The sequence below is a fragment of the Phyllostomus discolor genome, chromosome 2, assembly GCF_004126475.2.
Source record: "Phyllostomus discolor isolate MPI-MPIP mPhyDis1 chromosome 2, mPhyDis1.pri.v3, whole genome shotgun sequence".
NCBI classification, from domain to species: Eukaryota; Metazoa; Chordata; class Mammalia; order Chiroptera; family Phyllostomidae; genus Phyllostomus; species Phyllostomus discolor.
In genome coordinates this window covers 193185093-193238293 of record NC_040904.2, presented here as the reverse complement: position 1 = coordinate 193238293, position 53201 = coordinate 193185093, and the positions used below count along the sequence as shown (strand labels likewise).

At 35.7% G+C, this 53201-nt stretch overlaps 1 protein-coding gene, 1 long non-coding RNA gene and 1 pseudogene across 3 annotated transcripts; all 3 read left to right on the top strand.

Moving 5' to 3' along the window:
- Positions 1–617, top strand: part of LOC118498568 — a 4185-nt pseudogene extending 3568 nt beyond the window's left edge.
- Positions 618–8389: 7772 nt separating this feature from the next.
- On the top strand, positions 8390–9647 carry LOC118499150. The gene is made up of 2 exons (XR_004901667.1): positions 8390–9011; positions 9216–9647. It is a non-coding gene; the product is annotated as an uncharacterized LOC118499150 (long non-coding RNA).
- Positions 9648–14115: 4468 nt separating this feature from the next.
- Positions 14116–47332, top strand: LOC118499149 (killer cell lectin-like receptor subfamily F member 2). 2 transcript variants are annotated; one of them, XM_036019364.1, is made up of 7 exons: positions 14116–14309; positions 29228–29319; positions 30214–30312; positions 39139–39270; positions 43268–43422; positions 44084–44196; positions 46583–47332. In XM_036019364.1, the coding sequence occupies exons 1-7, from the start codon at positions 14305–14307 to the stop codon at positions 46713–46715; spliced, it is 729 nt and encodes a 242-aa protein (XP_035875257.1). In that variant the 5' UTR covers positions 14116–14304; the 3' UTR covers positions 46716–47332. The 2 variants fall into 2 exon arrangements, with proteins under 2 accessions (XP_035875257.1, XP_035875256.1); XM_036019363.1 differs by lacking the exon at positions 14116–14309 and having other exon boundaries at positions 29146–29319.
- The last annotated feature ends 5869 nt before the right edge of the window (positions 47333–53201 follow it).

The window sequence follows — 53201 nt, the reverse complement described above, 5'->3', positions numbered from 1 at the left end:
AAATACACGTATATGTTGGAGGTCAGCAAGCTGCATCCGAGGCTGGATGCGCCACCCTGGGGCCAAGACACTTGTGTGCCTGTGCAGAGCTGGGAAACATCTGTTCCCTTCTGCAAAATGGTGGCTGGAACAGCGACAAAGACAGTTATGACAAACATGACCGACATTGGCTCACATTGGTTGAAAAGCTGGACACTCCCACAGCAGTGGGATTCTGGAAGGCGGCTTTAAAACGGAACACGCATAGAAGCCTCTCTGTCTTGCTTGCCATGTACACCCGGTTAGGGTGTGCTTGCGGAGTGCCCACCGGGCTGGCAGATGCTGGGCCCACTTGGAGCTTAGGCCTCGCACAGTGGGAAGCCTACTCACAGAGGTGGAATCCCGTGCTGGGAGGTGTGCCTCGCTGGGCACCAGCTGTTGGGATACTACAACACTGTGCAACACACTGCGGGGGTCATGAACTGCTTCCACTCCCTTGGCCTGAGAGCAGCACGTGGAGGCTGGGAGCAACAGAGGAAAGCATGAGCTGGGAATGTTCCTCCGCCCCAGGGGTGCAGGCAGCCTCCTGCGCCAGCGTCCCACGGATGGAGCTTCTCCTGCGTGACTGTCTGGAGTGATCTGGCAGCACACCCTAGGCCCAGGGGAGCGCGAGAGAGAACTGTGTGAGGCCATGGCAACGCTAAAACCCACAAGTGTGCACCAGAGAGAAAGAAAGCCTGAGGATGGAGACCCGTTTGTGTAGCCGTCTTGAGCTTCAAAAGGACAGATAAGCAATAATGGGAAACTTTGGGGCAAGGATTTAGAGTTCAGTCTCTCTGGGAACATGGGAATTTCTGTGCTTTGCAGAAGAGGTTGGCTAGGAGCAGGAGCGCTCTCAGGTCCCCCCCGTTGGGTACCCTGTTAATAAAAACCTCTTTTGTTCCCCCCAAATCTTTGTGTTATGCTTGTACATGGCGGTAAGCGGCTGGACCCCAAGCTGCCTGGTTCCAGTTCCATGGGTTTTTAGCACAAGTGACACGATTTTGAGCCTGTGGCTTCCTTTTAACAGCTCTTGCATTTACAGACTGATTGATATCGGATATGTTGAAACCTCCTGGAAACTACTTTCTCATTTTCAAAATGAAAAACAAAAAAAAACACCCAGTACCAAACTACAGTGTTTTTATGAGGGTGAAATGTGTTTTACAAGGATTAAAAATGTTTAAAACAATCATTGTCACTTAGTAAAAAAATAAATGTTGAGAAACATAAGGTGAACTAGACACGGAGTAAGCGGAGTAAAATTCTGTGATCTAGGCTCACATTTGCTTTTGTAGAATATGGCCATCATAAAGTACATAATCTCCGTGACTCTCCCCATGTTTATACAGATCATTTCTTTGGTTAGATTATATTCCAAGGCACAGAGAGGTTCCAAACCAGTGATTTGCATTGTTCCAGGAAGGAGGATTAGTTGTTTGCTATGTGTTGGACTCTGCCCAATTGGCCTGGAATTGTGCAAAATTGGTACAACAATATTTGATTAATATAGTCCAACACAAACATGGGGAAATGTCTTCCCAATCAACTCCATCCATCCGGACTAAAAAGAAAATCCAAATATAACTGAACTCTTACAAAACCAGGCATTTTCATTTATAAACTTAAGATTATATAAATAAGAAAGCACTTGTTTGGGATTAGAAAACATTCTAAAGTCAAGAAATCACTAAGGTCTTTGTTGAAAGCCTTTAAAGATCTGAGTGGTGTATGTTTCCTTTTGTTCATTGACCTGTGGTATTTTCAAGGTATTATACAAAAGTAAAGAGAGGAACTACTAACTAATTATTTCACATCAAACAGTGAGAAATAAATGCAATATTTTTATTGTAATTTTTTTAAATTCTAGAAAGCCCTGAACAAAAATGATATACTTTAAAAAAAGCATGGCTTACTTTTGAAGAAATAGCACAACTATACAAATTAATCCCTTTTAGAGCCAAACTTTTGGTGGCCCAGCTAAGCAAGTCACTCTGCATTATGGGTGAATTCATTTACTTTTTCAAAGTTTTAAATTATTATATCAATAACATTGAGAACATCACATGTGATTTCACTCCACATCTGTCACACAGTTTCAAATATATTTCAATCCATTTTCCTCGCTTCTTTCTTTTTATGTAAGATGATTGTGTTCTTTCTGCATTTAAGGACAATTCTTTCATGACTTGTATTTTAGATCCCATTCTGTCCATGTCTTTGACCTTTATTTTAAACAATTGGTCCATATCTGAAACAAGTTAACATTTTGAATTACCTAGTTTTTGTCTCATCATATGTGTAGGAATACCTAATTTTGATAATGCCTTTGCAATATGCAATTGAACAAAAAAAGTCAGTTAAACTTGGTGAAAGCATTTCCTTTTCTAATATTTAAGTCAAATCACATTTACTGTCTCCTATATTGCAATATCCAAGGCTGTTGATTTTAGCCTACTTAATGAATAGTATCAAGATTAAACCTAAGGCTGGTGGGGCTGAGCATTAAGACATGACCTTGTATGGAGTCAGTGTAACTGATGAAGGTCAAGATTATAAATAAGTAAAGGGTGTCTTTTTGAAGTTGTGGAGAACTAGCACTCTTTGCTTTTACACTTACATAGCTTTAGAATAACACAAATTTTGTAGTTAGAACTTGCTTTCGTTTTTCAAGCCCCACTTTATATAACAAAGTCTAAACTCAACAAAATTCTATAACAAAAGCAAATGAGTTATAAACAAGTTTGCCCTACTTCAGAGCTAGTGGGACTTCTTTCAGTTTCTCAAGTAGAAAGGCCTTTCTCACGAGGCTTTTACCCATGAGTTTTAAAGTGTTTTCATAATGTATCTGTATTTAAAATATAAACATATTATTGTAGGCCAATATTATCTCTTATTGGTAAAAAAGTTCTTTTGGCAAGCCTGTTAGCACTTAAGAACACTAATATTTATAAATCTCAGAGGGCTAGGTACTTTATTATGCTTTGGCCACAAGCATTGCCTTTCCTATTCTTTTCAGATTACATTAAATTAAAAAAATATTGGAGAGAGTCAGATGTGTTCCAAGGACCCACCAAAATGCTTGAAGTACAAAGATGAATACAAAATGATTCTAGCTTCAGACTAGCTTGAAAATATGTGCCATTGTGCTCCTTGTAACTGCAGTTATATAATTTTCTTGTGTTATTCTTGCAATTCCCATTATATAGAATGGGGCAAAAGTAGGTTTATGATTGTGAGTGTGCAAAAACACAGAGTATTATTGTATAAAACCCTTGTATTATTATGTATTAATTATTGTATTATTTTCCATACAAACAACTGTAAACCTACTTTTACCCCACCCTGTATAATTGAAGTTCAGATCTCTAAGCATAGTGCTGGCTTAATAGATATTATTTTAATCAAAATGAATTATATATTAAATGAAGTTCTTGGAACTTTTTCTTGTACGTATGTTCCTCAGCCCAAGTCAACAAATTATAACCCCCCCGAATGAACTACGTGTAGAAGTGATCAGTCTGCTGCATTGTGGCACAAGAACAGGTTCTGTAAGATCATCTTGGTGTCATTTATCCTACCATCTCCGCGTGTATTAGTAAATCTGTTTTTTCCTGAGAGTTTTTATGTGTTACACCAGAGGCATGGACATGTGAGTCCCCAAATGTCCAGATAACAACTTCCAATTCAGTGGAATTCTTAATCATATTAATGAAAATATATTTCTTTCCTGGGTTCTAAAACCTTTAAATCAGAAAAGTCCATTGTCTGCGAAGGGAAAAATAAATATTTTATAATAGCCATCGCCAAGCCCACACCTTGACTCCCAGAGTCATATGTTTCTATCTCTGCAAGAAGGAAGAATAGGCACTTCAATATAACTCATTCTTAAGCCTGCTTGCAACAATCCCCCATAATGTCTTGTTCCAAATTTATATCATCCTGCAGCAAATTTGTTAAGGCCAATAAAATGGTGTGGTTCTTTGCCTCAGGCCATTTAATGGCCTTTTTTTTAATATGCTGTGGTAATTACCCAAAATATGGCTTTCATCTCCAAAGAAATAAGTGAGAGAACTCCATTTCTGGATTACCTTGACGCCAGGGAACAGATAAGTGATGTAGTGTCAACCAGTTACATGCATTGTTGTGAGACCTGAAGTCAGAAGTGAGTGAAATGAGGAGGCAGTGGGGGAAATTGTGAGCATGTGTAGCAATTTCTAGTTCCTTGAGGATAAGATAAGCAGAACGCTTTTTTACTTCTAGTTCAATGTGTTTATTCCACAACTCTAGGAGTCGAAGGTGGGGATTCTGATCATCGCTAGTTACACCAGTCATAACCACACAATTGGGAGCTGAATAAACAACCAGGAGATGGATCTGGGCTCCCTGAGGTCTACTATGAAGCCAACTGGCATCAAAATTCCAGTTTTTCATCATCATAATCCTTTTCTCTCAGGTATTATTAGCATGATAGTATATAATATTTTGTAAAATATTTTTATACCTTTCTTTCACAGATCTCATGTGCTTTATAAAGTGTTCAGGTTGTATATCTTTGGAAAAGCTTGGAGGAAGATCATAGGTAAGTTTTATCTGCACAACTGAGGTAGAAACCAATGAAAGTTATGTAAATATTTGTGGATAAAAATTCAGCTGTCCATATCACATATTGGTGGAAAAGGTAATTAAATAATCTCCTTTTCACCATTAATGAAGCACCCATTGAGAGCAAGCATTTTTACTGCTTAACATGTAGTACTGGGCTGAATACTTCTAAAAGTTCTAGGAAAATGAAAAAGAAATGACAAGCCCAGAATGCTAACCCTTCTCATCCAGACTTCTGTAACAGAATTGATTCCTAAATTCTTGATGGATGTAATGAATTACCTTCTCTCCTATGCATTCAGAAATGTACTATGTATGCATTATCCTTGAAAATACTGAGAAAACAGTCATGTAAATCATTCTCTGTGGGACTTAATTCTCTCATATTACCCAGGTGAGAAAGGCTGCTCTTCTGTTTTGGCTAAAGATACGCACTGAACACAGATGTCACCAGGATGGCAACATAGGAGGCTCCTAGAATTCCCTCTCCCCATGGATGCATCAAGAATACAGCTACACATGGATCAGTTCACTCTGGGAGAAATCCAGAAACTACTTGAGTAACTCTTGCATATAGAAAATTATCAGCATGTATAAACACAGTGATTAAAATAAACAATTGAACTTTTTGAGTTCAATGCTTATAGAAAAACATGAATTTATATGCATGGTAATTAATATGATTTGTCTGTTCATTAAGGACATTTTCATATTTTATTAAGACAGTAAATTCAGTAAATATAGACACTGTTCTACAACTATACGATTACTGTATTGTAATATAGTTTAGACTTTGTTCCATTTAATAAACTCTGTTTCTGTAATTGCCTCCTTGCTTCTGACTTTGTCCTCCATAATTTTTTGTCGACACAGACACCAAATTGATTCCTAAAACAAAAATAAAGCCACATCATATTCTTACTTTCCTTTTAACCCATAATGACTTCCCATTTCCCAAAGAAGAAAAGCCCAAGTCCTTCCAGTGGCCTGTTACATGATCTCACTTTGTTACCTTGGCTGTCCCTTCGTTTACTCAGCTCCAGGCATTTTTACTTTCTTGCTGTTCCTAGAACATACTGGCCATACTTTTGTTTTTCACAGGCCTTTTCCTTCTCTCTAGGTCTTTCTCTCTTTCACTGTGATAGTCTGTTTTCTAATTTATCTCCGTCATCTATTGGCTATTTCTCTCACCCCTCTGAAGCCATTGCTCATTATGTATGTCTGACTTTGACCATCTTACTTGATAGTCTACACCACTACCATTGCTCACATTTTTCACAGTTTCTTACCTTTTCTCCTTCTTTAATATTTATTACCCTTTACAGAATTTACTTACTTTTATTATCTATTGCTAATCTAACCATTAGAAAATGTAAACAAAATTTACATTATAAATGGAAATATTAGAAAATGTAAACATTGGCAGGCATTGTAGGTCAGTCAGTATTTCTTCAATGAATAATTAACCCTGAACTTTAATGTACCGTAAGTATAGATTAAAAGTTATCTAAAGAAATGTTTTAAAATATATGTAAAACATACAGAAATGAAGCTTTGCCATACAATACTACATTTACTGGGTTCACTTGACTAAAGATTCAGTAGGCTATAACAGGCTATTATATAAATAATAGGGCATATTTGTGAGATACATAAAAAACATCCTTTATTTAAAAAAATTACATGGTTAAATATTTTGTCATTATTTTATAAATTATTAAACACTTTAAACAAAAAACTCAATACCTGGAAGAAAGGAAAGCACTTTTCTAAACAATTCTTGAATTGAAAAGAATTTCCAATAGTAATTAGAGTATTTATAATAAATGATACTAACAGCATAGCATATCTAAATGTAGGAGATATGGCCAAAGTCCTATTCAGTCCTGCATTCAAGTCCTCACCAGTTCGTTCATATCCCGGACCATGACCATTGCCATATGCCTCTCTCCAGTGTTCTGCTCTCCGACCACATCTCAGCTTTCTTAGAAACCATTAGCATGTTTTTTCCGTAAGGCTTCCTCTGTGGTGAGCATAGCTGACCTCTAGAGACCCCTGCTGGCAAAATGAAAAGATAACGAGAAGAGTGTCAGTCAGCATGGTGTGCTTTGAGCTAAATCGTGAAGCGGGACGCTTTTCTGTTGCCCTTCAATGCTGTTTCTTCAGTGTTCTCCTTCCCAGTTTCTAGTGCCCGCTTTGAAACTCTGATGCTCCTGTTCTGCCTCTGTTGTCCTCTACACGGTGCACCCTTTTCAGCAATAGCACGTGTATCAAGATTTTCTCCATCACTGGCCAGTCCACCCAAACTCACTTGTAATTTCATGAACAAAATAAGCAAACAAAATAGAAACAGACTCATAGATATATGGAACAGACTGACAGCTGTCAGTAGGGAGAGGGGTTGTGGGGGGGGCTGGGTGAAATAGGTGAACGGATTAAGCCAAAAAAAATCCCACCACCTTATAAACATGACAACACTATGGTGATTACCAGAGGGAAAGGGGGATGGTGAGGACAGGTAGAAAAGGACAAAGTGGGGATAAACGGTGATGGAAAAAGACTTAAATTTGGGTGAAGAACACACAATACAATATACAGATGATGTAGAACTGCACACTTGAAACTTATATAATTTTATTAACTAAGGTCACAACCAGTAAGCTCAATAAAATTAAAACAAAACAGACTGATTTGTCTTGTACTGTATTCCCTAAGAGCATAGCTCTCTGTCAATCATAAACCAATCAATAGTTTTAAGCTAACTGATCTAACTCCTAAAGTTGACCTAAAGCACAGTCTAGAACAGGAATCCCTTTGGGTTAAAGATAAACAGCTCTCATCAGGATTGCACTGTAGTGACTACCATTATCAGCCATTTTTGTGCTCCTTTTACAGCACATCCCCTTTAAAAGGGATGTCTATAATTCCCCTCTTCACTTTCTTCCTGTTCACTCTTGAACCCATTTGTAAGTCTTTTTTTCCTACCACTTCATCAAAACTGCTCCTGTCAGAGCCTACAATGACCTCCATTTCGCCCAAATCTAGTGCCCGTGTCTCTGCCTCCCTTGTCCAGAGGCAGCCAGGCTGGTCCCCCACTTCTGGGTGGTGGTCTGGAGGTTGTGGGACCAGGCCCTGAGCCCCAGGCTAGAAAATGATTCAGGGAGGGTGGTGGGTAAAGCCTCACAGCTCCCAATGAGCTCCTGGGAAACTCCGCCTCAGCCAGCTCTGCAGGGGAGACGCTGGGTTGCTCATACAGAAACTGTCAGTGCCTTCCCTCTCCAAGTCTCAGTTTGAGACACCGAAAGGGGCCAGTGGGAGTAGAAACCACAGGAGAGCGCGGCCCTGCCCTGTAAGGTGATGGAATATTAATTCCAGCAAGGACAGACTGCCCCCGCCTACCCTTCCACCCCTCCCCACCCCTTCCCACCCTGTGCCCCTGCTCGCCTGCTGCCTGCCGCCTCCGCAGAGAGAATAAAACCTGTACTCTGTGCACCACTTCCTCCCGCTGAGACCAAACACCAGGGTGGACAAAAGGTTTACAGTTGTTTGTTGCCAGCCGTCATTATTCACACTTTCTTGTAGTTTGCTCGCTATCCTCAAGCACACTTTGGCACGGAGTGTAAACTTACTTTTGCTTACCCCTTTTAAGTTGTTTCCTCCCTTGACTGTTCTGTAGAGTCCTCCACTTTCATCATGGAACAGGAGGAAAACATGATGAAGACATTCATCTCTCTACGGGGAGTAATAACAAATCTACTATTCTGCAGGCAGTATACCTATATGGACTTGTTGATATTCCGGTATGTGGGTTATTATTCAATTCTTCAAGCTCCACAGTTGATCTGTAGCTAGTTGTAAAGAATCTCATTATCTCTAAGCCAAATAATCCAGCTGGGACGTTGGAAGGGCAGAAGGTACTTTAAAAGTATATTTTGGATTAACAAGAACCCTACGCCTATAATAGAGAAAACTGAAAGGAGTGATCAGTTTAAGAAAACCCCAAAGCTCTGCATTTGGGTGGGCTGTGGTAGCACTGCCTCAGCCAAGAAGGGGCAGCTTTGTAATTCTTCAACTCGGATGAGATACCTTTATATAAGAGCAATTTGCTCTCCTGCAACCCTCCCCAGGGCTGGTTTTTCTCATATGCACACAGGGTATGACACAGTTAGCAGTGGTCTTGTCTCAGCCTTTCAAAGTTCACAGGGGTGGATGGAATTAAATTCCCTCCAGTCAAATCTGGCAAGACAGCTTCAAACCGCGGGTCCCTCTGGGGCTTACTTGAGGGAAGTGCATCACAAAGTCACACCTCAAAATTCAAGACGGAGAAGGTTGACTGTGCCGCTTCAGCCTCTTAGGGCTGGGAGGAGCCCTCTGACTTTGCTCACCAGGTAAGTCGTTTTGCTAAGAGCACCAGCAGACAGGCCCCCACGCTGAGTGCTTCCACGATGTAAGAACCACGCTGGTTGGTGGAAATCCTTGACTCATTTCCTCTGTGACCCTGGGCAAGCTACTCAGCTTCTTTGTACTTCAATTTTAAAATGGGAGGGGGGATGTATAGTTGTTATCTAAAGGCAGTTTTATTTACTCTGAAGCTTGTCTGAAGCATCGAAGTATCTATAACTAAAGGACAGAGTTTGTGCTTCATTGAAGAGAGACCACTTCAGAACCTTCATAGCAGAAAGCCAGCACCAGGCACCTCAAACTTCTTAGCTCCCAGGAATAGACTCCTGGGGACAGATGTCAATGGCTTTGCATGGACAATGCTCCAGGGTACTGCTCAGGATTTCCAGAACTCTGTTTATTTGAGAAATGGACAATTTCATGAGACCACTAGCCCAAGACCTAGTGGAGTAAGAATTGCTAACATAAATGAAGTAACTGATAAACTGTACTGTGTTTACTGTGGATGTTGTTTTAATGTTTGATTTTTTTGAGATATAAGGAAGCCCTTTTTCCTTTTAAGCTGTCTATAACTGTTAACTAGTACATTCTTTAGTCAATTGAAATGAATCATTTAAAAATGATATCTGACTTTTACTGTCTGCCTTCTCCCCAAATTCAGAGCATATTCTTATTTTTTCATGGTGATCTAGCTATTGCAACTGTTAAAAAAAAGAGAGAGAAAGAAGAGAAAACTTGGAAGACTAATAGTGATAGTTCATGTGGCCCTGTCATATGCAGTGAATGTGAGTTTGGTTAACACACCCTGTAGCTGAGGAATCCATCTCAGGAACCTCTCAATTCAACAAAACCTCTTTACAGTCTGGGACCAAAATAATAGCATGTAATAGACATCAGCATAGAGTCTTGCCAAATATTACAGAACCTAGGTATTATAAAGGATAAGAAAAATAAAGGTGTTTTTGTTTTTTCCAAAAAAGTCAAGACAAAAGTAGGAACAATTTGCAAGTATCCCTTTAATAGTTCTAATAGGTAAGTTTTGTCTGACTTTCATGAGGTTCAAAATAATTTCCAAACTGTGTGTTTCAAAATGCCATCATATCCATCTAAGAAACCTAAGAAGATGTAATTTCCATCACCTCCAATTCTAGAGTCTCAGAGTGCCCACAAGAAATTGGCTACACCCAAAGGAGGCCAGATTTTATTATTAATGGGAGTGACACCGGTTAATAAAATTACCTAGGTTTCATGTGTACAATTGTATGATATGTCATTTGTATATTGCATTGTGTGGTTACCACGCAAAGTCACATCTCCTTCTGGTAATATTATCTTTGTCCCTCTTTAACCTTTACTAACCCTTTACCCCTTTTTCCTTAGGTAACCACCATACTGTTGTCTGGGCCTATGAGTTTTTGTTTGTCTTGTTTTCAGTTTTATATCCCACATCTGAGTGAAATCATATGGCTCTTGACTTTTTCTGTGACTCACTTCACTTAGGGTGACATTCTATGGAGTACGTGTAGTGAGAACAGATTGCAAATTTTTAGAGCTCCTCCATAGCCTTAGAGAATTAATCTTTGAGAAGGCCAGAGCAAAAAGCACCATCTCCACCTTGTAAAAAACTTCCCACATCAAAGCGATGAGAATAGTCACGCAACTGCTCTGCAGTCAGTAGAAGCTGTTGATGCAAACAGCACTCAGAAGCAAACTGCTGAAAAGCTACCCAACCCAGATGCCTCTCTTGACTCTCAGCTCCACAGCCATGCGCAGTGTATTCTGCCCCCACACTGATAGATGCGACTTCTGTCCCTCATGGTCCAGAAATTAGTGATGTGGCCATTGTTGACTTCCCTGCTGATTGTTTTTATTTTCTTGCATCTTCTACATTGGTTACCTTGACAAAAAGATAAATTAGCTTATATTTGTATGGTATATTAACTAGGTGAACATAAATCTGATACTACATTGATACTACTTGGTAATCAGAAATATTTATAAGTTATGTTAAATATTCATGAGTTATGTTATGTTAAAAGCAGAATCTAGAAAACTGGTGATATCAAAATGTGTTTAGTTTAACCCTGACTTTTAATTTTTAGTGTATAAGACAGCTTGTATTTTTTATCTGATTATGAAATTAGTGTCAAGTTAATGGGAAGTTAATATTATTTTAATATTTTGTAAACATGTGGTTTTTATATCTTTAGAACTTAAATTGCACAAGGAGAATTTCACATAAATATTTTATATATACATAAGTTTCCTATGAAAATGTTGCCACACTGTGACAGTTATTTCACAATTGACATGTACAGAGGAGTAAGTGCTAGTGTATGACTATTTGAAAAAAATTGAACACTATTGGGAGCTCCCAATATTCTGGTTTGAATTATAGTAAAATGATAAAATAAAATCATTATATAAATTTACAGCTGAGTTCCAGGAAATGTCACAAATCCAGTCATTATGAAGGATAAAGAGAATAAAGAGTTTTATACAAAATTTATTAGCATCTCAATCTACATAATTTTATTTTACCATTTACTAGAATTAAAGCCACAATTTCTGGAACATATAGATATGTTAATCCAGAACTGTTAAGAGAAACAAAAGCTAATTTGCTAGCTTATAATTTTATTGTCTTTGATTATTACTCTATTAGGTTGAATAACATCTTACATATTGAATTATTATTTATATTTTCTGTTTTACTAATAATTTCCTGATGTTCTTTCCCATAAATCTATTGAGGTATTGATAGTTTTTCCTATTCAATTTGTGACTGTTATTTAGAAATCTTGTTTTGTGATATAGAAGGGAATGCTAATGTGGAGGAGGAACACAGCACTGAGATAAAAGAAGGATCCTTCTGTAACTCAGAAAAACTTCCTTTTCAACCAAGCATAAATCTTTGCAAGGAATATCACGGAGCAGTGATAAACAAAAAGCACAATTGCTCGGGCGTTCAGATTGGCTAAAAGGAGTCTTCGCAAATGATAGGTAGCTGCTGCCACAGCCAGAGTCCCATCATAGCCTGTGTAAGTGCTTATATGATGGTTGTATTAATTATTTACAATAGTCACTGAAAATATTTCTTTTTTAAAATTTTAAAAAAAATTTTATTTTTTAAAAGATTTTATTTATTTATTTTCAGAGACGGAAGGGAGGGAGAAAGAGAGAGAGAGAGAAACATCAATGTGCGGTTGCTGGGGGTCATGTCGTGCAATCCAGGCATGTACCCTGACTGGGAATCGAACCTGCAACATTTTGGTTCGCAGCCCATGCTCAATCCACTGAGCTACACCAGCCAGGGATGAAAATATTTCAATATTTATCATTTTATTTAAAATTTAGTTATTTTTATCTATAGAGTTAAATATATTGAAGTTAAATAAGCCATTTTTGCATTATACAATTTTCAATATTTTTTTTGCTTACAAAGACACAGTATTGATATTCTTAGAAAGTCCCCTTTAGAGTTATGAACACATACATATTTACCTCATTTAGACTTTATTTTGGTGTATAGTATAAAATGCAATTTTTTAAAGAAAATTGTCACCATTTGGCTCAACACATTTATTGAATACTGTGTTTATTCTCTATCAATTTATTATGCCATCTTTGAAACACATATAATACTTTTGCATAAAAACATATTTATAGATTACTTATTTTGTTTCATTTATTTGTCTCTTATGTCACATTCACACTGAAAAGAAATGTTTAAGTTTTGGAACATGTTTAATATGCAAAATAACACTTAATCCACTATGAATTATTATTGAATTTTTTGCTGTTTATTCTTTGTCTTATCTGAACACTTCATGCTTAATATATTTTCAAGTTTAGAGAGTTAACTGAAGTAAACATTTTCTGACTTATATATATATATATTTTTTTTTCCTTTGCATCTCTTCATGGAACATTATTTTTCTTCTACCCAAAGGAGTGTGTTCAAAAAATGCATGTCTTTCTCTTTCTTCATTCTTAAATGAAGGTACATCCTTCTACGAAACAAGATACTATTAAATCTGGAAGGATATCCTTCAGTTTTCTGGACATCTTCATTAAAGAGCCTGCAACTTTTAGAGAACTTATCTCTCGTATAAAGCCGGGGAGCAGTTCAGTCATACAGTGATGTTACAATTTCTGGGACTGGACAGGTGGACGAATGCTGCTCCTCTTCTCCGTGAGTAAGTCTAAGAGGCTTCCCGAGGCCACTAGACGACCGTGAAGTGTGTTTTCTCTCCAGCGAAGGAGACAGGCCCAAACCTGTGTCACCACTGTTGGCAGGACTCTAAGAATGTTGTTTTTTCCCCCCAAACCAATAGTGATGCAAAGGGGCTTTTTGCTGAACTCTGCTTTCTGGCTGTCTAGATGGAGGTATGTGCTATCTTCCACCTTTAGTTGTGAGCATTTGAGGCCAATTTATTCTCCCTATAGAGTTGTGTTGCAGCCAGTGCAAAAGTCCATGGAATCCTCATCTCAAGTAGGGGCTCTTCACTGGCCTCCTGCACTGTTTTTGATATCATTTCCTAAATTAGGGTAACGTTTTTCACCTGTGCAGTTTCACCCTCAGTTCTCTATGTCGATTTTAAGGGCTGTTATAAGAAGTGTACAAAAGCTACATTTTAGTCCCGTCTCAGCTCTCTACTGTCATGGCTCAGCTGGGAAAACTCCTATTGGTTGTTAAGGAATTTGTTTAATTCTGTCCCTTCGGTTGCTATAGTTGTAGCGATTTCTTCCATATTCTGACATATTTATTTTAAAATTTAATTTGTGCTACCATTCTGGTCTTTCCACAGGTCATATATATTGCAGTATATTTTAACAAGAAGCTGGAAAAATTACTTTTCACTGGAATTTTCTGTTATTTTTAGACATATGCTGCTATTTGCTTTAAAGGTATCTATATAATCTCAGCAAAAGACTGAAAAATGAAGATACTTCCACTATTGTTCCTCTATTTTCAGGTTCTCTTTAAACACAGTTATCGTATCCGGTATTGCTTCACCTGGATTATAACCTGTACACTGCTTGCAAACACACGCATCAAAGAGAGCTCTTGTTTGTAACTGCCTAAAAGTGTTTTGAGTTATATATGGTTCATTGTTTGAAAAAAAATAGAATTCCTTCTGTTCAACATCTAGAAGACAACCATTGTTTTATTCTAGGCTAGCACTGTCGAATCAATTTAAGAAATGATGAAATTATTATGTGTCAGCACACCAGAAATTGTAACCATTAGCCATGTGTGGGTATTGAGTGCCTGGAATGTGGTTAGATCTTTTAACTAATTTAATTATAATCGATTAAAATTTAAGTCACATGGGATTGATGGTTAGCATATTGGCTAGCAGCTGTAGGTATGGTTGGGATTTGGGCAATAAAGTATTTAAAGAAGAATTTTTCACCATCAGTTTCTTTGTCAGGAGTAGAGTAACAAAGTCAATAAATATTTCTGAAGAAGCTCTTAGGCTACCCTTTCTGGAAAAGTGGTACATTTAGTGATCCTGTGTATTTGTTGTGCTTACACAAATTAGCACCCGAACAAGAGCTGATGTCCAAGATCTGTGCTTGTCGTCAGTCAGAAGATACTATGTTAGAGAATTAGTAGACAGACAGTGAAAGAATAATGCCTCAACAAAAATTTTAATTAGGAAAAACTATAATAGGAAGTGTAAATGATTACAAGATGGGTTTTGGAGATTAACAGGAAAACGTGGGCCTTGGCTTGGCCATTATTAGCTGTGTAATCTTGGCAAGTGACACAGACTCTCTGAGATTCATTATTTTACTACTGAAGTAGGGATAGTAATAATACTTCCATAACTTTTTAGGATATATGGTAAAATGCCTGGGATAAAATAAACACCTTGTAAGTGTTAACTGTTCATGTAATTAACTCCTTCCTACATGTCCAAAGCATAAAATTATACAAATTTAGAAATATGTGAATATTGTAAAAGAGCACACCTGGTATACAGAGAAAATTACTTTAATGATGGATAAGTAGGTAGCTCTTCATTTCCCAAATAAACAAGAAAGAAAAACAATGCATGTTCATTTCCAGATGCCTGTGAATATAAATTGGTACCACTGGGAGGCAGCATAATACATCAGACAGGACTTTGGTACAGAAACATTGGGGGAAAGTCTTAGCCGTATTATTCAACAATTCTGTGACTTAGAACAAATCCTGGAGTGATTTCAAGTTGAGTATCAAGTGGAAATAATGACATTTGTCTTGCCTATGTAACATTAGAACTCTGAGAGTCACAAGAACTGTGTTAAAGCATCTTTAATATATTATACAGAAGGTCCTCATTCTCCGATCTTTTATTCACAAACCCACTGCAGATATGAGGTTGTATGAGAGAGCAATAAATGTTAAAAGCAAGAAAGTAAAGTTATTCACTGATGAACATACACTTATAAAATTCACTCCCAGGCACCTTCCCCTCCCACCTGCCATTAGCCTGTATCTCTGTCATGGCATCAAGGACACTGTAAACTGCCTTTTACCAGCTGTTAGATGCTAAAACTTGGTAATATAGTGCAAATATAATGTACCGTGCAAATTAGAATTGCTTTCCAAATATTGAGGATTTTATGACAGCCATGAAAGTAATAGAGATTGTTTAAATCACAAGCAAATTGCCTAACAAATGAAAGAGCATCAGAGCTGCACAAGTTAATGCCTTACATGGAGAAGATCCGTAGGACACTAAGGAGATTGACAGCTGAAGCAAAGGAAAGTGAATTAAAGGATGAGGTATTAAGGAATACTCTTGGTAGAACTAAAATCTGTATTCTTTTTTAAATGATGTTAGATGACAATGTTACAAAACTCAACATGAGGTACAATGGTGCTTTTGTGCTATTATAAAATTTTGTTGAAAAATAATGGATCTCCAAAAATCACAATACTTAATTCTTTTCCCAATCCATGAATTACTGCACACACATAATTATCCCTTAAAATTTAATTATATGATATGTTTATTTTTAAAAATATTTTTCATGATAAAGTTTACCTACTTAACTCCCCTCCCCCACTACTTTCTATGAAATGTTGGTTCTTCTTTTAGTTCAGTTTATATAAGTGGCCTTTTTCTGATAACAATTACACTTGTACATTGAGGACCTCCAGTATATATTAAGGTGACTTATTTAAGAAATAAGAAAATTAAATTTGGAAATTGCTAAAATAATTTCACATGATTAGGTACATGCTGTATTTTTTTCACCTTGTGCCTTAGTATCAACTGTGCTTCCTCCCACATTTACCACTATTCTGAATATATAGTTAACAGCAAAAAATATTAATAATAAAGTTAAAAACAAAATTTTAAAAATATGTGTTCCAAATATAAAAATGTTGAATGATAACAAAAGCCAGGAAAATTATAATTAAATTCAGAATATGTGTGTATGTAGTGACTTTCTTCTTTTATACAACATTATGTTTGGGGGATTTAATTTGTTGTCACATGTACTTACGTAGACCTTTAATCTTAATTACAGTGATAACAAATCCATTTTCTATTGGATGAATATTTGATGTATTTCCTGTTGTTTGGGGCTTTACTGAAAATAGCTACAATGAACATTCTTTTCATATACCCTGGTGAATATAATCACAAGTCCTTCATTAGTTTCTATAGAATAAAAACCTAAGAATAGAATTTCTTATTCCTTGGGGATGCTTATCTTCTATTTTATTATGTGATGCTAAACTGTTTCTCAAAATAGTTGTCCCCTTTCACCCATGATGGCTCATTGTTGCTGTTGCTTCACAGTCTTTTTGATATTTGGTGATGTTAGAATGTGCCAAATTTTGCCACTGTAAAGGCTTATATCTCTTGGTGGTTAAAATTCACATTTCTTTTTCTAATTATATATGAGAATGACCACTTTTCCACATATGTACTAGTTATTTGAATATCCTTTTGTTGTGAAAATCTTTTCAAGTTTTTTGCCCATTTTAGCTTGTGGGTGGTCTATGCCCTGTGTTATATTGGTGTTTCTTAAAGAATAATGGAAGGAAGTCCATTATTCTTTGTAAGTGTTGTAAATACTTTTTCTCATCTTGCGCCTATGTTCAGCAGGGATATTGGCCTGTAGTTATCTCTTCTTATAGTGTTCTTATATAGTTTGGATACCAGGGTAATGCCGACCTTATACAACAAGTTTGGGTGTATTCCTCCCTCTTCAATTTTTTGGAATAGTTTGAGAAGAAATGATTCTTCTTTAAATGTTTGGTAGAACACCCCAGGTGCACAGCATCTACTGCATAGCCCTTGGTGAGTGCTGTGGGTATCCACAGAGTCTGCAAGACCTGTTGGGGTTGTCAGGGGCATCTCCAGGTCTCATAGTTAGGAACCAGGGCAAGTAGTAGTTGTGGCTATAGCCAATGCTGTGCATACATTTGGTTTCAGGGAACATCCGCAGGTCCCTGTGCAATGGTAGGAGCCAGCTGCAGACACATGTGGTGGTGGGGGCCAAGGCCATTAGCAAGAGCTGGAGCAAACTGTAGATGCACTGGCAGTTATGGAAGCCCTGGCTGTTGACATGCATTATTGAATTATAACATGGGTGTACAGCAGTGGAGGCCAGGGCTGAAATTCAGGCTGGGGGCATCCAAATACTCAGCTGAAGAAGTTGGGTGCAGTTGAGTCCTGGGGTTCAGGTCAGAGACAGTAGCCAGAGTCATATCCAGGCCCACAAGCAGCTGTGAGGCCTTGGGAGTCAGGGCAGTGGTGTTCAGGCACATAGCTGGAGGAGTTAGCCCCTTGTGTGCATACATTGGTGGGAGGCAGCTGTGAGGATCTAGGCTGGTGCTGGCTGCCTGTTGGTCCTGATCTTTGGCAGGGTCAGAGATGGGTAGAGGGAGGTGGGACGGACTCAGGAGGTGAGAATCTGTGAACATGAACACCTATGGGACAAAAAACAGTGAAATCTGCAGTGGGTCTGTGGAGGCTGAGCTGGCTCTTGTTCTTTTTTTTTTTTTTTTTCCCCAGTGGTGAAAGCCTCTGGGATTCTCTGCAACTGGGAAGCATAGTCACTTCTGCTGTGTGCCCGATACTAGTAGCCCCCGCTTGTCTTCCTTGTTCCTAGTCCTCTCAGTAATTTTCAGCTTAGCTGGTCTCTGTTTAGGGTGAAACCAAAGGAGGTTGCTCACTCCACAATTTGTTTCCCAGAGAGGGGAACTCTTTCTGGCTGGGGAGTCCCCTCTTCATGCTGAGTAATGCTGGCCTGGAGGATGGGATGATGCAACCAAAGGAAGCTGTTCTTCCCTTTTTATGCAGTCACTCTAAATTTTTTTCCCACCGTTTTACTGAAGTTTCTTAGGTGGACTCCAGATCTCCCCCAGCGCTGTTTTTGTTAATAGATAGCTGTCTAATTGCTGATCTGGGTGGATGATCTGAAGTTGGGATCTCTTTTGCTACCATTTTGGTGACCAGGTCTCTAATTTCTTACCACCTATGAGTTTAGAGTCATTTCCAGGTTTTAGAAGCTACTGCATCCCTTGCCTTATGGTTCCCTCCATCTATCTTCAATGCCAGAAAATGTTGGGTTGAGTTCTTTGAATCCTTTTCACATTCCATCTGTTCTGATATCCTCTTTCACTTCCAAGGACTCAAGTGATTAGATTAGGCCCACCCAGATGATTTATGGTAATCTCCATGTCAAGGGCCTTAACTTAATCACATCTGGAAGGTTCTTTTTACAACAGAATAACATATCCACGGGTTCTAGGAATCTAGGAATGATGCTTCTGTCATTTGAGGACCATTGTTTTGACTATTACAACAGGCCTTTTTAATGCCTCTCATTTGACTTTTAGTATTTTCCCTCTTTAATTTTTGCACGTGTTTTTATTTTCATATTTATTCTTATAAACTTTGTATTTTTAATATTACATACATTGAAAATGATTTACCCACATTTAAAAAATTGGCAAATTTTTTAAACCACTTGTTTCTACCACAGTGTTTTCTCTGTAATCCCTCCCTGATTCCCTGCAGCAGGTTTAGGAACACTTCCTCATGTTCCAAACATATTTAATTCCTGCCACCACTACAGTGCTCCCATTTCTGAAGGTGTTTATTTTTAGCCTCTCTGGTTCTATTGCTTGTTGCATAGGGCTTGATTTTTGACAAAATGTAAACCATATTTTGCTCTAGAGTATTAGCTATATTTAATGAGTGGCCTAAATTAGGCTGTGAAAACAAAGTCTCATTTGTAGATAAGTAAGTTATATAGGAAGCTCAATAAACTATAACAGTCTTACTTTGGATATGTGGTCCTGTAGTAGGCAGTTAGATAGGCATGCGCAGAGTAGGAATATAGATCAGGTGCAGAGGGTCACCACTGGGGAGAGCCTTGGGTGCCTGGCAAGGGGCAAGACTACAAACTCTTGCAGGACCACTCCATTAAGTATTAACCCCTGGAGACAACATCTAGTCCTCAGCTGCGTTTCAGCTCCAGGCCGAGAAAAGCAGCAAAACCAGACCAAGGCAGGCCATGGCTGACATTAGGACCAGCTGCATTAACTAATGACCCACTGCCCTAGTGCCAACCAATCAGTAGTGGCTACCACCCTGAGGGGATACACCTGGAAAACTGATGAATATTCTATTGGGATCCTCCCCTGAGACTTCCGATAAAAACCATAAGCTCAGAAGACTTAGTGAGGCTCTCTCTCTGGAGCACGATGGTGCCTTTTTCCATCCCTTTTTTGTGTCAAGGCATGACTCTCTCTGGAACATGCCCATGACTTTCCCCCTTTTCTTTCTCCAGTCTTAGTCCTTAAAGAGAGAAAGTCCTTTTCTTTCTTTACCTGTCTTTGTCCTAAGCTCCAAGGGCCCTTCTCTTTTCTCTGTAACTGATTTCCGGAGCCCACATAGCCTAGCTGGATTAGCTGGATCACCTTTCTTACATCTGTGACTTTCTAAATAAACTTTCTCTCATAATTTGAGTCTTGGCTCTGAATTTTTTCTTAGCCAGAACTTAAGTAGGAAGAAGGTTGCCGAACCAACCATTTTACTCTGCTGGTTAAATTTGGTACCATTTTGCTGCTAACAGTAGCATAATTTTACTGAATAAGAATTGGGAATTTTAGTACATTTAAGATTTGGCAATTCATATCAGTGTATCAAAGCAGTACTGAAATATATTTAAGTGATTTATTTTAGTTGTTCAGTTCTTATGCTATTATTTAAGTTTACTAGAATGTGATGGCATTTATTAGAATAAACAAGTCCTCAGTATAAAATATTTTAAGAGGTTGAGGCAACATATACTTTTTTTAAGAATACAGGAAATAACAGCAACAGAACTTGGTTGAACTTACTCGTACCGACATTTTTCAGTACCAGGTATAATTATAAATGTTCTTACTGAAAGGAAGAACCACTGTAGAAAATATGAAGTTAAGGACAACTCAAAAAATAATTTGCACACTCTAGTCTTGCTGTTTTATAACTTGATTTGGTAACAAGTAGGTTTCTATTAGGTCCCATTCAAATTTTAAAACTTTGTTACCCATGCTGCTTTTCCTTTTCCAAAAACAGGAAAATGAACAACTTAACAGTGAAGACTTGGTAGGGTGTTAGGTAGTTTTACTAGCAGGGGAGTCAACTTGGGGATTTTTTTAATGTTGTGGCTTGGAAATTTGATTTGAAAAAATTTGAAAAATGCTTTAAAAAAAGAGCTAAATTTTTTTATAGCTTCTGTGCCTGAGATAATACCTGACACATAATAGATACTGATTAAATATTGTAAGTATTTTTGGAATGAATGAAAAACTATATTTTCCTATGTGAAAATCTTAAAGTTTTATTATCCCTCTTTAGTTCTTATACATATGTTTATCATACACAATCCTAAAAATATTTTAATTTTGTTAGCTCATGGTTTATTCTCAATTGTGTTAACTTCATCAGCACAAAAAACGAGAAAATTTTTACAGTGCATGGCGAGTTGCAGTGACTGAATCCTGTATGAGCTTATGGCTAACCCCTGAGTTTTTCTGATAATGAAGTTAAAATAAAATTGGGTTACAGGAGATGTTATCTTGCTTTTCATTGAAATAGTACTTGATTTCTGACTAATTTTCTTTTCTATAACATTCTGGAATTTGATTTTTTTATTCAGAACTAGTATTGTTTCAAAATGACCACATAAATATCTTACATAAGATCAATGAAATTGTGCACTAATGACCAAAACACACAACTAGTATTATTTGTACTTTCTCAGAAAAATGTAAATGAATACTTCTATTGTTCATTTCTGACCTGAGACTTACAGACCCATAGTTTGATTTCTTAAAACTATAAGACATTGCTGAAATATGTGTCAAAATATGTCAAGAATATGAATGAGCATTTTCAGTAAAGAAAAAAATGCATGTATTTCTGTCTCATACTATATATTTCCTCACTGTAGATCAATAATTAAAAATACATTATTTTTATCTCTGTGATGTAAATTTTTATTCATCAAAGAAAAATAGGTAGCAGATATTTTTAATAAGCTTGTGAGAGGAAAGGCATCTCATTATTTCAATGGACTTAAAAAGAATTAAAGCAATTTTAATATATAAACAGTTAGTTAACTACAGGAGAATTCCCATAAGACTGTCAGCTGATTTCTCAAAACAAACTTTGCAGGCTAGAAGGGATTGGCAAGAACTATTGAAAGCCATGAAAAGCAGGGACTTACAGCCAAGATTGCTCTACCTAGCAAAGATATTTAGAATTGAAGGGCAAATAGAGAGCTTCTCAGACAAGAAAAAAATAAGGTAGTTTATCATCATCAAATCATTATTATATGAAATGTTAAAGAGGCTTATTTAAGCAAAAGATCAAACTTATGAACAATTAAATGGCAACAAACACATATCTACTAACAATTGAATCTGAAAAACAAACTAAGCAAACAAGAAGAACAAAGAGAGAATCATGGATACTGAGAGCATTTTGAGGGTTGCCAGAAGGGAGGGGTTATGGGGGAATGGGTGAAGTGGTGAGGGCATTTAGAAGTACAAACAGGTAGTTACAAAGTAGCCATGGGGATATAAAATACCGTATAGGAAATGGAGTAGCCAAAGAACCTACACATGACCCATGGACATGAATGATTTTTGGGGATCATCTGAGGGAGTCAGGGATGCTGGGTGGAAGGAGGAAAGGGGTGAAAAATTGGGACAACTGTGATAGCATAATCAATAAAATATAATTAAAAACAGTTATCAAACTTTCCCATCCGATTAAATTTTTTTAAAAAATGAAATGCAGTGAATAAATGAGTGTAACATAATAATCTCAATGTTGAAACAGTAGTATGATGAATTTTTCATGTCTCAAATTACAGACAGACTATCACAGAGAGGTGCCACTGAGCTTTCCCTTTCTGGATATTCTAGTGTCTAATACAAGTTTAGTGAGTCTCTTGATAAATTTACATTGGTTTACCTCATCCTTAATTGATCTGGGTTCCCATTCTATTACTTCTACATAAACAACCGATAACAAATTTTGATTTATTCTTCAGAGCTAAAAAGTTTCTCTAAACATTTGGGTTATATACGCTTACAGTCTATAAGTCACATTTTTTAGTCTCAAGAGCAGCAGATTGATCTCTTTTGTATTTGTTTTCCCCCTTTATGCAGTCAGTTTTCCTCATCACAAATGGAGACATATCCCTCCCACACTGTTATGACCTCAAAAAGCATTTGTTAATAGTTTTTTGGATATTATTTATTTTATAATCTTTTAAATTTTTCAGAGTGATGATACTTTCTGATTTTTAAATGTAAATAAAATTTCACTTTCTTTCAGCTAGGATGGGACAAGAGGAAGTAGATTTTCCCACCTATTAAAATATACATAATTACATTTTTGATAGCAAACACAGTTGACCAAAATTTGTTTTGCATTATTAGCAGTTTTGAAATGTTTTTTGAATGTCACACTTGTTAATGGTAATGTTATGTTGATGAAATTATTCCTTACAATAACTATAAGGTTGGGGGATGATTAAAGTGTTCTTGCTCAGAGATGAATCTTAAACACTCTCGACTTGATGGCTTATTTTCCAGGGTGTCCTAGATGATATGACTTCATTATGGTGAAATAGAATGTTTTATGTTATCTGACAGGAAAGAAATTCTATTTTGTCTAACATGACTGAGACTCAGTCCTCCACTTACAATTTTTATTTGTCAAAATCTTGGAGGAATTTTCCACAGACTAGGTTTTATGGCTCTCTACATTTCAATTTTTTTTCTCTTCCATTTTTCACTTGCTTCTAGTTCTGGATTCTATAGCCTTCAGTCATGTCACTACATAACATCTGGTCTTGTATTTTGTGCCGTAATACAAGGTAAGTCAATACTGTGTAGGTTAAGAGTATTTCTAGAAGTCATACCTTCACCAGGAAGGCTTGCAAGAACTTAAATATATTTAGAAATAACAGCAAATTACATACATTCATGGAAATTAACTAAGTTGAAAATTCATGCCACCTCAACTTCCCCTTCAGAATATCAACAACACCAAAAAAATGATCTCCACTCTTTCAACACTAATGGAAGGAAATGTGAAAAGGAAGTCAGAGCAGAAAGAGAGAGCATTATTAATTCTGTACAGTTATATAATATCTTAGGTTCACAAAATTTGCAAAGACACAACTATGCATACACATTGTGAAGGTTCATCTAGAACCTTACAAGGGAGCCAGGTAAGAGAGGAGTTTGAAGATTCAACTTCGACAGTTTCAAAGTAGATTCACCACTAGACACATTCCCATGTTTTTTTCAGAGAATGAGTGCTGAATGAATGCATGTTTTTTTTTTCTGTAAATGTGGAAGCCCAGGTTGGCAGCTGAGATCACAGAACTCACCAAGCAAGTGAGAGGGACCTGCAGGAGCTCTCTCCTTCATTTGTGTCCTAGGTTATCAGGTCAGTCTTAGGGCCCTGGGCAGAACTGAGTGCAACTTCAAGAGTGATCTGACTCATGCTGGGCAGGCAAAGTAGAAAAGTCACCTTGCTCATTCCAGAACATTTGCCACTATTAATCTAAACTCAAGTGGTTTTGTTGTGTTTGTGTGTTTTTTTTCTTTTCTTCTCAATTACTGTAAATTCTATTGCAATAGGATTGTTATCGTATTTGTTTAGGCCACTATCTTTTTTTCTTCACTGATTTGCTATATTCTGCCCCCTATTTCCTGTGACTCCCCTCCAGTCCCTAGGAGAGTAATCCCTTCAAGTAAATATACTTTTAAAGTTCTTTAATTCCAAACTTTCTCTTTTTCATATCACTTCTTGGGATAATATACCTGGCTCCCAAGCAGTCAGCTGGCTGCTTCATATTTATTCACATTTTGGTCTAAATTATTATTTTTCATGCAGAAATTCAAACAAAGGAGGAAAACACAGGACATATGTGATAAAATTTTAGGTAAACCACAAACTTTAAAATATGCCCAAGAAATGACATAACCACTGCTGAGAGGAAATAAGGTACCAGAAAAGAGAAAGACTGTGGTTGTCCTTTCACAGCTGCTTTTCTCTGATGTACAATAAAAAAAAATCTATTTAGACATCTGCACGCAACTCTGGGCAGAGTGAACCAAGTGTCTCTAGAATTGAAAGCATAGAATAATGTGTGCCCTATACCAAGAATTTAAAAAACTTTTATCTCTATATTTTTTCTATTGTCAGAGTAGAAATGATATCTTTGCTTCAGAGACAATATTTTATAAAGCATTTTATGAAGCCAGCAGTTAATATTGAAAACATAAAAACATTAAAAGAAAGTGAAAACACAGGTGAATTATCTTTCATGAATCTACAAACAAAATCCTCAACTAAACAGGGGCAAATTAAATTTAAAAATGTACAGAAAAAGTATACAGCATGACCAAGTAGGCTTTATTTCAGGTATAAAAGGCAGGTTCAACATTCAAAAATCAAGAAATGTAGCCTATTTTGTCAACAAGATAAAGAAGTAGAAGCATAAGATCATGTCAACTGACAGGAAAAAAAAAATGTGACAAAGTTCAACACCCACTAATGATAAACATTCTGATGAAACAAATGGGAATTTCCTCAACTTGATAAGAATGCCTACAAAACAAAAACTGCTGCTAACATCATATGTCATGATGAGAGATGAGATACTTCCCCCTTTATGATCACGAACAAGGCAAGGATGTCCACTCTCACAACTTTATTCAACATTGCATTGGGTGTTCTAGCTCATGCAAGAAGACAAGAACAAAAAACAAAAAGAATATAGACTGGAAAAGAAGAAACAACATTTTCTTTTCACTAGATGACATGATTGTCTGGTTAGACAACCCCCCAAACTCAAAATTAAAATAATTGGAAATAAGTGTATACAGAAAATTTGTAGGATACAAGGTTAATATATAAAAATCAATTGCATTTGCATATGCTGTCAACAAACAACTAAAATTTAACATTTAAAGTATCATTTACAATAGCACAAAAATAAAAGTAAGTGTAAATATATCAAAATGCATACAGAATCTGTTTTTCAAAAATTGTAAAACACTGATAAAATACAAACAATAAAAAAAAGATCAGTGGAGAGATATTCTATGTTTATAGATTGAAAGATTCATTATTGCAAGATGTTAATTCTTTCCAACTTCATATATAGATTGCAATCCCAAACAAGTCTCTTCAAATTATTTTGCAGGTACTGTAAACTGGTTCTAAAACTACAGAAAGTCAAAAGATCAAGAACAGTTTCTTCACGTTGAGGAAAAACAAAGTTGGAGGACTCACTACCTGATTTAAAGACTCACTATAAAGCTAAAGTAATCAAGACAGCATGGTATTGGTGAAAAAATAGACATATAGATCAATAGAACAAAATGGAGATCTGAAAAGTAGAACAGTTTTAATATGGTAGACTCATCTTTGAGAAAGACACAAAGGCAATACAGTAAAGAAAGGATTATCTATATATCTATATCTATATCACCTATATCTATATCTATATCTATCTATATCTATATTTATATCTATCTATATAAACCCAGAAATGGTGCTGGAATATATACATATATATTCTGGAATTTATGTATATATGCTAGAATATATATGTGCTATTCTAGCATATATATGTATACATATATATGCATATATGTATGTATATATATACATACATACATACACACACAGAAATGGTGCTGAAATCATTGAAAGTCTATATGTCAAAAAAGAAAAAAAGAACCTTGACACACATAAGCTTTACACTTTCAACAAAAAGTAATTAAAAAACAATCATAGAACAAAATGTAAAAGCAATACTCTAAAGCTTCTAGAAAAAAATAGAAGTATATCCGCATAACCTTGATTTGGTGAAGAATTTGTTTATTCAACACCAAAAGTACTATCCATAAAGTAAAATAAGTTAGACTTTATTTAAATGGAAAACTTTTACTCTAATACACTTTTATTTTTTTATTTTATTTTTTTTATTTTACTTTCTTTTTTTAAAGATTTTATTTATTTATTTTTAGAGAGGGAAGGGAGGGGGAGAGAGAGAGAGAGAGAGGGAGAGAAATATCAATATGCGGTTGCTGGGGGTCATGGCCTGCAACCCAGGCATGTACCCTGACTGGGAATCGAACCTGCGACACTTTGGTTCACAGCCGGTGCTCAATCCATTGAGCTACGCCAACCAGGGTTATAAAAACACTTTTAAAAGAATAAAAACATAAGCCAAAGACTAGTAAAAAGTATTTGCAAAACACATGTCTGATAGAAGGACTTGTATTCAAAATATACTAAGAACTCAATGCTTAACAATAAGAAAACAAAGAAGTGAACAGAAAATTTGGCAAAAGATCTTAAAATATGCTGTTTTAAAGAAAATATACAGATGGACATTTAGCACATGAAAAGGTACCCAATATTACCTGCCATAGGGAAATGAAAATTAAAACATGGAACTGCAATTAGACACCTATTAGAATGCCAAAATGTAAAAACAAAAAAATCTGAGAATACTGATTGCTGGTGAGGTTGGGGAGTGACAAGAACCCTAAGTTATTGTTGATGGAAATGCAAAATGATACAGCTACTTCGAAAGGCAGTTTGCAGTTTCTTACAAAACTAAACATAGTCTACCATATAATCCAGCAACTACCCTCTTATTTACCTGATTTTAAAACTTCCATGCATGCAAAAGCCTGCCCATGAACATTTAGAGTAGAATGATTCATAATTTACTCAGCTGGAAGCAGCCAAGATGTCCTTCAATAGATGAATAAATGAGAAAACTGTAGTATATATACAGGATGGAAACAACAGAAAAAGGAATAATCTATAAATCTTAAATGCATACTTCATATTGTAAAAAACAGCCTGAAAAGACTTCTGTATACTTTCATTTACATGACATCTGGATGAAGCAAAAATGTAGAGAAGATTTGGGAGTAGGGTTGAAAAGTGACCCAAAGTGGATTTTATTAGGGGAGTGAACCTATTCTGTACAATACTGTAATGGTGGATTCATGACGTTAAGCTGGGAACTTCCAGAGCTCAGAGCTTTATGGTAGAAAGACTGAACCTTAACGTATGCAAATAATTTTGGAAGCTGTGAGCCCCAGGTGTGGAATAAAAAACTTCCAGAAGAATCTGAACATATAGTAAATGTATGAAACAGCCTCACTGAAGCGTGTGGGGGTAAAGTTTGCTGATCCTAAGCAACCTTAGAAATGAGAAGTCTTAACTTGTAGGACTAATGACAAAAGAAGTATACATAAACACTGTAATTGATAAAGTAATTCTCTACAAGGTATGGATGGGAAAACAATTCTGAGCCACTAAATATGTATACTGGAAATGAACGATTAAGCAAATGAATAGTGATGGTAGTAGATTTGTTTCTCCCTCTTGGTATGGGGGGTCATGCACATGCAAGGAGGAGGCTAGCATGATCCTTGTTGTAATGTACAGGCGTGAGCAAAAGTAGGTTTATGGTTGTCCTTTTGGAAAAAGCCTTGCAGGTTAAATGAACAGCCATCATCACCCAAAAGATATATCATACGTACTCACAACTGTAAACCTTTTGCCCATCTCTGTATTAGAGTTGGAGACATTAATATGAACTCATTGATCCAACTGAAGGCATTTCCAATGGCTAGAGTTGGAACAATGTGAGCAATATAATAAATAAAAGAGTATTGAATTGTAACTTGAAATGTAAAATAAATATGAATGAGTTTTTAGTGATGTAAATGATTGAATAAATAAATGAGAGAATAGAAATATGCCCTCAAAAGAATTTTAAATAATTATATAGATACTCTGACTTCAAAGAGGTGGAGCATAACTCTCACCTTCTTAAGTGTGGGCTGCACATCTTGGCTTTCTACCAAAGAATACAATATAGAAATTGGGACAGGAGTAACTTTACAGTTGATAAACTTGACGAACACTACCATAGCCAAGTGACTGAAGTTAACAACAGATAAGCAGTGATAAGCCATGTTGATAGTATGTACCCTTCATAAGATGTGATAAAAATGGCAATTTATCTTTGTAGCCTTTCTTTGAAAGCTTATAACCTGTGTAATGATGAGAAAAACATTAGACTACCTTACCATAATTTGAGAACGGTATACAAAATATCTGACTAACATTCCTCAAAAATTTCAAAAATCATCCAAAAATAAGAAAAAAGTAAGAAACTGTCACAGCCAAGATTTCCCCAACAAGACTTGAGGACTATTACATAAAAAGAATGGAATTTTTGACTAGAAAAAGCATGAGGTAAAAACTAAGAAAAAGGTATTAGTTAAAAAGTGAATAAGAATTGAATAGACTTTAATTAATATTAAGCTAACAATGTTGATTTATTAATTTTGACAAATGTACCATACTAATATAACATAATAATAAGGGTGTTGGGTATGTGGAAACTCTCTATGTTATCTTCACAATTTTTCTATAAATCAAAACTATGCTAACAGAAAACGTTTATTTAGAGAATGAGAGATCCTTCACTCTTTAACCATATCCTTTGTGGTTTTATAGCTAGCTTTAGGGTTTGTGTCAGTGCCACAGTTCTTACACACAAGCGCTGCTTTTGATTAAGTGATGTCGCTCTTTCCATCAAATTCAAATATGGATTATTCTATTTATAGGACATTTGGACTAGAGGAAAGTACAGAGAGACCCACGACTCAGAAGCCAAAGAAACATCCCAGTCGTTGCAAACACAAGTGGATGTGCAAAGGTAAGAATCTATCATCTTTCATTAGACCACAGATTATAAAGCTAGGATTATTTATGGGTCTTTGAATCCTAGGTTTTTAATGACAGAGCTTTTAAGAATTTGAACTAAAGTCTATTTTTCAAAAAACTTATTATCTTATTTTGAAATAACATGCTTATGCAGATGTCTATGCACCAGGTTATGTGGTTTCCTATCTCTGTAGCCCTCACATCTAGCACAGTTCCTGGCATGTAGTTATAAGTTTATAGGCTCTATTAAACAAAATGTAATAGATAAAATTTTACTTAACTTGTGTTGAAGATTGTAAAGGTGTTATAATGATTGTTTTATTGAAGCGAAGTACATAATTGTAAAGATTAGCATTTGAGTTTGTTTCATGAGTCGGCATTAAATACAACGTCATTTCGAACAATGTTTGGGAAGATGGCTACAATATTCAATCTTGCTTATGTTTCTCCATTAGACACTTGTTTTTACTGTTATTCAATTCTTTTAGTACAACTTATGTTTCATCTTCTTGGGCTTCAATCACACTGAATATTATCTGTATAATTTAGTAAAAATGTAAATGAAGGTGAAGTGACAAATTTTAGCTGAAATGTTTTGACTAACCAATTGATCAGTTTATATGGACACATTTGTTGGATAAATGGTAGTTTTGGAACAGAAGTGTTTACATAAGAAGGACATTTAATTAAATAAAACATTGACCCTTACTTTAAAATCAATAAATCTCTTTAATGATAATTAAGTATATGTTCACGTCAAGGTAATTTAAACAGAGATTGTAGATTTCTTCCCCCATCATCAGGCAATGAACTTACATTTCTATGACACATTTTCACTTTCATTTTAAATACCTAAATATTTCAGAGAGAAAAATTATCATTACAGATTACCCTGAGTGTCCAAAGTGGCATCGGACTGCTCTGAGACTGGTCAGCATTGCACTGGTTATACTTGTTGCTGCAGTGATAGGACTAACTATTTGGGGTAAGTAAGTTAAAAGTTATCTCTAAGTATATAGATGAACATATTTCCTTTGGAGTTTACCTTTATTTCTCTCATGTTGTCAGATAATTTTTCACATTTGCCTGATGATTTCTTTCATTGTTATTTCAATTATACTGGTAGTAAATGACACAACTGATGATTTCATTAATAATTAGTAGATTTTCCCTATAGAAAGGAGGCAATAAACTATTTATAAAGCCTATCATGCTCATAACTTTAATTATTTGGTAAATAGCATGGGCTTGGCAGTCACAATTGTATGAAATGAAGTTTTAAATCTTGGTAAAATTACTTAGCTTAATGAAAGCTGACTTGGCCCTTTTAATAAAATCTTTGATTTCAAAAGTGACTACATATTTTGAAGTTTTGACAAAATTTATCAGATGCTTGAAAATTGAAGGCCAAGTAAAGTTAAAGACTTATTCTTACAAAGGTCATTCTTAGAGCACCCAGTGCTAGTGATAAAAAAGACTGTGCATGGGGTCTCACAGCACACCTACTACACAAAGTCACCTACCATAGCTGGGCGTCATAGCATATCAACCTGACACATAGAAACAAATGCAAAGAGGCAGCCAAAGTGGGGAGACAAAGAAACATGTCCAAATGAAAGAAACAGAGAAGTCCTCAGAAAAAGAGCTAAATGGAGGCAAGCAATTTACTGGACATAGAGTTAAAAAGAATGGATATAAGGATTCTCAGAGAACTTAGTGAGAACCAAAAGCAGAAGATTGATTCAGCAAGTTGGAAAATAAGGTGGGAAAAAACACCAATCAGAGCAGCAAAAGAAAAAATAATTTTAAAAAGTGAGAATAGTTTAAGGGATATTTTGGACAACATGAAGTGAACCAACATTCACATCTTAATGGTACCAGAAGGAGAAGATTGTGAAGCAAGGGATTGAGAACCTATTTGAAAAAACAATGACCAAAAACTTCTGTAACTTGATGAAGGATGACACACAAGCCCTGGAAGCACAAAGAGTTCCAAACAGGATAAACCAAAAAAGGCCTACACAAAGATACATCATACTTAAAACAGTTAAGGTTAAAGACAAAGAGAAAATCTTAAAAGCCACAAGAGGAAGACAGTTAGTTACCTACAAGGGAGCTCTCATAAGATTGTCATCTGATTTCCCAACAGAAGCATTCAGACCAGAGGGATTGGCCAGAAATATTTAAAGTGATGAAAAAAGCAAGGACCTACAATTAAGATATCTTTACTCAGCATGGATATCATTTAAAATTGAAGGACAAGTAAAGAGCTGCCCAGACCAAAAGAAAAAAAAAAGCTAAAGGAGTTTATTATCACTAAACCAGTATTACAAAAATATTAAGGGGTCTCTTTTGAGAAGAATAAGAAAAAAACAGAAACATACTTAAAAGAATAAAATGACAATAAATACATACATATCAGTAATTACTTTAAATGTAAATGGCTTAAATGCTACAACCAGGAGACACAGGGTAGCTAAATGGATAAGAATCAGGCCTGTTTGTTTACATGCAGTCTACAAGAAACTCACCTCAGAATGAAAGATACACACAGATTAAAAGTAAAGGGATGGAAAAAGATATTTCATGCAAATGGAAATGAAAAAGAAAAGATGGAGAGGTAATTATATCTCACAAAGTACTCTTTAAAACAAATGTTATAGCAAGAGACAAGGAAGGATACTGCGTAATGGTAAAGGGAGCAGTCCAACAAGAGGATATAATCCTTGTAAACATGTATGCATCTTATGTACAAGCACCTAAACATATAAAGCAAATATTGATGGGAATAAAAGGAGAGATTGGCAGTAATACAGTTATAGTAGGGGATTTTAACACTTCATTGGCACCAATGGATACAGCTTCCAGACAAAAAAGTCAACAAAGAAAGAATGACCTTAAATGACACACTAGATCAGATGGATGTAACTGATATCTTCAGAGCATTTTACCTGAAGCAGCACAACATACATTCTTTTCAAGTGCACATGCAATATTTTCTAGAATAGACCATGCATTAAGACACAAAACAAATCTCAATAAATTTAAGAAGATCAGATTAAATTAACCAGCTTCTCTGACCATAATAATATAAAATTTGAAGTGAATCACAAGAAAAAAAAATGAAAACCATGCAAAAAATTAAAGCTAAATAACTTGGTAGTAATCAATGAATGGGTTAACAATCATATCAAAGAAGAAATCAAAAGACGCCTTGAAAAAATTAAAATGAGAACACAACCACCAAACTCTATGGGACTCAACAAAAGCAGTCCTAAGAAAAATACATAACATTAGAGGCCTACTTTAAGAAATAAGAAATACCTCAAATAAACAATCTATACTTCAAGGAACAAGAAAAAGAACAACAAACAGAGCTCAAAGTAAGTAGAAGAAAGGAAATAATAAAGATCAGAGAAGAAATAAATGAACTAGAGTCTAAAAAGCAATACAAAATAACAATTAAACCAGAGCTAGTTCTTTGAAAAGATAAACTAGATAGAAAAATCTTTAACCAGACTTGCCAAGAAAAAAAGGGAGGACCTAAATAAGTAAAATCAGAAAAGAAAGGGAAAAAGTAATAATTTACTACACAGAAATACAACAGATTGTAAGAAAATATTACCAACAACTATATGACAACAAGTTGGACAATCTGGATGAAATAGATACATTTCTAAAAACATACAATTGTCAAAAACTGAATTAAGAGTAATAAAACAATCTGAATGGATAGATTATGAATAGTGAAATTGAAGCAGTAGAAAGCAAACAAACAAGCAAAAACTTCCAACAAACAAAAGTGCTCCACTGGGTGGCTTCACAGAAGAATTTTACCAAGCATTCAAAAAAGAAAACTATTAACAAGAGGAGAGAGGGGAGGGAATTTCAGGGGAATTTCAGGGGAAAAGGGGAAGGGTATACAGGAACAAGTATAAATATACATGGACAAAAACTAGGAGGGGTGAAAATGGGAGGAAGTGGGGAGGAATGGGTGGGTAGGCTGGGATGGGAGTAAAGGACAGAAAACTGTACTTGAACAATGATTAAAATAAAATAAAAACCCCCACTATTTTTCTCAAATCCTTCCAAAAACTGTAAGAAGAGAAAAGACTCCCAGCTCATTTTATGAAGCCAACATTACTAAAATTCCAAAACCAGATAAAAAACTACAAAGAAAGAAAATTATAGGCCAATAACCTTGATGAACATAAATGCTAAAATTCTCAACATATTAGCAAACCAGATCCAGCAATACATTATAAACATCGTATACTACAATCAAGTAGGATTTATTCCTAGAATACAAGGTTGGTACAATATATGCAAATCAATAAATGTGAAACACCACATAAACAAAATGAAGAATAAAAATTACATGATCACATCAATAGATGCAGAAAAAGCATTTGATAAAATCCAGCATCCATTTATGATAAAAATTCTCAGTAAAGTGGGACTAGAGGAAACATACCCCAACAAATAAATGCCATATATAACAAACCCACAGCTAACCTCATAGTCAATGGGCAAAAACTAAAATCATTTCCATTAAAGATCAGAAACAAGACTAGAATGTCAGCTTATACTGCTCTTACTCAACATAGTCCTGGAAGCCTTAGCCACAGCAATCAGACAACAAGAAGAAATAAGAGTCATCAAAATTGCAAGGGAAGAAGTAAAGCTGTCATTATTTGCAGATGACATGATACTGTATATAGAGAGTCCTAAAGATTCCACTTGAACTGCAATCTACTTGAACTGATAAATGAACTGAGTAAAGAAGTAGGATACAAAAAATATGCAGAAATGAATTGCATTTCTCTATACCAATAATGAACTATCTGAAACAAAAACTAAGAAAACAATCCCACTTATGATTGCATTAAAACATGCTTAGGAATAAATTTAACCAAGGATGTAAAAAACCTGTACTGGGAAATTATAAGACATTGAAGAATAAAGTTAGAGAAAATACAAATAGGTGAAAGCATATACGGTGTTCATTAATAGAAGAATTAATGTCATTAAAATGTCTATACTACCCAAAGCAATGTATAGATTCAACACAATTTTTATCAAGATACTAAATGGCCTATTTCACAGAACTAGAACAAATATTCCAAAAAATCATACAGAATCACAAAAGACCTAGAATAGTCTCAGCAATCTTGAGAAAGAAGGAAAAAGTTGGAGGAATCATGCTATCTTAAATAAAAGTGTATTACAAGACCACAGTAATCAAAACAGCACGGTACTGGCATAACAACAGACATATAGATCAATGGAACAGAATAGAGAGCCCAGAAATAAACCCATGTCTCTATGGTCAAATAATATTTGTCAAAGAGGGCAGTAGCATAAAATGGAGTAAAAATAGCATCTTAAACAAATGGTGTTGGGAGATCTGGACAGCTACAGGCAAAACAATGAAACTCCATCACTAACTTATACCATAACAACAACAACAAAAAACCTCAAGATGGATAAAAGACTTTGGTGTAAATGATGACACCATAAAAGTCTTAGAGGACAACCTAGGCTGGAAAATCTCAGATATTCCATGCAGCAATTTTTTCACCGATATGTCCCCTAGAGCAAGGGACATAAAGGAAAGAATAAACAAATGGGATTTCATTAAATTAAAATGCTTCTGTACAGCTAGAGAAAACATTGGCAAAATGAAAAGGGAACTAACCATATGGGAAAATATATTTACCAATGATACCTCGGACAAGGGTTTGATCTCCAAAATATGTAAAGAACTCATGTGAATTCACACCAGGAAGACAAACAATCCAATTAAAAAATAGGCAAAAGACCAAAACAGATGTTTCCCAAAGGAGGACATATGGAAGGTCCAGAGACATATGAAAGGACATTCAGCATCACTAGCCATCAGAGAGATGCAAATTAAAACCACAATGAGATAGCACTTCCTACTGGTCAGAACGGCCATCATAAACAAATCAATAAACAAGTATGGGAGAGGATGTGGAGGAAAGGGAACCCTTAGTGCACTGTTGGTGGGAATGCAGACTGGTGCAGCCACTGTGGAAAATAGTATGAAATTTACTTAAAAAAATAAAAATGGAACCATTTTTTGTCCCGGTGATTCCACTGCTGGGATTATATCCTAAGGTTCCTGAAATACCAGTTCCAAATAATCTATGCACCCCAATGTTCACAGCAGCATTATTTACAATAGTCAAGTGCTGGAAACAGCCTAAGTGCCCATCAGTAAATGAATGGATCAAAAAACAGTGGTAGAGTTACATGATAGAATATTACACAGCAGAAAAGAAGAAGGAACTCCTATCCTTCATGACAGCATGGATGGAACTGGAGAGCATTATGCTAAGTGAAATAATACAGGTGGTGAAAGACAAATACCATATGATCTCACCTGTAAGTGGAGTCTAACCAACAAAACAAACAAGCAAGCAAAATACAACCAAAGACATGGAAATAAAGAACACATGGACAGTAACCAGAGGGGAGGGGGGTAATGGGGCTTAGAAGGGGAAGGGTGGTCAAGGAACATGTATAAAGGACCCATGGAAAAAGACAATGAGAGTAGGGGAGGATTGAATGTGGGAGGTGGGGGTAGGTAGGGTGGGAGAGAGTAATAGGGGGAATGAAGACAACTGTAATTGCACAACAATAAAAAATTATAAAATAATAGTGTCTAATATATTAACATAAAATAAAATGAAATCACAATAAGATATCACCAAGGAACAAATGTTGGGGAGGATGTGGAGAAAAGGGAACCTTCAAGCACTGTTGGTGGGCATGTGGATTGGTGCAGGCACTGGGGAAAAGAGTATGGAGTTACTCAAAAAAATTAAAAATAAAACTGCCTTAGGACCCAGTGATCCCACTTCTGGAAATATATCCAAAGAAATGCAAAACACTACTTATGCACCCATATACAGAATATATGCACCCTTATGTTCATTGCATTGTTATTTACAACAGCCAAGATTTAGAAGCAGTCCAAGTGTTTATCAGTGAATGAGTGGATAAAAAAGCTGTGGTACATACACAAAAAGGAATACTACTCGCTGTGAAAAAAAGGAAACCTTAACTTTTGTGACAGCATGAATGGACCTGGAGAGCACTATGCTAAGTGAAATAAGCCAGTCAGTGAAAAAGAAATACCATGCAATCTCACTTATATGTGGAATCTGAAGAACAATGCAAACTAACAAACAAAATGGAAACATCCTCATAGATAACACAGAACAGACTGAAAGCTGTCAGATGGGAGTGGACAGCAGGGCTGTGTAAAGAAGATGAAGGGAATTGAGCAACAGTGTGGTGATTATCAGAAGGAAAGGGAAGTGGGAGTCGTAGAAGAGGGTTACAGGGGAATAAATGGTGGTGGGAGGAGATTTGACTTGGGACGGTGGACACACAGTGCAATATACAGATGGTGTATTACAGAATTCTATATCCGAAACCTATATAATTTTATTAGTCAATGTTACTGCAATAAATTCAATAAAAAGATCTGTTTCTAAAATGAGCTCTAGTTCAATAAGCCCTATAGATAATTACATCTGTTATTGATTCTATTTGTTGTGAGCTTCTACATGTTAGGATATAGGAAAAATATTTTATACACATTATCTTTTAGCCTTAGAACAACTCTAAGAGTGTTAAGCATTTCCCCCTTTCATACATGACAAAACTAGAAACAGAGAGCTTTCATAAGTAGTTCAAGATCACAAAGAATTCTAACTTACACTAATAAGCAGATGCAATTTTTTAAATATATTTTCTTGATTATGCTATTACAGTCGTCCCATTTCCCCCCTTCACTCCCCTCCACCCTGTACACCCTCTCCCACCCACTTCCCCCCCTTTAGTTCATGTCCATGTGTCATACTTATAAGTTCGTCAGCTTCTACATTTCTCATACTATTCTTACCCTCCCCTATTTCCTACCTACAATCTATGCTACTTATTCTCCATACCTTTTCCCCCTCTCTCCTCCTCCCACTCCCCTGTTGATAACCCTCCATGTGATCTCCATTTCTGTGGTTCTGTTCCTATGCTACTTGTTTGCTTTGTTTTTGTTTTAGTTGTGGTTGTTAATAATTGTGAGTTTGCTGTCCTTTTACTATACATTTTTTAAAATCTTCTTTTCTTAGATAAATCCCTTTAACATTTCCTAAAATAAGGGCTTGGTGATGATGAACTCCTTTAACTTGACCTTATCTGAGAAACACTTTATCTCTCCTTCCATTCTAAATGAAAGCTTTGCTGGATAGAGTCATCTGGGATATAGGTCCTCGTCTTTCATGACTTGGAATACTTCTTTCCAGCCTCTTCTTGCCTGTAAGGGCTCTTTTGAGAAATCAGCTGACAGTCTGATGGGAACTCCTTTGTAGGTTACTGTCCCCTTATCTCTTGCTGCTTCTAGGATTCTCTCCTTCATTTTTACCTTGGCTAATGTAATTATGATGTGCCTTGGTGTGTTCCTTCTTGGGTCCACCTTCTTTGGGACTCTCTGAGCTTCCTGGACTTCCTGGAAGTCTATTTCCTTTGCCAGAATGGGGAAGTTCTCCTTTATTATTTGTTCAAATATGTGTTCAATATGTTGCTTTTCCTCTTCCCCTTCTGGTACCCATATAATTTGGATGTTGGAACATTTAAAGATGTCCTGGAGGTTCCTAAGCTTCTCCTCATTTCTTTTTTGAATTCTTCTTTCTCCATTCTTTCCTGTTTGGTTGTTTCTTTCTTCCTTCTGGTCCACTCTATTGTTTTGAGTACCAGTTTCCTTCCTATCACTGTTGGTTCCCTGTGCATTTTCCTCCATTTCTTTTATGGTAACCTGCATTTTGTCATCTAATTTTTGACCAAAATCAACCAATTCTGTGAGCTTCCTGATCATCAGTGTTTTGAACTGTGCATCTGATAGGTTAGTTATCTCTTGGTCACTCAAAAGGATGAGTTCTGGGGCACTGATTTGTGCTTCTGTTTGAGCTCTCTCTCTCTTTTTTTTTTTTGGTCTGGTTGCTCCTGTTATGGTGAGAGGCAGAGCCTTAGGTGTTCACCAGGACTGGGCACCCCAGTCGCTAGATTGTGACGTTGTATGTGAGGGCGGGGTGGAGAGGGAACAATGGTGGTAGCTCTGTTCTCTGTGGGATCTCAGTCCCTTCCCTGGGATCCTTGGTTGCGTGCTCTGCCCTGCTCCACAATCGCAGCATCACTGGGTCTGCCAGAGGCTGCTTGCGTGCTCAGGGTCCACCCACTACGATCTTGCATGCCCTGGAGGCCTTACGTGCTCCCAGTTGCCTTACGCGCCCAATTCTCCCTGTTCTCCGCACCGCGACCCTGCGCCCAGCTGCTTGTCTCTGCCCCTCCTACCGGTCTGGATAAACGGGTCTATTTCAACTTCTTGGCTGTCTGACTTCCATTCAGGTAAATTTTCTGTCAGTTCTGGGTGTTATTCTAGCTCTAAATTGTTGTTGTTCCAATCTCGGTTGTGCGTGGAAGTATGGTGCATCCACCTATGCCTCCATCTTGCCGGAAGTCCAGCAGATGCAATTCTAAATATATTTTAATTTTACTTAGATAATTTGTTTTATTGTTTGTTTCTAATTACTCTTTTGCAAGTGGAAATCTATGTCTAAATTTTCTGTGGTTTGTCAAATTAGAAGGTGGAAATGTTAATAAACAGGCTTCCCTTCAACCAGCAGTGTGCATTCACTTGCAATTTCATTCTAATAGATAATTAAAAAGCAAAGTCTTATAAATCGCAGAAATCTAATTAGCGTTACTCCTTTTCTTTATTTCTTAGTAAGTAAGCTACACTTACGTTCCTTCAGTGATAACCACTGCATGAAGATGTTTGATAGTGATAATGAAACCAGAGCTTGCGATTGTATGAATATTCTTCCCAGGAAACAGCCCGGAGATACAAACTCCCCAAGTAAGTGATTTTGTATTGTTCTACTGTAGTGGAGCAAAAACTTTCCTTCTACCCTCTCTAAAGTTTAGTACCTGGGGGACGATGAATTAAACTGACAGAAAAACAATTAATAGGAGAAAAATGTTTATTTACTTGCATACCAGAACTAACAAAAGAAGTAGTTAGTTCAACATTCTTGAAGTTAAAGGTTTATATGCCTAACTTAGTTTAGGTAAGAAATAACTTCCATGGGGGAATCATTTTTTTTTTTTTTTTTTGGAAAGTCAAGTTTCTTTTAGAACAAACTGGAGAAAGAAAGTTTATCATGGTGTCTGTTCATGCAGGTGGAAGTAGCCTTTCCATTTTCTTCATGGACATAATATTTCCCCCACAGGGGGACTTCTGGTGGGTTTCCTCTCAGTATTTTTCCTGTGAATAAATCACCCCAAAGACAAAATCTGTGGCAGCCTCATTTCTCAGAATTTTCTGCATTTAGTCAGGTAAAAGTGGCTCTATAGAACACTTCTTAAATCTCAAATATTTTCAGCTTAAAATAATTCTTAAATGAAAATGAAATAATTTTTTCTGGTGTATTCAGACCCCTTTCAGTATTTTGGAGACAATTTTTTTATTTCACTTCTTCACCTCCAATCCTGCTTCCTGTTAATCTGTTCAGGTTCACTGCTTAGACTATGCTTACTGCTGATTTGCTTACCTAACCACGGCTAAAACTGTTCTCAAATACCACTGTTTCCAAGAGCCAATTGGTTGCTACTTCAAGTTTTGTAATTCCCTTGCTAGATAACAAACCTATTGCTGGCTCTCTCTTTCCATTTTTCAAAATTTAATTTATTTATTTGACTTTATATACTTATTAGGCATATATAAAATACTTGGTTTACTGACAAGACAGCAAGAAATTTAGAAAAATTTTCTGCCTTTAAGAATCTCATGACCAGTGTGTGAGATTATAAAGATAGAGTCAAATTGTACTGCCATAGGCAGTTTAAACTGATGAAATCTTTCCTAACAGAAGTCTAGAGTAGCCTTCTACATGAGGCATTAGGATCTCTAAAGGCAAGGTGAGTTCAGGAAGTGAAGTATGGGCTATTGATGATATGATAATAATTACTTTATGACACTTGATGAGTATAGAGTCATATTCCTGGAATATGTATTTGGTGGAAAGTAGTCTAGATAACATCATATTAAATCAAACTCACAAATACATTGAGGGTTAGAATGTAATAGCTGCATGAAAATTTAAAATGCAATCAGTTTTTCACAAAATTATGCTAGGAACTTAAGGGATAAATTCATTGTCCTTTATCCTTGGAGATGATTTGGTGGGAAACTGTGAGGTGCTTTGGCCTACAGTAGTGTTGTTGGTGTGATTGTCCTCTGCTCTGCTACTCAAATATATGCTAGTGTTTTAAGCTTTTATCCATTAGATGCCACTTCTATATGATAGTGATTACTGATTTTGTACTTACCACTTGTTTCAATATGCGATTAAGATGTCAATTAAATTTTAAAATTATAATGTCAAATGATCAAGTTGTAATGCATTTGAGGATCACAATGTCTCACAAAGAAAGGGGTTTTTAATTTACCAAAGTTCTGTAGATCTCTTCACTCTCCGTGCTGCAGCCATCAGCATCTTCCTAAAATGCAGATCAGCGGCCAGGGCGTTCCCGTAGTCAGAACTCTGCAGTGATTTTGTCTAGTCCTTAGAATAAAGTCTAAGCACTTTAACATATTCTACGATGCCCTCTGAGTCTTGGTTTCCTACAAAGCAGTCTAATTTTCACAATAGAAAGCTCTCCTTTGTCCTAGTCCCCAGCTAAACAAACCTCTATGAAGTAATATGAGGTAGTATACTCTCTCAAGTTTGTCATTATTCGTGCTGATCAAGTCCATCTCTTGAATACTTATTCTCTGTTTCATCTTCTTATCCTCTGAACCCTTCTAACATACACACACATACACACACAGTTCAGATTGGACGTGTTAATATAGTATGATAGAATCATGGTTGATGTTTTGTATTTCTTATATAATACGGAAGTTGAATGTAAAGTCACATATATTGGATATTTGTGGTTTTTACTCTCTAAACTGTCTCTTCACCATCTTTGCCTCCCTTTTTAAAAAAAATTAAGGTGCTCATTTTTTCTTATTTATAAGTGTTTATTGTAGAATAAATGTTAACATCTTCTCACAATTTACAATTAACTTTGAAGTGAAAAACCAACCTACCACAAACCATAAACTTTAGCACAGGTTAAATACAAAGAATTATACTAAAATATATTTCTAGTCCTTATGTTAAATTTGGTTAATTAATATATGTTTTCTCATTAAATATTGATGGCCATGGACTGACAGAATACAATATGAAAATATAACTGGTGTTTATGTTTTTGATTGCATTTTTCCCTTAAAACTTCATTCTTCAGCTCTTTAATAGGTCAATAAAGTACTTTCTTATACTGGTAATTCCCATACTCCTCCCCATACATTACTCTTCTAGGCTTCCCTCAACCACCAGGTGGTCTCCCTTTGATGGGAGTCCCAGTGCTATGGCACTCAAAAGTTATTTGTTGATCATTTTCATCATCTTACTTTTGGCATATCAATAATAGTTCCTTATACTCTAAATAAATATAATTTTCAATAGATTAATTTTTCTTTTTACTGTATTGACTGAAACTAAGGCTTCTTTATTGCTGTATGTGACCTTTAGGCAAATAAAAAGAAGAGTGGAATGAATAATTCATGTTTTATTGTAGACGCAAAATGCTACCATTGCAAAGGGCATACCACAGTCAACTTCTGAATAAGCATGAGAGCTCAGTGATTTATTTCCATCAATAATTTATGAGCTGAACTTCAGCAAAAATAAAGTTTTTCTCCAGCTTCGGTCTCAGGTGTACTGTTAGATATTTTTTCAGGTAAATGTAGATAAAGCCTAGTTTATTAATACACTATTTCAATGACCACTTTTTTGTCATTACCTATAAAATGAGATCCCCTGGAAAGAGAGTTATAAAGAATTAGGATACTTCAATGATTCAAAACAAAACTTAAAGTGTAATATTTTCTTGAAATAATCTAATTTCTCATACTGCTTCATAAAGAGCTCCCACAGTCTCTAGTGGGAAAAGCTAACTTTTATATAGAGAATCTTGTAGTTGCATTTTCATGTTGATCTCATTTAATATAAGCATATCAGATAAGTTTTTATACAGATTTGTGAATATTTTCAAAATGATAAATAATATTTAAGACATATAAAAATTTAAATAGAATACAATAAATACTTATGTACCTCCTATTTAGTTTAAAATATAAAAAGAATCATTAGTTCAGTTGAAACCTATGCATACTTATTTCTGATATAGATTTATTTTAATTATTTCAAGTTTTTCCTTTATACAGAGATAAGTCTGTTGGTCATTGAGGCATGTGGATACTGGGGTCATGTTGAAGAATTTGTTTTACAAAGTTGCTAATACCTGTGTTGTGAAATACATTCTTTTGCGGTATGAAAGAACTCTGAAAATGACTTTTTTTCACAGCAGTTTGCTTGTGATGCCTTTCAAGCTCTTCGTTTTATTTTAAATTTCCCTATTATTAGTTATGACTTTTAGTAAATCACTTAACTTTTAGTTTCCTAGTTTATACCTAAGCTTAACCTTAGTATCTTTATAAATGAGGAACATAGAGTTAATAATTTCATAGGTTTCCTAAGTTTCTTACAAGAAAAAAATTCATATATTCATGTGTACAAAATTATTTGACATGTAGTAATTACTCAATAAATAATAATAATAATAATAATTTACTGCATTTATTTCTTCTATAATTGGAGGGGGAGTTTATTTCTTAAAGATGGAATGAAATATTTACTTTGAAGGAAATAGTTTACAAAATTAGTGCAAAAATTGTTTTGCTTTTTTTTTTTGATGTTCAAACCTTGTTCTTATTCCTATTTCTATACATATTTTCATTTCAGGAAGCCCTAGATTAAACTTGTGCCCTAATGGTTGGGTTCAGGAAAAAGGGAAATGTTACAACTTTTTTTACACTTTTAAATCATGGATCAATAGCCAAAAATCTTGTTTAAAAATGAAATCACATCTTTTGATGATCCAAGACAAGGCTGAACTGGTAAGAGCTAATTTTTAGCCCTTTCAAAACTAGAAGGAATAGTTATATTTATAATCCAAGAATTATAGTACTAATAATTATTGCCACTTATTAAATTCCTTCTGTATAGCAGGAACTGTTATAAGCATATTATAAATGTTATATAATTTAGTGGTTCACAATAACCTTATGACATAGGTGGTATTTTCCCCATTTTCATAAGAAGAACCTGCAGAACTTGACAGGTTGTACAAACTTTTCTATGTCATTAAGTAAATGGCAAAACTAGGATACCCATGCCATCCTTTCACGTCATCTCTTGGTGAGAAAGATAGGAGCTCTCTCAGGTACTCATCAAAAGCATTACAGGTATTCAGAAATATCCTTAATATCTTGGGCAGGAAATGTAGGGCTCTTTCATTTCATTTGTGTGACGTGTCACCATAGGCATCAGTTTTCTACGAGACTGCACATTGGTAGACAAAGCAATCCGCGTATACTTTCTGCTCCTTTAGACAGGCTTAATCCTTCTTAATTTTTGCTTTACATCTTGTTTGTATCCTTCTTAAGATTTTCCTAATTAGGGAGATAAATATCAAAACCTTTTAAAGTCTGGAAAAAGCCAAAGGGTCTATTTTAGTAGCTATCACTCGGTTAAATTCCTCTGGAACCCCTTTTACAGGATTTCATACAAAACAATATACAAGATGGAATCTACTTTTGGATTGGATTAAATATTGCACATCCACAAAAGACTTGGACCTGGCTGGATGGAACCCCATTAAACCCACAGTTGTGAGTGTTTGACCTTTGAGTACCACTGGGGAAATATAAAATCTCAGCAGCCAATTGTTAGTGGGAGTCTCCTGAAACTCTAGATAGGCAATTGGCTCTCATAGTTTGTAGACATTGATCTCTGTTAATGTGTGTGTAGGGAATTTTCCTTAGAACAATGAAGGCTCCTAAGTTAATTTATTTTCATATTTGGATTTTTTAGTCTACCTATAATATTTGAGGTATAAATAGAAAATTATATTCAATAAAGTTATTCTAAACTTAAATTCTTACAAAATATTTCTTAAATTTCATAAAATAATCCTTATTTTGATTAACAGAAGGATTCTAATAAAGACATACTACAGAATAACCTCCATGCAAACTTGCTTAGAATTATTAATTTGTAATCTAGTTTTTTTAAAAAATTATTTTAGTATGAATGTTTTTTTTCTTCTTTCTTTCTTTCTTTCTTTCTTTATTTATTTTTAGAGAGGAAAGGGAGGGAGATAGAGAGAGAGAGAGAGAGAAACATCAATGTGTGCTTGCTGGGGGTTATGGCCTGCAACCCAGGAATGTACCCTGGCTGGGAATCAAACCTGGGACACTTTGGTTCCCAGCCCGCGCTCAATCCACTGAGCTACGTCAGCCAGGGCTTTGTAATCTAGCTTTTAAAATTAAGAATATTTTAGTTTTTTAGATCCCTTGTGTTTTATTTGTTTAGGACATAAAATGTCAGTTTAAACATCATGGAAAATCAGAATTAAAACAGGAATTTTCCTTTCATGTTAAGGGTGAAGGACTTGAGTATCTCCGTATGTATACATATAAGCAGATATTCTCTTGTTGAGGTGTCTATGTGAGTTTAAAAATTTAGAAGAGGAGAGGTTTTCTCCCATATTCTTCACTCTAACTTTTTCCCCCAAGAAAAGCTGGAGTTAATGTCACCAGCTTTTAACATGTGAAGTCTAGATGTACCAAAGAATATTCTTTCGTAGGATCTCTTGTAGATACAAGGCGACTCCTTATATACAAATAGTGAGGGAAGGTTTCTGGAATGAGTGACATTTGGGATTTAGGTCTGGATGATGAAAATGTCAATAGTTTGATATATTCTTTAGAAAACTGGTTTAATATTTTTGAAAACCATGTATACTTTTAGAAGTGTTATATGTCTAAATCTTAAAATAATAAATGTGATATTGTATACTATAGAATTGATTATCATTCAATTGTTATGAATATTCAAAAAGCTTGAATCAGGAATTTTGGGAGTAACAAAATGGATTTTTCTCCAAAAATGGCAGGATCGGCCTCAAATATGTTTGGGCTGCTTTACCACAGAATAGGTGGCTTATAAACAATAGAAATTATTTTTGTTGATGTTCGAATACAGCGTTCTTCATTTCCCCACCACCACTTTCCCCCACCCTACCCACGCCCATCTCCCACCCTCAATCCCACTTCCCCTTGGCTCTCTCCACGGGTCCCTCATACATGCTCATTTACTTCCCTTTCCCTTTTTTCCTATGTTATTTCCCTCTCCCCTCCCCTCTGGTTACTGTCAGTTGTCGTTGATTTCAATGTCTTTGGCTATATTTTGCTTGCCAGTTTGTTTTTAAACCATAGAAATTTATTTTTCACAGTTCTAGCTAGGGGGATTCCAAGGCTGAGGTGCCACCATGATCATGTTTTGATGAGGGCCCTCTTCCTGGCTTGTAGCTGGAGTCTTCTCCTCATATATTCAGTAGTGGAAGGGCCTAGGAATCACTCCAGGGTTTCTCTGATAAGGAACAAATCCTATTCATGAGGGGTTCACCCTCATGACTAATCACCCCCATAGCTCCACTCCTGATACTATCACATTGGACATTAGGATTTTAAAATATAAATTTGGGGTGAGGGGACACATACATTTAAACCATAGCACACAGCTTGAGAAACAGAACTTTGAATTCATCTTATGTATGATAAAGTGAAGAGTCTTCTTCCAAATTTTATAAAATATATTGGCATAGTCATTGTAGCCAGTGTATGTCCTCTTAAAGGCCCTACTTCCTATTACCATTATTTTTAGGAATTAAAACAGTTAGACTATAGCAGTCCCCTAAGGTCTTTATTTTTATATAATTACATGGCATTGGGAAACCAATGTTTCTTATTCACATTTTTGTTCCATGCAGTATTTCTAGTTACAAATGATCATTTTTGGTTAAAAAGCTATTTGGAGCAATGTCTTCATTAAATAAATTGGTTGTTTAATATACATTCTTTGTCTGAATATTACAATGCCTTAGATTTCCAGGTTGGAGAGTAGTATATTCTTACTAAGAAGAGAGAAAATGCATAAAATAGTCATCATTGTGTTTTCAGCAGTGCGAAGACACTGTCTCCTCTTCCTCTACAGATTTCAAGTCATGGGCGAGGCTGAAGACCATGCCTGCGCTTTGATAACAAAGAAGGGCATTTTTTCTGAAAAATGTCACACTCAAGGTTATTGGATTTGTCAAGACGTGATTTCTTCTTCTGGTGACCTCTAAACTGAGCACAGGTATTTCTCCCATTAACAAAAAATTTCACAAATATTCCTTATGCATTTAAGTAGAAACGCTTCATTTCTACAACAAATATATGGTAATACTGATGACAATGCTATAGATTTGTGTCACTATAAATCTAGGCAATCATCCTCAATAGATTCACATTATATTTTTATAGTCATCTCTCATTTGTGATAGTAGCTATCTCAGACAGAAACTATCCTTTTATTTCCACAATAATTCTCTCCATAAGCCTCTCAATCACCATTAACAGAGGAGCTTTTTGTGTGTGTGTGTGTGGTATATTTTTTAAAGAGAAGACATTAGATGATATATTCCTGCACTTTATACCATTGAGTTTACACATTTGTTTACATCTTACCACTTTTTCCTTTTCTTGTAACTCCAAAAAAAGTGGTATCCCTCTTTCTGTCTAAATCAAATCTCCAAGTCTGTAGCCAGGATTACATCTCTTATTTTTCTAGGAAATCCCTTCCTTGATCATCTCCTCTCTTACCCCTCTCTTCTTATATTTCCCTTTATACCAGCAACTAAACATTCAAGAGCAACAAGAAAAATTTCCCTCAACCACATGTGGCTTCTAGTTTCTGTCCATTTTTTTCCCACCTTGGGGAAAACATGAACATTGTTGGTGTTCCTCTTTTCCTCTTTCTATCTAAGAGTTCAAGTTCTTTTTTTTTAAATTGCTGTTCAAATACAGTTTTCTGCCTTTCTCCCCCACCCCTCCACACCATCCCAGCCTTCCCTGCCTCCTTCCTCCATTTCCACCCCCCCCCCTTGTTGTCCATATGTCCTTTATAATTGTTCCTGTAATCCCTTCACCCTTTCCCCCCATATCCCCTCTGATCACTGTCAGGCTGTTCTCAATTTCAGTGTCTTTGGCTTATTTTCAATTTCAATGTCTTTGGGCAATGTCTTTGCCCATTAGTAAATGAATGGATTAAAAAACTATGGTACATCTACACAATGGAATTCTATGCAGCAGAAAGAAAGGAGCTCCTGTACTTTGTGACAGCATGGATGGAACTGGATAACATTATGCTAAGTGAAATAAGGCAGGCAATGAAAAACAAATGCCATATGATCTCACTATTAATAGAAATCTAATCAACAAAACAAGCAAGCAAGCAAAGTATAGCTAAGACTTCAAGTTCTAAAATTTGGTTTCTAGTGTTGCATGTTCGATTCCCAGTCAGGGTACATGCCTGGGTTGCAGGCCATGACCCCCCAGTAACTGCACATTGGTGTTTCTCTCTCTCTCTCTCTTTCTCCCTCCCTTCCCCCTCTAAAAATAAATAAATAAAATCTTAAAAAAAGAGGAATGGGTTCCAATAGAGATATACCTGTTTAAAAAAATAAAATAAAATTTGGCTTTTGCTTTTCCTACTATTTCACCAAAGTGTTCTCATCGTCACCAATGACTTTCTTCTGGCTAATTACAAGGAGAACATTTTAGCTTTCATTTTAACTATCAAATTTACTCAATACTGACCTATCCTTCTAGAAATGTTTTCTAACTTCAGCATCTGTTACATGAAATGCTCTTGAACTGCTATCTACTTTTCCAGACATTCCTTCTTACTCTTTTCTGCAGTGTTTCTTTCCCCTTCCGATCTCTTAAATACCGTTGTTTCTCAGAGTTCTGTGTGGGTTCTCCATCATATAAAATTCTTGGCTAAAATTGTCCATTCTATAATTTTAATTGCCACTGATTTACTGATAATTCCCAAACACTTATTTCTAGCCTAAACCTTATTACAATGGCTTTCCCAGTGGGCATCTCTATTTGGACAGCTCAAGGCCTCTCAATCGTCACATGTTAAAAATTAAACTCACTAACTTAATGACAGGAACACGCCTATACTAGTCTAAGCCAGAGTCCTTAGAGTCAATCGTGACTTCTACTTGTCACCCTCACTATTCAAACACTAACTTAAGTCCTATCAATATTACTATATAAATATTTCTGGAATTCATTTACATATCTTCACACCTACCCTATTAACTTGATTACTGCATCAATCTTTTTGTTTGCTTCTAGTTTTGTCTGCCAAAGTCCATTCTTCATAGTGTGATTTAGTGGCTCTCTGAACCTCATATCAGACCACATTACTCACTACCTAATTGCTTTGAGTGACATTTCATTGCTTAAACCTTTTATCAACTCCTACCAGATTTTTTTTGTCTTGGCTCCTCTTCATTTTTTCCTCATTTCCATGTGTGTAATGAGGCAGACATACTAATTTTGGTTCAGTTCCTCAAATGCATCATGCTGTTTTAGGCCTCTAATCTAACCACATATTGTTTGCCTCATCTTAACCTTTTTTCTGTGTTACTCACCTTTTTAAATTTTTGCTTATTTTTCAGGTGACCTAGTTAAATGTCATTTGGAGGACTACACTTTTTTGACCATTCTCCATTCCAAACAAAATTTGGTAAATATTTTCATAGCTCCCTGTACTTATCTAATCTTAACATCTATCAACAGTACCCTCTTTTTTGGCCATTGTTTCCCTAACTGTTTTTTAATGCACTGTAAGCTATGCAAGGTCAATAATCATTATTATTGTTTGGAATAATGATGTATAATGGATAATAAATAAGTACCTTTTATATTAATATATATTTGTAACATGTTTTATGAGTTCCCTAGCCTAACTTTTACTAGTTTTGCAGATCTTTTCCCAGTGCAGATAAGCATAACTTGCATATAGAGAAATAATCCAGTCTATTTTCTTAAATAAAAGTCAGTGTTAGGTTTATATGCATGAATAAATAAAATTTTCCTTGTTTGCTGTTGGTTTTTGTTTTTAACTTAGAACCTACATTGAGACTTGGAGTAGAGGCATGACTACATTAATGTTTGTTAATAAAATATAATTTACCAATGGGACATCTATTTTAAAGTCCTAGATCCACTAAGGTAAAACTTAAAGGATATATCCAAATTTTAAAAATATATTTATTTCAAATACTTTTGTTTGGACAGAAGTAATTATAGTTTATAGGAAATGAAATAGAAAACCTTCAACTCACTTGAAAAAATTAAACACAAGGAACATGTAACCATATTTGTTTAGTATATGTCCTGTTTTATTAATGTGAACACTTAAGAGATGTGGAAAAATTATTGGAGACCAGTTACAATTGAAGGGAGAGAGGAAATAATGGAAGATTAAGAGATCTTTAATACTCAAAGCCAAGTTATCAATGTTCTTTGAAAGACTATGTATGGAAGAGACTAAGAGCTGTCAGAGGGAAGGGGAGTTGGGGGGCTGAGTGAAAAACGTGAAAGGATTAAGCTAGGAAATATTTTTATGCCACATAGACCCAGATGATAGCATGGCGATAGCCAGAGGCAAAGTGGGGTGAGGGGAGGTGGAAGTGGGCAAAGTGGGAGATCAATGGGGATGGAAAGACTTTAGTTTGGGCAATGAGCACACAATGCAGTGTGCAGACAATGTTTTATTGAGTTGTACACTTGAAACTTGTATGCTTTTATTAACTACTCAGTGTCACCTCAATAAATTTAATAAAAACTGTTTTAATAATTAAATAAAACATTTAAAGACAATTTAAACAATTCAGCTGCATTTCTTTTTCTTTTCTTCTTATTTAAGGATTATTTGTAAAGCAATATTTTCCATTAAATTCTAAAAATTGAGTAGCAATAGAGAAATGTTTTACTTGTGAACTTCTGATGTGAGGATTCTAAAAACTACTGTGAATTTAATTAATCATGCCTGAAAGTCCTAATACAAATCAAAGCTTGCCTTATTATTTCCATTATATATCTATGTGTGTGTATTTTTGAGAGATTAGAGTATCTGAATCTTAACAACTAAAGTTATTTTTATATCATCTAGTCCTCCAAATTAATATTATTACTATTATTATTTTTTAAGATTTTATTTATTTATTTTTAGAGAGGGAAGGGAGGGAGAAAGAGAGACAGAGAGAAACATCAATGTGCCCTGACTGGGAATCGAACCTGCAATGCTTTGGTTCGAAGCCCGCGCTCAATCCACTGAGCTACGCCACCCAGGGCTTAATATTACTTTTTAATTATGGAGTGATTCTTACTGTTGGGAGAGAATCAGATTAAATAATGTAAATTAGGAGATTCTTAGTGGAAAAAGCTTCAGGAATAAATGGGACAATGATAATTTATGGCACTTTAAAGTTTTATCTTTAGACTTCTTTTGGAATGTGTGTGTTTGTGTGCTTGTTTGCCATTGGGGAAAATTATGGTTTCACTAGGTAAGGGCTTCGATGAGGCCGCTTCCAACTTTCCACTCAGACCCCCATTATAGTTGAGGGTTACATCTCTTCCTCTCCCCACAAAAGGAAAACCAGCTTAGATTCCTTTGCTCCTAAAGATCTGACATTAGGTAGACTTGAAGTGTAAAAATAGGAAAAGAACTAGTTGCAGCCGCACACTTGCCACTCCCTATTCGTTTCTTGCTGATATATGTTAACACAGTCAGGTGCACCTTGTTGAAGGATGCCCTTCACCGTGGTGGTTTGTTTGTTTCGGGAGTAGCCAGTTTAGCGGGGTGAACATATTTGAACACCCATGGCTAAGGAATTTGAAGTCTCGATACTACTTTTCCTGTTTACTTTTTTAAACAGGAAGTTACTTTATTTATTTGTTTGTTTTGAACACAAGAAGTTGTAATGTTGACTTTCATAGAAATATTACGTAATAATTTCTGAAACCAATTTAATACATAAATTGCTGCAGAAGTTCCATTGACTAAAAAAAATTGCAATACATCTTTCCAGTACTTTTTTAAAATAATAGTTTTTAAAATTAAATTTAAAATCATGAACATTTACTTCATGAACAGAAATTTCATTTAGGGATAAATCCTTTGGTGAAGTCTTGCAAAGCATATAATTTGCAAAAGTCTTGTTTGGTACTAATAAATTTTATGTGTTTGAACACTTCATTACATGTTTTACACAATGTAAGAACATTGACTATTAAAGTATACAGTTCTAAACACAGTTTGTTCATCATATTTAGACAGGTATTAATTTAACATTATGTCATTAACAGCATGCATTCAATAGTGAAAATATGTTTCACTATTTGAAAGAATATTTTGCTGAATCTAGTATGCAAAATGCCCGAAGCCTCCTTGAAATATTACAATACAATGCCATGTACCAGGGGAGCATGTGGTTCAGTTTGCATTGAAATTAATACATGGATTAATAATTTTTGTTATTATGAGAAATAGCATTTTTACAATGATTAGGTGTTGGCCTAAGATTTGGTATGAGTTCCAGATTAATATTAAGTTTGCCGTAGAGTTAGTGAGTACCCTTGAATTTACTGTGTGGTATGAGGTTAAAATCAACAAAACAAATGAGCAAAATAGAACCAGAGACATGAAAATAAAGAACACACTGACAGTGATGAGAGTGGGTGGAGGGGGATAAGGGGGGGAAGAAGGGGAAGGGGCAAGTCAGGAACATGAGTAGAAGACTCCTGGGCATGGACAACAACGTGGGGATTGACTGTGGCAGAGCAGGGGAGAGCAACAGGGAAAATAGTGGGGTGACTATAACTGAACAACAATAATAAAATAAAATAGGTAGAGAAGAAAATAAAGAATATGGTGTTAACTATAAAAGAAAGACTACTGTGCTAAACATAGTGTGTGAAATGCTGGTAGCTTTTTAGAAATATTATTATAGTATGGTGCCATTTACCGGGGCTGTGTGGTGGCAAACATAGTTGGCAAATGGCTCTTTTAGAAACTATCCATTCCCCCTGCTTGGTGTGGCTCAGTGGATTGAGTACCAGACTGTAATTCGAGGGGTCGTTGGTTCCATTCCCAGGCAGGGCACATGCCTGGGTTGCAGGCCAGGTCTCCAGTATAGGGGGCATGCTAGAGGCCACCGCACATTAGTGTTTCCCTCTCTTTTTCCCTCCCTTCACCTCTAAAAATAAATAAATAAAATCTTTAAACTATAAATCATTAAAAAATGATAAAAAATTCATTCCAAACATGCACAAACTGAATAAACAGTTTTGAGCTCCATTTGCAAGTCAGTGCTTAAGAATCTTAATGCTTAAACTCTTTTAACTTCTTTACTATTTTGTGGGCTTTCTTTCTACCATTATCATTATTTTCCACCAAATGTCTTCATTAATTCCCCAAAAACAGTTTGATTAATTTCCAAAAAACAAAGACAAACAAATTGGGTTTATTGTAATAGTGGAAATGCATGTTGAATGATATGGCAGCTCAAGGGTGGTAAGCCTGAGATATATGTTAGGTGCTGCTTTGGTCCAAACCAACAGCAGAACTCCAAAAAGATAAAAGAATCAATCAAGAAAACCCTTAATGATAAATTGTTCATAAATATTAAATTACCAATCTGGGAATATATGTCCATAGATAATCATGTATCAGTTGATTTGCATTCTCACTTCTAAGTAAGCATCTCTTA

What these genes read in the sequence shown, in the direction of transcription:
- LOC118499149 (XM_036019363.1), top strand. Translation starts at nt 29,181, where the DNA reads ATGTCGCTCTTTCCATCAAATTCAAATATGGATTATTCTATTTATAGG. An exon ending in GATAGGACTAACTATTTGGG is followed by an intron (nt 30,313 to 39,138) that starts GTAAGTAAGTTA and finishes TTTATTTCTTAG; the next exon opens with TAAGTAAGCTACACTTACGT. An exon ending in TCCAAGACAAGGCTGAACTG is followed by an intron (nt 43,423 to 44,083) that starts GTAAGAGCTAAT and finishes CCCCTTTTACAG; the next exon opens with GATTTCATACAAAACAATAT.